This window comes from Oncorhynchus masou, chromosome 28 (assembly GCF_036934945.1).
Source record: "Oncorhynchus masou masou isolate Uvic2021 chromosome 28, UVic_Omas_1.1, whole genome shotgun sequence".
Lineage (NCBI taxonomy): Eukaryota > Metazoa > Chordata > Actinopteri > Salmoniformes > Salmonidae > Oncorhynchus > Oncorhynchus masou.
In genome coordinates, this window is record NC_088239.1 from 60,581,524 (window position 1) to 60,633,596 (window position 52,073).

The following is a 52,073-nucleotide window of genomic DNA, read 5'->3' on the forward strand; positions in this document are numbered from 1 at the left end:
GGACATAGAGGTAGTGTACAGTTAGGATAGAGAAAGCACTGTGTGTCAACTGTGGGTGCACCCATGCAGCTGGGGATCTGAAGTGCCCTGTGAGAAAGAGAGACAGGTTGAGACCGCCAGAGTTTGAGTGTGGCAGTAAGTTTCCTATGCTGAGGCATCGAAGAGAGTAGAGGATAGCCCAAGCGTGAGTGATTAGACTGGGAGCCCCCCCAGTGAGTAGGCCTGATGAGTAAGGTTTAGTAAGGTTGGATTTCTTCTGTTTATAGCCATGGTGATCAACTGCACTGTACTGATGGAGTGGGAATCACAGGAGATAGCTGTGGTAGTTGCAGCAGCATAGTTTTCCCCTAATGGCCTTCCCTATGCCCTATATGAACTTGTTCTTTCCCTTTGTTATTATTCTGAAGAAGGCCATTGAAGGCTGAAACGTCAATCTTTTATTAAACGTGTCTAATAAAACAATGTATTGTTATGGTGAGCAAGGTTGCGCCATTTCCTCTCCAAGGTTGCAGCAGCAGATAAATATTTTGGGTGTGAGAGGTTTTAGTGCATAAGATCTACAGGAAGTTGAGAGAAGGGGTTCCATCATCCCAGGTCGACAGCCTGGCACCACCATTTAGGTCCAAGTATTGGGATGGGGTGGTGGGTTTTGTGGATAGTGTATAGGTGCAAGGTTAGATGGTAGAGAAATTTAAGATTTCCCGATTCCCCAGTGACCAAAATGTGCAATCCGCACTCCGACCTGTGAAAGGCAGCAATACGCAACACAGCGTCTTGTCTCCCGGAAATTTACACGAAGAAGAAGACTCTGCAATGGAGGTCCCAGGACCAGATAGCGATTGGAGAAGCCCTGCATTCCGACAGAAAGTTGTTGCACAAATGTGAGACAATTCTGTTTTATTAATATTGTTTGTAAACGTTGTGATATTTTAGTTACTCCGCTATTATCACTACAGTGGCTAGCTAGCTCACCACAACTTCAGTCAGCGCTAACGAGTTAGCAGCTAGCCGGGGCAGCCGCTAGTTGGCTTTATGGATCAGCCCATTGGCGGCTCCTCTGGTTACTAGCCAGCTAGCTATGAAACATGCTTGTTATGAGGCCGTAAACCAAGCTTAATCGGGGTAGATGTAGTTAGCTGCATTTGTCCGTATTTGCCATAAAGACCTAGCTAATTAGAGTGTTTTTCCCGAGAAGTTTTGAGACGTTTAGCTATTTTGGCTTTCAGCTAATGGTTAGTTAAACTAGCTAGTTACTATAGTCTTCGCTGTCTTTGCTTCGCTTACTATGTAATTTATTCGGAGAGGTTTATCGGCGGTTGGCATCCAATGTGACTTGCATTACCCCCACCAACTAGATTGGGATATAAATCCATTATAATTTGATGCACAAAATGGGGGGGGGGGGGGGTAAAACCTACACTCATTAAAACCCACCACCCTATTACACGATTTAACCCTATCTGGCCCTACCCCAGGACAATGACCTGCGAGGACAGGACCTCAACACACACTGTAACTCTCCTGGAGTCAAATCTCGTATTCACACATACTTCTCTGCTGTACAGTTGGTAACCATAGCTATGAACGCTAAGAATCCAAGCTTACTGAAGCATTTCACTCATTGACCTATCCCTCTGTGCTGGCACAGATCTACTATTAATTAGCAGGGATTGTCTCAGTATCCCTCACCCTGGATCCATCTTCCGCTACATCTTTCACTGCCTCAGCATACGACACCCTCTGCACTACTCTAACCCTGGTAACCTCAACCCGCCTCTCTTGCACCGGACACTTCTGATCTCCGGCACCATGTCCACTCCTACAATTAGCACATACCAATTATTTTCCCAATACTACACATTCCTTTGTATCATGATTTTCTGCACACTTCTCACACCTAGGAACTAACCTCCTACACACTGCTGCCACGTGCCCATAAGTTTGACACCTGTAACAGTATAGTTGCGTGACGCGTAGTGCCTGCTCTCTCTGGTTGGAAGAAATGCACACAAATGTTTCAAGCCCACTATGTGTTACCATCACTGACTCAAATCATTTCCCACCCAACCTGAAACCACAAATGGATCCACCAAAAGGACAAATCTCACTCCTACTGGACCATTCGTTTTCATGTCCATCGATGCAGACCTCAGGCTCCAACCACTACACCACACCTTCTACTTCACTTAACTCGCCATCGCTCACTTCCATTTCACCTCCAGCACTCGACTTGGCACCAGTCTTCTTCACCCCCTATCTCCTTTTCTATTGCCATCTTCATCAAATTCAACCTCTGCTTTCCTCATTCTCTTGAACACCTTCCTCTTTTTCCTCTTCCTCACAGCTAAAAACAGAAGAATATCTCCTGCAGCTTAGGTAGCGGAAGTAAATCCCCACACTCATAACATAAGTTCCTGTTGTTCCCACTTGTCTCTGTAGCCTTTTAACACTCGACTGTCCCCACAAAATCCATGCTCCTGGATCCTCCCCTACTATGTAGCCAGCTAACGTTAGTTAATGTTAGTTAGCAAGATGCTCGCTACAACACAGACCCCAGTGACATTCCTGCTTGGCCTCACTTGGAATAAAATGCACTTTATCTGCCAGGAATGTAACGAATATCATTGACATGTGTGCTAGCAAAATACAGCAGGCAATCTATCTGAATCGCTTCTTCTCTTTCAGTGAAGAGGCGATGAGAAAGGCTGGGACTGCACACACGAAGTCCAGCAATGATATGGAGAACCATGTCTATGTCAAAGCCAAATCTAGAGTGAGTGAACGGTTTAATTTACACACACCTAGTAAACTCATCATGGATCATCAAACTCTAACATTGTATATGAGTAACTGGAATTATTGGTAAATAATGGCCATCTCTCATCTAAGTGTGTTATTGTTTACTTCTGAACAGGAAGAATACTTGTCCCTGGTAGCAAGGTTGATCATTCATTTCAGAGACATTCGTACGTACCCCACATACTTTTTCTATCTACTATGTATGTCTAGCTCACATTCATATTTTTCAAGACGGCTAATCTGTCAAGTCACGTAATGGACATTTTTTTGTTTTGCAGATAAAAAGGCGCAAGGAGGTGGTCCTGGTGTGTTATTATTTTGCAAAACATGTTCTCCGTTACTAAAATACTTTCAGAAGAATATCTACATATGCCACTGCACATGTGTAAATGTACACATTGCCTCCCCTCTTCCAGATCCCATGAATGCCCTGACCAATCTCCCAGGTGTTCCAGGGGTTCCAGGGGGCATCGGTATGGGGCCTCGGCCACCTGGTGCGCCCATGGGTGGAATGGGGCAGATGCAAATGAGTCAGCATGCCATGGCAGGAGTGGCTGGAAATCCTCAATCGAGTGAGTACCTCTGAAGCTATTTAATTTTCTCACTTTATTTCATGTTTATACCATGGTGTTGTTGAATGCTTGTTTCTGATTGGCTTGAAGGGCATTCTAGAGCCTGCATTATCACTATAACGTACGGTAGAATTCACATGTTCGAGCTGCTTATGAAAGCAAAAGTTTAATTTAAAACATTGGTATTATTGAATTAGATTTTCATAATAGCAGGCTTGGACTGATGGTTTGGTTAGCTAAACTAGCAAGTCTGTTTGGTTGGCAAGGCAACTACTGTAGCTATCTAGTAAACTTGCTAGCTACTTCAGTGGATGTTGAACACATTTCTACCTGCAAATTAACATTTCTTTCGGCAAATGTGTTAAAGTGGAACTGACAGCATTTTAACTATATACTTTGCAGATATGAGACAAACAATCATAGTCAATAAAATCCCCAGTTTATGCTTCAAAACCAACTTTAAGAGGTTTTAAAAATAGGTTATATTTGACAAAAAATTCCATGACATACAGTAAGGCATTGTTGGCGGAATAGATGGATGCAGTTCAATACATGATTAATATAATTCACCAATACCTGGTAGTCCAAAAAATATTGCTATCAGGTTGTAAATCAGATGGCCTGGTACATTGTTTACTGCCTCCACACAATCGGGGCTCACCGTTTGTTTCAATGACTCAATATTTTGAACAGAAATGGACAAATGTAACTACAATCACACTAGCAAGGGCAATGATCACAAGTCAGTCATAAGGTGGATAATAGGTTAGCTCACATGTGTAACAAACAAAGCCTGTGGGCCAACTAGGGCACACAAGCTAGTATAAAGGAGTCAACAGTCATCTACTTTATGAAACTACAGGCTGATGTGCTTGCATCACTAAATTCAAATTCAACTGTGCTGCTTTGGTGTGTCCCATTTAGAGCCTACAGCACAGGGAAACTGTACAGACAGACACATGACACAGTCCTAGCTTGGCTGCTAAAATGTTGCAGTCTGGTTTCGGTTTTTAAAGCTGGACAATGAATGACAAAACTAAACCTGCAACAAAACACCTTGCAAAGTAGAAATATGCAGGCCTATTACAGCAACATATTAATCAGTTGCCTAGGCTGGCTACACAACTACAATACATTTTAAGTGCACCATACAGCAATGCTGCCTTCAATCGCACCGGGGATTCATGCAGTACAAAAAATTTGAAATCCATGTTAAGTTTAAATCTTGCAACAACCTATAGATAGGTTGTTATTTGGAGTAATTAAATACTTTTTGATTAGGGTCACAACATTATGAACACCTGCAGGCATAGCAGCAAAGCTGGACAAATATTATTTATCTTTTGTTTAAATAAGTCAAAATGCTATGTACGGCATCCTATGTACATAAGTGGACATTATGAAGGGCCATATTTTGGCCAGTTTGGGTCGAAGTTGCACGTAAAAAAAATACAAAGAAGCTATGTCTAGCCCGCAAATTCATTGTTTTTTCAATATGGCCTGTTCACTGATGGAGTTTGACACCCCTGGGCTAGCATATTTATTTTTGTAGCTAGCTAAAAATCACAAAGCCTAACATTAGCTAGTTTCTAGGAGGATGTCATGTCATTGGAGGAGTGGGTGAGTGACTGACTCATTGTTTTTGGGTAGGTACAGCTAGAGGTGCAGGTGGCATTTGGTTAGCTAGCAAGAAATGTGAATCGCTTTGCTAGCTATTTAAGCTGAACTTAGAACGACTTATCCACAGTGTCACGAACCGGCTCAGAGCACGTAACAAACAAGGAGACAACGTGGAGATGGGGAACAAAATATATGTATTTAAGTAAAGTAACCTAAATATAATTAACAATGGTGTGTGTAATCAGTAATCAGTAGTGTGAGTGGTGGCGTGCATAAATGTGATAATGAGGGGTGTTGAAAGGTGTAAACACCAAAAACAGCCACAAAAGTGCCACAGCCAAATTCTGTGTCTGCATGGCGAGAGTCTCAATGGATTGGGAAGAGGTGCATTTTTCCTGGGACACCCGAGCCCAGGTGTCCCATTTCGCTGACGACCCTCCTGGCTCCGCCCACCGACATCCTATTAAGGAAAACAAAAGCAAAGAGAATTCGGCAGACAGTGGGAGGGTTGTCCCCCCCCCAATAAAACCAGGGTCCAACAAAGACCCCGGAACACCATACCAGTCACACAGCAAATTAATCCAGCCTTTGCGTCCTTTTGCCCCAGCCAACCTCGTCCTCCCCAGACCTCAGCAACCTTTGAACAGGAAGTAACCTTTAAGAGGAAATAAAATGAGACCAAAAGGGAACAGACCGGAGCGACAGAACAGGACAATACCAGACACAAAATAAAACACTGTCAAGGGAGCGACCACAGTAGAAAAGTTCCAATAAAAACTACAGTAATAACCAATCATTCCCAAGAAATGCATCAATTCCTTTTTAGTAGTTGATGGTGGAAAAGCATCAATAGCTACCACTTTAGCCCAAACAGGGCGCACTTCACCCTGCCCAACCACCTTTCCAAGCTATGTAACGGTCGCCTGAGCAAACTCACATTTAGCCAGATTGATCGTGAGGCGACCTGGAGCTTGAACAAGGCTTGAATACGGGACAGATGTTCCTCCCAAGTATCTGCATATATCACTACATTGTCCAGATAAAGAGCGCACCCGGCCAGACCGGAGACAACCCTGTTCATAAGTCGCTGAAAAGTGGCAGGTGCATTACACAGGCCGAAACTCATAAGATACAGGGAGAAACCCAACTGGAGAAAGGCTCTGCCTTTCCTGCATGTACCTGACCTCAGCATCCAGACAACACAGTTTCTCTAAAGAAACTCTATAGAACCGCTGACGAATGGGGTCAGCATCTCCAATGTCAATATCATGTTCTATTAAGTTTGTACGTGTAGGTGTATCAGAAAACAAACATGGAAATCTCAGAATCAGACCAACCATCTCTTTCCGCCCATCAACAGGTAGATGAGCGAGAAGGCTGTCTAAAATATCCAGTGTCTCTGAATTTTTCAATCTACAAATCAGGACCAGGAACATCTTCCTCCTCATGCACGAACCAAGCATGACAAGAACCCAGGGAAATAACGGTATCGGCCAACATAACAGGTTTACCGTCCTGTTGACTCCCACTGTTCAGTCTCAGAGGGTTAACAAATTTACATGGCACAGTTGGTGTGCTTTTCTCCATTCTGGAGTGGCAACTAGATAGTTTTTCTCAGTGTACTAGCGTACCACCGTATATGGACCTTGAAACTTGGCTTGAAAAGGAGAACCAACAATTGGCAGCAGAGCAAGAACCTGGTCACATGGACGAAAGTGACGAGGCTCAGTTCGCTGATCAAATATGCCCTTCATCCTCTCCTGTGAAGATGACAGCTTCTCTTTAGCAATTTCACTAGCGGCGTACAGGTGTCACCGGAAATCACACACATACAATAAACAGGGACTGAAGGGACTTCCAGTCATCCTGGAGAACAGATAGAAGTCCACGCACCTTATGTCCAAACACAAGGTCATTAGGACTGAAACCCGTGCTCTCCTGTGAAACCTACCTAGCGGCTAACAGTAACCAAGGCAACCCCTCCCAATCCTTATCCATCTCCGTACAATAAGCTCTCAACAAAGACTTAAGTGTTTGATGGAAAGTGCTCCTTGACTTTGCGCGTGATAGGCATTAGACAAATTGTGTTTAATATGGAGCTGTTGGAGAACCTGACCAAACAGATTGGAGGTGAAATTAGATCATTGTTCTCTCTGAATGACCTTAGGGATTCCAAACAGTGAGAGAAACTGAGTCAAAGCTTTTAACACAGACTTAGTCGTGATACACCGGAGAGGATATGCAGCAGGAAACCTAGTGGTCTGACATCACAGTGAACAGGTAACTACTACCCTTTTTAGAACGAGGCAGAGGACCAAACGTCAATAATCAGATACTCAAAAGGTTGGCTGAGTACAGGAATAGGAAACAGTTTTCCCTCTTTAACCAAGGCCAAAAGAAATGTCTTAATATGCGATTGTAGGTTCTTCTCACACCCATATGTCCAGCAATGTCATTGTGGGAATTCATCAACACCAACTCACGAAAAACAACTACCATGAGACACCCACTTTCTAATCAGAACATACCATTGGGGCGGCAGGGTAGCCTTGTGGTTAGTGTTGGACTAGTAACCGGAAGTTTGCAAATTCAAACTCCCGAGCTGACAAGGTACAAATCTGTGGTTCTGCCCCTGAACAGGCAGTTAACCCACTGTTCCTAGACCGTCATTGAAAATAAGAATTCTTAACTGACTTGCCTAGTTAAATAAAGGTAAAATAAATACCATTGGAGAAAATAGCCATGGGCGACATCTCCCAACTGTTCCACAGGCACAATTTGGTCACGCAACTCTTCTAATGTGGGGTCAATCCCGTTGCGCATTCATTAGATCGGTGCGGGATACAGAACTGGATAACAGGGAAAGCAGTGACAGACTTTGTTGTATTCTCGTAAGCCGGCGCAGTGACCAGGTCGCCACGGCTCATAGAACGCGTCACTGCACACGCAAAGAACACCTCTGGGAAACTCTGCGCACTCTCATTAGGAATCCCTACAAATGACGGCTTAGTGGAAACCACTAGGCCATACACGCTCACCAGCCAACTTATTCCCCAGGATAACGTCGATACCCTCAATAGGCAACAAAGAACAAACCGCCACAACAACCTCACCTTTAACCAGTCCACAATCCAACATCAGTTCATGCAATGGAACTGACAGTGTTCAAACCTATTCCCCTAATTAGAACACTATTCCCTGAATCAGTCTCAGCAGAGAAAGGTAACACAGATTCCAACACAAACAATTCAGAGGCACCTGTGTCTCAGGATCTTCACTGGCACTAGGTTCTTACTTCCTGACAGACACACCCCTCTGTAATGAAATGTAAATAGTCTGTGTCAATATGGACTTTCACATGCCCCTGGGCATGAGACATGGTGTCAGGAATGAACTGATTTGGAACAGGCGCAGCTAACGCCGTAGGCTTATATTTAACGTAAGCACATGTACTGAATTTACCCCTAGCCCTGAGAACCGGACATTCGTTTTTCCAATGACCTGAACCTTGACAGTAGTGAAACTCTTGACCAAAGTCAGCTTTACCACGGGAGTCAGGCTCCTAGTTCACTGAAACTGCCCGTGACCAAAGTATCTCGGTGAGCAATGTCCAAATCGCTCCGAACGCTCCCACTCACTCCAAATACGCGGCTCTGCAAAGACACTTGTGAGTCAAAACATACTCGTCCGCCAAAACCGCAGCTTCAGCAACAGTCTTTACTTTTCGTTCGTTAATGTACGTGGCTATACGATCAGTGATTGTGTCCTTTAAATGCTCTAACATAATCAGATCACACAGCTCTTGGAAAGTCATAACTGCAGAGGTGGAACACCAGCGATAATACTTGTGCAAACTCAACATGAGTCTGTATCATCCCTTTTTAAAGTTCTAAATCGTTGGCTGTAAGCCTCAGGAACCAATTCGTAAATTAACCTTATCATAACTGACACTGTTGGCAACACTAAGAGCTGGACATTGCATCCTGCGCTTTACCAGTCAGCACACACTGCAACATTAAAGTGCGGTTAGAATCAGGCCAACACCTCGCGTCAGCAACACGCTCAAACAACGAAAAGAATGTCTCAGGGTCCTTTTCATTAAATTGAGGCAACAACCATAAGTTCCCAACAATATCAAATGTGTCCGGGGCACGACCAAAATAGGAATGACCCCTAGGTAAATCTGGGTCACCTTCCCAGAGCAAACTCTCCCCTGAGAGCTTTCCTTCCCTAACCAACTCTAACCACTCTTGTTGCAGCTTGAATTTAGCACGCTCCAAATCCGGTTTAAACGCCAATTCCTTTTCATACTTTACACAATCATGCTCTAACTGTAACTGAAGCAGTTCAAAAAGAAGACTACTAGGACTAACCGATGGCGCGGTTATTGTAATGATACGGGGAGACAGCGAGTCCTCAGCAGAGGCTGCCCCAGTGGTAACTTCAAGAATACCACTCCATCAGATTGGCCTTCAATATCAACCTAATAGAATTTGATGTTTATCACTATTTTCAACCTTGTAGTGTTCAGCAACTTTCAACAGCTGTTCTTTAGTACATAATTCTAACATTTCCTCTGATGGAAAGCGAATGAACTCGTCTATGTAAGACGCCATAGTCAACAGAAAATACAAGCACATCAGACCACAACCAGATGACAATCACACTGGGCACCACAGAAGAGAGAGGAGATATATATGGAGCTTCCCCAATGTACTTTCTCCAATGCAGCACACAACAAACTATCCACTGCAGTGGCAAGTTTACCAACCAACAAAACAAAGGCAACCAGTACTGGGCACCAAACATTACAACTAAAACAAGATGTAGTAAGCTAGTAAGCCAAATTACACTAGTATTAGACCTTCATAATGCAACAAAGTGCTATACACCAAAATGTCTATGAACCAACTTTATGAAATCCCGGACAAGCCCCCCCACTTGTCACGAACCGGCTAAAAGCAGGTAACAAACAAGGAGACAACGTGGAGATGGGGAATAACAAAATATATTTATATAACTAAAGTAAACTAAATATAATTAACAATGGTGTGTGTAGTCAGTGGTGTAAGTGAGTGGTTTCTTGCATACATGTGATAATGAGGGTTATTGAAAGGAGCCAACGCAAACAGCCACAAAAATGCCACAACCAAAATTTGTGTCTGCATGGAGAGAGACTGGGGAAGAGGTGCATTTATCCTGAGACACACCCGAGCCCAGGTGTGTCCCATATCGCTGACGACCCTCCCGGCTCTGTCCACCGACATCCTATTAAGGAAAATAAAAAGTAAAGAGAAAGAATTCGGCAGACAGAGTGGGAGGGTCGTCACAACAGTAGGCATATCTCTTAGTTGTCAATCAAATGTATTTGGTATTGATCAAATGGGTGGGCTGGCAAGTTCCCATTCAGTTGTCAAAATGTGGGTTGGGACAAGCATGCATTGGCAATCAAGCTGCAGGACGAGCAGGCGACTATTCCACGCTACTATTCCCCATTGTTTATCTGTGAGATTTTGACGGCCAACTAGCTGAAAACATTTGAGAGGGTTTATCTAATGTCCCCTCTAGATTTGAGCTAATCTCTCTCTGGCTAGCATTAGTTGTTGATCTTGTTGATGTGCATAGGCAACTGAGGGAGAGAGCCTAACTTTTCATGGTTGTTTGATCAATAGGACTGTGAAATCTATTCAGGTGTATGTTGTGTAGCTGTTGCTACTGCCTGTAAATACAGTCCACTTCAAAGTGAAAGATATTGGGTCCGTTTGGCAAATGGGTTATTTGCATAAAGGAGTACTGTAATTCAGATTGGCTATAGCGCACCAGTTTGCTTAGACTCCGGTCTTGGACAAGTCAGATATTTTTTTAGGTTTTATTTTCTGCAGTGTCTATTAATTGCCCAAACGCACGGCCGCTTTACCACTCTATATTGCTATATAATTTTCACAAATGCTATACTTTGTTCCCAAACATTCTATGGATTTATGAAAATGAATTTATTTAAATTCTCGCTTGTCTGAAAATGTAATATTCTTCCCGGGGGTGTGTATGAACAGATTTTAACAAGATTTTGTGTTGCTAAAATGCTGCGAGTTCCACTTTAAATTATAGCCATGGTATAAAAGGGATAATCAACTCGGGGCTCTTCGCGTTCTCTGGAAAATAATTCAACCCCGTGGAAGGTAAGTGGTTCCTCAATTAACTTTCGAGATTATGCCGTGGGACTTAAAGGTAATTTGTGGTTTAGTATGTTACCCTGCGCCACTGCTTCATTGCTTCAGACCACCGCAAGTGGGAGATAGAGTGCTGATTATGCTTTCTGGTCCCAAGGCGCTAATGTGTGTCTACCTGAATGACTGCTGTCAATGATTTGGTGATATAAACCAAATTGAAACTGATAATTGTGCATGACTTAAATTAAATTTGATTTAACTGAATGATGAGGGTGATTTGCTATTTCTCTGTCCCACACGCACACCTGAAAAAATACTCATTTTTTTGTCTCTACTTCAACAGAAGAAGCTGAAACTGGACTGTAGCATATTACTTACTGGAACTGTTGTTAAACTAAGGTTTTATTCTAAGTGAAAATATCTGTTGACTGAATATAAGCAGCAAGTGATGTCTGCTAAATAAACAAGTTGATGGTGTAGTCATATAGCCTTGGCACATACAAACGACAACTACATCACACTTGCCCAGACCCACCTACTCACACCCCCATCTCCAGCGCCTGTATCACTCTACGCCACATGGCCTCAAACTGCACTATTTTGTTTCTCTCCGTTGCCCACGCACTTTCAACATTTAGATAAAGCATTTAAAGGCGGACTTCGGTTGATTTTCAATTTGTTAGAATACATTTTTTTCAAGATGATTGACGAGAAAAGTATCGTCCAACCCATAGGGTATCTCACTGCACTCTTATATCCCAGAAGAATGGCTTCAGAGGGGATGGCTGGTTGAGAGAATTCCAAGAGTGCAAAGCTGTCATCAGGGTGAAGGGTGACTACTTTGAAGAATCTAAAATCTATTTTGATTTAACACTTTTTTTTGTTTTGGTTACTACATGAATACATATGTGTTATTTCATAGTTTTGATGCCTTCACTATTATTCTACAATGTAGAAAATAGTGAAAATACAACTTGAATGAGTAGGTGTACTGTATATCCACAAGGCTAATAAATAGTCACATTTTTCCTTTGGATTATTTAATGAACCTATATCATGTTATCCCTTTGGAGCACATGCAAAAGTGATTTGGAGTTGTTGAACGGGAGTGACAAAATGTATTACACTTGAATTTTAATGAGCTGATTGATGAGGATGATGAAGAGTGTAAGTACGTAATAACGCTGTGGGCCAGGTGTAAATGGTTTAGCAGCCTTTCCAATAAATTTGAATACATAAGAAGACATCCACCCTTGATGGGCTATCAGCAGGACAATACTCTTGCTGAGTTTAGGGACTTTTTAAATGTATTAATGGATGTCTGCGAGGCATGTCACTTCACCCATCTCTTTGCATAGCCCACCACATGCACTGTTTTCTAACCACATCTGGATGGATCCATAACGAATTACTATGGGAATAAATCACTGAATGAGAGAAATAGTGGAATAAAGTAGGCTAATGCAATTGAAAGCAACAAATTGTTGCATACTAAAACACCCAAAGTCATCCAACTGTTATAATAGGATTTGAAGCAATAGCCTACCCACGTGTGGTCAACTATTTCTGCACCGTTTCACGCTGCTTTTAGACATGCATGGGGACTGGTCTTGATAAATCAATCATATCTCCATTTGGATATTAGTTAGCCTACAATTAGGCTGTCCAAATGTTAGGATTATTTTGCTCTTCTCTTCCAGTCACTTAGTAGCCTAGACCTACTCTCGACCGGTCGTACAGCGCCATATTGTCCTAAAGGAAACCCTGAGGCCTACATAGGCTAATGTAAAATGCATTTTTGTTTTTCTTGGAATAGAAACACCATAATATGAATCAATTTAGTTAAGCTACATTTCTAACAGTATAAACAGCACATCAAATACAATAATACTTTACAAACAAATTATAATCAATCAAACTAAATGTTTTAGTCTCTAGTATAGCCAATATTAAAAACAGTCAAATGCGATCGTGCATTCAATCGCTTTAGCCACATGTTGCGGTTTATTAATTGTTTAAATATTCAAGGGTCCCTTATTTAAGTACATGGATGACTTGTATGCTGTGTGATGACATGCAGGAATGATTGATGTACTGTATATTGAAGTCGGCCTTTATGCCAATAAGTAAGTTACACTAAAAACAGCTACAGTAAACAGGACTCTTAGGCTTACAGCTCCATGTCATTTCAATAACCTTATTCAATTAAAAACCTTAAACCCACCTGTCCCTGAATTTACTGAAATATGTGTATTTTACACTCAAGTAGTAGGCCTACATTAAGATAAATATCATAAAAGACAACTTACTGAGCATATCATCAAAGTGCCATGAAGGTCTGCTGTGCGCTATGCATATTAACAGTAGAATATCCAGGACTCAACAAGTAGCCTACCAATAGCTGCCAGTCTATAAATACATTTAATATACACAATCACAAAGTAATCCATTAATATTTTAAGGTCATTAAAAAAACAATACTAAGACAATTTATTTCAAAAGAACAGAATAGCATGTATTTCTCTGTGCTATAGTAGCTGAGGCTATGGTTGCTTCATGTCAACAAAATTAACTTGTTATGCTCTTTCAGATATAGGGTATAGCAATCAAAATGTCTGGCCTGCATGGACCTCTGTAGGATTATTTAGGAAAGAAAGCAAGCGCCAACAAGCTTCATGAAGACTCCCTCAAAGATGCCCTCTGGTGGCTTCAACAAGCATTAAGGGCATTAACTGCAACAATGGCTGACAGTAAAATACTATGACGTCATGCACTGTAACATGCTGTACCATACCGAGGCATCCTGCAGGTGGTGCTGCAGTACGATGCAACTTTGAAATGAGGAACACACCTTCCACATCATTCAATATTTTCCATAGAACGCCTCATTGATTATCCCTTACTTATTTGAATTCTGTCTGTTAGCACACAGAAACAATTGGATCAATAGCTTACCAGTCATGACATTTTGATTTTGTATCGGGGACCTCCAAACTCATATTTCTGTGTCCTCCGTGAGGCTCAGAGCATGTGAGCGGAGATGAGTGGGAGCTGAGCGGGCACAGTTTGACTGGAGCGTGGGAAAAGACGTGGAGAGCTCTGTGAGATGAACAGAGTGTCCAACTGCCCAACTCGGCTTACATGCACTGCTCCAGCCTCTTATTTCTGTGTGCTCCGGTGTAGGGCTTTTCCTCCAGGGCTTTCCCCAAGTTTTCAACTGGAGGATGTCTGTTTTGTCCACATCCTCCCTGTAGTAGGAGGTCCAGGGCAGATGCAGATGCAGCAGATTGCCCAGCAGCAGGCCCAGCAGCAGGCCCAGCAACAGTCCATCCAGTTCCAGCAGTTCCAGGCACAGCAGCAACAGACAGCCATGCAACAACAGCAACAGACGGCCATGCAGCAGCAGCAGCAGCAGACAGCAATGCAACAACAGACAGCCATACAACAGCAGCAGTTTCAGGTCCAGCAGCAGATGAAGCTGCAACAATTACAGCAGCAACACCATCAGAACCAACAGCTCCAACAGCAGCACCAAAACCAGCAGCAGCAGCAGGCCCAAAACCAGCAACAACAGAACCAGGTATAAGCTTAAAAGCCCTGCCATGATAGCCTGCCTAGGATGTACAATTAAAAGCAAACCGAGACATGCAAGAAGGCAGTTGAATTGGTTTATCTTTTGGTAAACAAGTATGACATGACGACAAAATATTTTTGGGGTTTAAGTTAATCTCCATCTTAAGTATTTACACACCCTCCCCCATCTGTCTTCAGATGCACCCATCAAGGCACCAGCAACAGCAGATTCAGTTACAACTCCAACAGCAGCATGCACAGTCCATCCAGCACATGGTCCAGCAACAACAGCAGCAACAGGTTCAGTCTCAGCCCCAGCCGACCCAGCTGCCCCCCCACTCCCAGCAGCAGCAGGGCATGGTGCCCCAGTCTCTGGCTGGGCAGATGGCCCCCACACAGCATGTGCCCATCAGCTCGCTCAGTCAGCAGCAGCAGCAGCAGCAACAGCAGCAGCTCAAGATCCAAGCCTTGCAGGTAAAGCAGAGGTGGTGTTATTGAAAAAGATTAAGTTAAAGTTAGTTTAACTACAGAGTAGTTAAATCTCTGTAGAATAGTGGTGACTCTTTGTTGTCCACTCTAAATTGATAATCTATAGTATCTGGGAAAACACATTATATTCCAGTAACTTGTTTACACACCCCTCTGCTTGCTTGCTTCCCTATGTGTGTGTATGTGCCGTGTGTTCTTTGTATGTGTGTGTGCTTTGTGTGTGGCCAGGCTAGAGCATTGCAGCAGCAGCAGCAACAGCAGCAGCAGGCCCAGCAGGCAGCGCAGCAAGCCCAACAGGCGGCGGCTCAGGCCCAGCTAGCGGCAGCTGTACCTGGCCAGGTAAGAGCACTGCAAGCTGGTGTGGTGGGACTGATTGACTGCCACTGGTCACTGAGCCTGGCCTGGAGTGAGTGCATGTTTTCAGATTTACCAGTTTGGAGTGACGACAGGGTTGATTGAATTTTGGGTCGCAAACTCTACGCTGCCCTACCAAGCAAAAAGGCATTACCTGCTCATAGTGTGGAACTGAGAAAAATTGCTTTTATTTACCTTGGTCTCACAGTAACTTTATGCAGTTACTGCTAACATGACCCCCATTCTTTTCTCCAAAACACAATACAATAGAGGCAGGATATTTGTCCACATTATTAAGCATTTAATGTAGTAATGACATTATGACATTAGTAATGACATTATTAACACATTTTTTGACGAAATGAGCAGTTAGTGCCTTTTTGCTTGGCAGTACTGTTTTGACCATATTTCGTTTTTTGTGTTGCCTGTTGTCATACTTAAGCTGTTGCCATAACCAGAAGGTAGTAGTGGTTGTTATATCACATAGCATTAGCTAGAGAGACTTAAGTTTGCATCGATTCATATAATGGCAAATTTTCTGCTTAATGGCTCAGGGGTTCTTTGGTTTGAACAGAATGATGAATCTCCTATGTAACCCAGGGAATCAATTTAGTTGGTTGTCATTTGCATGTACAGTGCCTTCAAAAGATTCACACCCCTTGTGCTTTCCACATTTTATTTTTGAATGGCTTGAATTTAAAATGGAATAAATGTATATTTTTTTATCACTGGCCTACACGCAATACCCCATAATGTCAAACTGGAATTATGTTTATTGACATTTTTACGAATGAATAGAAAATGAAAAGCTGAAATGTCTCGAGTCAATAAGTATACAACCCCTTCGTTATGGCAAGCCTAAATACGTTCAAGAGTAATAATTTGCTTAACAAGTCACATAATAAGTTGCATGGACTCACTCTGTGTGCAATAATATTCTTTAACATGATTTTTGAATGACTACCTCATCTCTACCCCACACATACAATTATCTGTATGTGTGGGGTAGTCGAGCAGTGAATTTCAAACACTGATTCAACCACAAAGGCCAGGGAGGTTTCCCAATGCCTCACAAAGAAGGGAACCTATTGGTAATTGGATAAAAATATAAAATACATTGAATATCCTTTGAGCATGGTGAATTTATTCATTACACTTTAGATGGTGGATCAATGTTCCTGAGTGCCCGAGTTACACTTTTACATTGTAATCTCTGCCAAAGCTGCTTATACAAAGTATTGACTCAGGTGTGAATACTTATTTATGTAAATTAGATATGTTGGTATAAAATGTTCAATACATTTGCTAAAATGTCTAAACATGTTTTCACTTTGTCATTATTGTGTGTAGAGTAATATATTTAATCTATTTAGAATTCAGGCTGAAATGCAACAAAATGTTGAATAAAGGGCATGATTACTTTCTGAAAGCACTGTATGGTGCTTTTTGAGAATTTCCTGATAGGCTTGGTACTCATCTTATCGCTTCCCGGCAAAAGAGTGATAGAGCTAGGATTCATTTCCACAGGACACTTCCCCATCCCTTCTTTCTCTACCAAACTAGAATTAATGGAGACCTCTTCACCCCAACGCTAATTCTCCTCCCTATTGAAATGTTGTCAGAATGAAACCCATGGGTGGGCTGCTGAGAGAAATGAAAGTTTCTCTCCCAGAGGATGTCTCTTTATTATACCTCAGACCTACTTTAGAATGTCTTGTTCCCCCTTCATGCATGTGTGCTGTTCGTGCAATGAATGCTATAAATGCATGCCTACTCTGTCCTGCAAACCAAATATATCCTTTAACTCAGCTGCTATATCTACTAGCGCTACTCTTAGATGCAAAGACATGGCATCATCAATTATTAAAGGACCCCCACCATCTCATCCAATTGACCAATAGACACGGTTGGGAAATCACTGCCAAGCTTCTTACTGGGGGGAACAATGGGGTTCCACCATTGGCGGTCATTTAAAATACTTAAAGCTAGTTATACTAGATTACCAAAAATTATTATCTGTTATTTGTAGTCATTTGACAGATGTTTATCTTCTGTACTTCGCTAATCCATTTAAATAATTGTCAAACACACTGTATAGTTTGGCCTTGTGAATAAAGAGGGAGCATGTTCCCACTGGCTGTGGAAGGCCTCGTCACTGTTGTCATGGGAACACTGCCTGGCTGTGTGTCTCACACCAGAGTTAAAGATATGACTAACAGTTACTGTGTGAATGAGTGTGCGTGCATGTGTGTCAATGAGTGTGTGTACGTGTATGTTTGTTCTTGTGTACCTTACAAGTGTTGATCCTGGGTGCTTGCTTGCATATGCGTTGTGCATATGCGTTGTGCATGCAGGCGCCTCATCTCCGCTGATGCATTGCATTTCTTGTTTTGCTTGTGACATGTCTGTTGTCCCCTCTGTCCTCCTCCAAGATGATGATGCCCCGCCTTGGGATGCAAATTCCGCCCCGGTTGCCCCGCGCTGCCCCGAACCCCGCCATACCTCCAAACTCTGCTGCCGTGGGAGGACAGCAGTTACCACAGGTATTTACGCCAGGGTAGAGTGACCAGGCAGTACTCTGACCCTGACATCTATGGTGACCACCTCTCCTAAAACCATGTCCCTCTGGTGTGCTTCCTTATGCCAACTCTTACCCTTCAGTGCAGCCCTCTAATCTCCTCCCCACTTTACCCAAACCACCTCTCCTGCACCTTACACAGACCATTGGAATTAGATCTGATAGTGAATGTCTGTTCTCATGCTCAGTATGTAGTTGATTCATGAAAAGAGAGTTGTACCTTCTACAAGCAGGTTCTGATTTGGAACCCATGAAGGGTAGGCCTTAGAGCTGGGACAATAAACCCAAAATTACCGACATTGCCTTCCTCTTACCGAAGCATTTTGTGTACCTCTGTCATTTTTTGTGATTTTGCTACACAATGTTCCTGTAGATGGCTCTGAAACCATTTTTTCCCCACAGTAATAGCCTATGCATTATCTGCTATGAAAGTATTTGCCTGTCCCTGTTTTGCTGTTGGCTGCTGTGAGCGAGCCACTCCCTCTCCCCACTGTGTGCACGGAGGAGGGAGAGATGCTTTCTGAGAAGCACAAGTATATGACCGTTTCTCAAAATGCAATTGCGGGAAAAATACCGTTTTCAAAGCAACTACTGTTCCAGTTCCAGAGAAGAGTGTCACAGCTTTCTGTGAGTATATAATTTATTCTTCACCTCTTAATACTGAGTTCATTGCACCACTTTATAACTGAAGTAGGCTGTAAGCCTAGTATGGTTTCGATGCGCCCGAAGAGTGGAGCGCGCAATTTGCAGTGAATAGGCCTACATCAAGTAGCCTAGGCCTAGCGCTGGAAAGTTTTTGTAGATCATTAGCCTACATTTACTGATAGATTCATTAATTAGTCTACCTGGCAACAATATCATATTTAGCCTGTAGTCCGATGTGCACAAAGAGGCCAAATTAAATCTGATAGGCTCAAACTAAATTGGATTCTATTTTGATAGGTTGCATATCAAAATAACAATCATGCATTCCCTGGATATGTTAGATGAAATACCTTATTTTTTTAATCATAAGCTACCATCTATTGTCTTACTGGGTACTGGAAGAAATTTGTCTAGAGTCCTACCGCTAATGTAAAGTAATTGTCCATGACATCTTTTTTTTAATAGTTGTATTTATTATTATCCAGCAAAATAGTTACATTTATCACAATGACTTTTTGTACATATCGCCAATTCTAGCACCTCCCCACAAAATAATAATTTCGTAATGATTTATCAATATCGCAAACAACTGGTCAATTTATCGCAATATGTATTTTTGTCCATATTGCCCAGCTCTAGTAAGCCTGTAGATTTTGTTGGAAATGTAGTGTATTATTTTGCTAAGTATTAGGGCATCTGGCCAGTATTCATTGTTGTTTGGTAAGTACCAATAAGACACTCAATTATATTTTCTTCCCATCTTCCTCAGTAGGCACTCAGGCCCTGATCGGCGTAATGGCTTGAAGCAGGTTTTTCCCCCTGCTATTAAGGTTGGATGGTAATGTGATGCAGCTTCCAACCAGCTGAACAGTTGCTTGGGTTCCTCTGATGTGAGCTCCCTTTTTTTACCTCCTCCAAAGGTGCAGCAGCACCAGATGATGTCATCGCCCTCGCCGGTACAGGTGCAGACACCCCAGTCCATGCCCCCCCCTCCCCAGCCACAGCCATCGCCACAGCCCCCATCCTCCCAGCCAAACTCAGTCAGGTGATCAAAGTTGGCATGCTCACTCTCTTATTGACTGGAATATGGCATTTGAAAGTTTTATTTCAGGTGTAGTCTTGAAATGAAATTCTCTGGTGTCAACTGTGACCCTGTATTGTGTTTCTTCACAGCAGTTCTGGTCCCACACCGTCGCCGGGGGGCTTCCAGCCTAGCCCATCCCCCCAGCCCTCACATAGCCCAGCCACCGCACGCACCCCGCAGAACTATGGTGTCCCCTCCCCAGGACCTCTCAACACTCCAGGTACTGTCCCAACTCCTCACTGGAGCAGAGGTGCGGTTCTAAGCCCGTAAGCCTCATAACTCACCTATGATTGTTTTCCTTACTAAAGTTGACATTCTTAATTATCTTTATGTAAGATGTTGATTTGTATGGAGCTTCTTTAGTTTCCCATTTGCCTGTTATGCCAAATATTGGAAGCCCAATCAAACCCATTCTCAGTGCCCCTGTATATGTATACACATATTGAATGTACAGTTGAAGTCGGAAGTTTACATACACTTATGTTGGAGATTAAAACTCGTTTTTCAACCACTCCACAAATTTCTTGTTAACAAACTATAGTTTTGGCAAGTCATTTAGGACATCTACTTTGTGCATGACACAAGTCATTTTTCCAACAATTGTTTAGACAGATTATTTTACTTATTCACTGTTTTTCACAAATCCAGTGGGTCAGAAGTTTACATACACTAAGTTGACTGTGCCTTTAAACAGCTTGGTATATTCCAGAAAATGATGTCATGGCTTTAGAAGCTTCTGATAGGCTAATTGACATAATTTGAGTCAATTGGAAGTGTACCTGTCGATGTATTTCAAAGCCTACCTTCAAACTCAGTGTATGCTTGACATCATGGGAGAATAAAAAAAAATTGTAGACCTGGTTAATCCTTGGGAGCAATTTCCAAACGCCTGAAGGTACCACGTTAATCTGTACAAACAATAGCACGCAAGTATAAACACCATGGGAACACGCAGCTGTCATACCGCTCAGTAAGGAGACGCGTTCCATCTCCTAGAGATTAACATACTTTGATTTGCACTTTTCGCACCAATCTGAGAACGGCAAAGGACCTTGTGAAGATGCTGGAGGAAACATGTACAAAAGTATCTATATGCACAGTAAAACGAGTCCTATATTGACATAACTTGAAAGGCCGCTCAGCAAGGAAGAAGCCACTGCTCCAAAACCGCCATAAAAAAGCCAGACAACGGTTTGCAACTGCACATGGGGACAAAGATCGTACTTTTTGGAGAAATGTCCTCTGGTCTGAAAAAAATGGAACTGTTTGGCCATAATGACCATCGTTATGTTTGGAGGAAAAAGGGGGAGGCTTGCAAGCCGAAGAACACCATCCCAATCGTGAAGCACGGGGGTAGCAGCATCATGTTGTGGGGGTGCTTTGCTGCAGGAGGGACTGGTTTAATTCACAAAATAGATGGCATCATGAGGTAGGAAAATGATGTGGCTATATTGAAGCAACATCTGAAGACATCAGTCAGGAAGTTAAAGCTTGGTCGCAAATGGGTCTTCCAAACAGACAATGACCCCAAGCATACTTCCAAAGTTGTGGCAAAATGGCTTAAGGACAACAAAGTCAAGGTATTGGAGTGGCCATCAGAAAGCCCTGACCTCGATCCTATAGACAATTTGTGGGCAGAACTGAAAAGGCTTGTGCGAGCAAGGAGGCCTACACACCTGAATGAGTTACACCAGCTCTGTCAGGAGGAATGGGCCAAAACTCACCCAACTTTATTGTGGGAAGCTTGTGGAAGGCTACTCAAAACATTTTACCCAAGTTAAACAATTTTAAAGACAATACTACCAAATACTAATTGAGTGCATGTAAACTTCTGACCCACTGGGAATGTGATGAAAGAAATAAAAAGCTGAAAAAAACACATTTTCTCTGCTATTATTCTGACATTTCACATTCTTAAAATAAAGTGATTATCCTGACTGAAGACAGGGAATTTTTACTAGGATTAAATGTCAGGAATTGTGAAACTGAGTTTAAATGTATTTGGCTAAGGTGTATGTTAACTTCGGACATAACCTGTATATTATTATTCTGATTGTTGTCCCATGTGGTTGTCTGGTGGTGTGTAGGGAACCCCAGTTCAGTGATAAGTCCAGTCGGGGCCTCTCAACTGGAGGACCAACAGTACATGGAGAAACTCAAACAGCTTTCCAAATACATTGAGCCGCTGCGCAGGATGATCAACAAGATAGACAAAAACGAAGGTATACACTCATGCCATGCTCTTTCTTACTTTTATGTCCACTCTCTTCTGTTCCCACTCACTAAAGGGAGTTTGTGTTCCCAACAGATAGGAAAAAGGACCTGAGTAAGATGAAGAGCCTGCTGAACATTCTCACTGACCCCAGCACAAGGTAAAATAATACAAGTGTGTTGCTTATGAGTGTGTCAATGCCCATCCATGTTGGTCTTAACAATGGTTATAGAACATATCTCCTCTCCCTGACTTGCAGGTGTCCTCTCAGGACCTTACAGAAGTGTGAAATAGCACTGGAGAAACTGAAGAATGATATGGCTGTGGTAAGCGTTTTTCAATCATGGTGAAAATCTTTGTGCTGTTATATTGCTCTTTGGTTCTCAAAATGTCTTTCTGTTGTGAGTTCATAAAGGTTACCCATTGAAAGTGAATCATTAGTTGTAAAGAACCTAAAACTCTAGCAACTATTTCACTAAATGTTTCCCTATTTGGCTTATTAATAAGACTTTATTCTAAACTTGTTCTAGCCAACACCACCCCCTCCACCTGTGCCCTGCACCAAGCAGCAGTACCTGTGCCAGCCCCTCTTGGATGCCGTCATGGCAAACATCCGCTCTCCTGTTTTCAACCATTCCCTGTACCGTACCTTTGCCCCAGCCATGACAGCCATCCACGGGCCTCCAATTACGTGAGTTTATCCTAACCACTCCTTCATGTCCAGAAACCCTAAAGGGTGGACAAATTTTCGGCTGACATCTTGGCGCGACCCTGCTTTAGATCTGTCCACGTCTCTATCATTGATACAAGACCATCCTCATTTCCCTACAGTGCATTTAGAAAGTGTGTGAAAGAGTACAGTAGCAGTGGGATCAGACCGTCATCTGACACACATCTCTATTTTCTCCCACTCCACTCCACAGAGGCCCCACCATCGTGGCCCGGAAGAGGAAACACGAGGAGGATGACCGCCAGACCATCCCCAACATCCTGCAGGGGGAGGTGGCCCGCCTCAACGCCAAGTTCCTGGTTAACCTGGACCCCTCATTCTGCAGTAACAATGGCACGGTGCATCTAATCTGTAAACTAGGTGAGTTTAGGGCAGAGGTTGGCAACTAGATCCAGCCACAGTTGCATTGAGACACGATCACGTTTCTCTTTATTCGTGGGAACAGATTTCCTAGATTAAACTAATTTCTAGCTGAATTCCTGATTTTTACAAGACTAAAATCCTTACGGGGCCGCCTGTTGCCGACCCCTGGTTTAGGGCGTTAAGAAATTAAGGCTGGGGGAAATCACATTATCCTCCCTCAAAGATAAAGTTAATTGATGTCTGATGCTATTCTCTGCTTTTCTCTTCCAGACGACAAGAACCTGCCAAGTGTGCCACCTCTCCAGCTCAGCATCCCTGCAGACTACCCAGACCAAAGCCCTCAGTGGGCAGACGATGGGCAAGTGTATGGTAAGACACACTGGCTCTCTCTGTACCCATACTCAACTATGTAGCCTGTTTTAGTCAAATTAACTTTAACTTTGGTTGTAATGAAATGTTGCCCAATATTACCTACAGTTTAAAATGTATAACAAATTTAATGTTCAGCAAAATAACAATTATAATTTTTTAACCATACTGCCATGTCAGTAGCTAGTCTTTTCATGTTTCATGCATTTTCTAGTTGATTAATGCATCACTTTGTTTTTCTCTCCAGGTGCCAACCCCTTCCTAAAGAACGTTCACAGAAACATGACCTCCAAACTCCTACAGCTCCCAGACAAGCACTCTGTGACTGCACTGCTCAATACTTGGGCCCAGAGTGTCAGACAAGCCTGTCTTTCTGCAGCGTAGACAAGAGGCTCACCTCTTCATCAAACCTCTGCTGGAGACAACATAACTTATCACAGACTGTGCAAACTGAAAGGGGTGGGCTACCTCACCCTGGAACGCCAGCTCTCCCCTACCACCACTAGGGTGTGCTGTTGAGGCTTCAACACAATGGTATTATGAGAAAGTCCATTTGGGGTGTGTTCTGTAAAGAATTCTAAGGTGAGAATATGTATAACCAATAACTAAACACTTTTCTGTGTAAAGCTTTGAAGTGTGTATATGTGCTCGTAAGGGAATTTGTCTTTTTGTTATCAAGAATAAATACTTTTCTGCTCACCTGTTTTCATTAACCAGATCCATCCCCATCATCCTTTACCATAAGATGAAATTCAACTGACTTGACCGAGCTAACAACAACGGCACACCAAAATAAGTTTAATAGGGAGAAATAAAAATGTATGTACATTGAAATATTAACTTTATATACAGTACCAGTCAAAAGCTTACACGTTCTCTACTCATTCCAGGGCTTTTCTTGATTTTTAGTATTTTTACATTGTAGAATAATAGTGAAGACATGAAATAACACATATGGAATCATGTTGTAACCAAATCAAAACATATTTGAGATTCTTCAAAGTAGCCACCTTGATGACAGCTTTGCACACACTTGGCATTCTGTCAACAAGCTTCATTAGGAATTGTATTTTTTTTAATTGTACCTTTATTTAACTAGGCAAGTCAGTTGAGAACAAATTCTTATTTTCAATAACAGCCTAGGAACAGTGGGTTAACTGCCTTGTCCAGGGGCAGAACGACAGAATTTTATCCTTGTCAGCTCTGGGATTTGATCTTGCAACCTTTCGGTTACTAGTCCAACGCTCTAACCACTTGGCTACCTGCCACCCCAGTGCTCTTCCAACAGTCTTGAAGGTGTTCCCACATATGCTGAGCACTTGTTGATTGCTTTCCCTTCACTCTGCGGTCCAACTCATCCCAAACCATCTCAATTGGGTTGAGGTCAGGTGATCACTCTCCTCCTTAGTGAGACAGAGTAGGTGAACCAAGACATGGCGGTTAGAACCAAAAATCTCGCATTTGGACTCATCAGCCCAAAGGACAGATCTCCAATGTCCATTGCTCATGTTTCTTGGCCCAAGCAAGTGTTTTCTTTTTATTTGTGTCCTTTAGTAGTGGTTCTTTGCAGTAATTCAACCACAAAGGCCTGATTTCACAGTCTCCTCTGAACAGATGTTGATTTTTCTGTTACTTGAACCCTGAAGCTTTTATTTGGGCTGCAATCTGAGGTGCAGTTAATTCTAACTTATCCTCTGCAGCAGAGGTAATTCTGGGCCTTCCTTTCCTGTGGTGGTCATCATGAGCCAGTTTCATCATGGCGCTTGATGGTTTTAGCGACTGTACTTGAAGAAAGTTTTAAAGTTCTTAATTTTGCAGCTTGACTGACCTTCATGTCTTAAAGTAATGATGAAGTGTTGTTTCTCTTTGCTTGTTTGTGCTGTTCTTGCCAAAATATGGACTTGGTCTTTTACCAAATAGGGCTATATTCTGCATACCACCCCTACCTTGTGTTGTGACAACTGATTGACTGAAACGCATTAAGAATGAAATTAATTCCACAAATTAACTTTTGACAAGGCACACCTGTTAATTGAAATTCATTCCAGGTGACTAGCTCATGAAGCTGGTTAAGAAAATGCCCAAAGTGTGCAAAGCTGTCAAGACAAATGGTGGCTATTTTGAAGAATCTCAAATAAAATATATTTTGATTTGTTTAACACTTTTTTTGGTTACTACATGATTCCATATTCAGGTAGTCTAGTGCTTAGTGTTGGGCTAGTAACTGGAATGTTGCTGGAGTGAATCCCCGAGCTGACAAGGTAAAAATCAGTTGTTCTGCAAGAGCAAGGCAGTAAACCCACTGTTTCCCGGGCGCCGAAGACGTCAATTAAGGTAGCTCCCCTGATTGAGGGGTTGGGTTAAATGCGGAAGACACATTTCGGTTGAATACATTCAGTTGGACAACTGACTACATATCCCCTTTTCCCTTCACTATTTTCTACAATGAGATGTATTTCTACAATGTAGAAAATAGTAAAAATAAAGAAACCCTGGAATTAGTAGGTGTGTCCAAACTTTTGACAGCTACTGTTAACATTCATTCAGTGGTAATTGAAGTCCTTCAATGGCCATAATAGGAGCTGGTCCTGATCTTATTTAAAGAGGCTTTGGTTCTGCGGTGCTGGCTGGCCTGCTGTACTCTTTGTCCCTCTCAATGCACTGTTCTCCTCAGCCTGCTCCTCTGTACAGCCTGGGTCCTTTTCTGCCTCTCTGCGATGCTGGAGCTCAGGTGCTGTTTGAGGGCTGGGAGGATCACCCTCTCTGTCACCCCTGCCTGGTTCCCAGACCTGGAAAGGGTACAGGGACATGGGGGATAGCTGTTCCACTACTAAGGTTAATGTTCCTGTATAAGAGATTAGGAAAGATTCACTTACATTCTCTTGGGAAGTGGTTGAAGTGCTAGTTGGGGAAACTTCTCTGCCTTGCTGAGAGGGAAATCAAATGTATTGTACAATTTACCTGTATTTTTTTTAAAATTTTCTTTATATAAATGACATTCAGGTGGACAATATGCCTACTAAACTGCCGTTTACCTGGTGCTGTCAGCAAGGTAGGCCTTTGTCATGATGTAGTTCTCAGGAGTGATTTTCTTGTTGAACACAATGTCTCGGAGGACAGCCTTCACACGTATAATCTATATGAAACAAACCATCAGGGAGAGCGATACTTCACTGAAAAAACAGTCAGTTCTCCATGTAAACTTTACATTGAGTTATGGAGAACATGGTCAGAAAACAACTAGCTATTGGGCAAATGACAAATCATGCATGCCTTTGTAAATGTAAGACATATGTAGTTTATGGTTTTACAATGTGACAATCTATTTTAATTGTCTGCTGCACAAAATGACCGGTTTTAGTAGAATCATTCTAAACCAGTGGTTGCCAACTGATTGATCGCGATCTTCAAGGCATTCCTAGTCGATCACCAAATATTTCTGTAGAAAAGCCAACGAACAATAAAGGCTTGCGCTCCTTTAAAAAAAATTGTGTTGAGCTGTTGCAGGCAGGTGCACTTGATTCAAAAGTCCTGCGCACCGGGTAAGCAAAGTGTTCCCATGAGACAAACTCCGCCTACTTGGCGGACCAGCAAATCTGTGACTAAATCGAGTGCACCTACTGCTCTGCCCAGTCGGATAGCTCAAATCACTGTGGTTACAGAGCTTCCATGACCCTGGCCACAGCCAAGTTTAATAGGCTACTAGCCTACGTAAGATTTAATAACTTTTAAAACCATGACCACAGAGACTGTCAAAGAATACAGCCAAGAGCTGCTGTTTTTATGAGTGATTTTAAGTCTATATTCAACACTTATAAAACATGATTCTTCAGGCTGCAACTGCAATGAATGAGTAGCCAAGTATCGATAGCCCTGCGTTTTATTATTATTAGCAGCTTGACGTGTCGAATTTAATATTAAGGGATATTTCACTTTCTCTGGTCATAGGAACAACATTAATTTGTGCATGAGGCAGATGCGGTGCGACTTGAGTTTCGCCATCAGGTGAAAGACTGTGTCCCTTCTCTCTGGTCAGTCTTACCGGAGGAAAGGAAGGAGAGAGCAGGGACCGTGAGAGGCGGTTGGGAAAAATAGTTTTGAACGGTCATCGTCCTGATTTGACCTTGTTGACCATCAGATGCAGGTACCATCAGCCCAATAAAATAAAAAAGCTAATTATTTCAATTCATGCTCCACAGTGCCTCACAAGTGCTAAACCAATGATATATTTTATTATCATAGCTTGAGTTTTGAAATATAATATGGTCTGATTAACAATATTGGCAGGCCAATCATATAGCCAATATGCTGTGATAATGTTTTCGGCCTACGGCTCAAACCGTATTCCTACAAAACTGTTTGTATGAGGTTAATGTAAAAAAGCTAAATCTGAGCAGTAGATTGCCACTTGCTTTTTGACTGCGAAAGTGATCTTGACTCAGAAAAGATTGGTTACCACTGTTCTAAACCATAGTTATGTTGGCCAATGCTAATGGACTGTGCAATAGCATCGATATGTCAGAGGATGACATCTGACCTCCTGAGACTGCAGGCTGTTGGCGTTGTAGAGCTGCCGTATGATAACCTCACATTCCTGAAGGGTGGGGGGTCGGGGGGGATGGGATGGACTGCTGTGGATCCGGAGGGGTTGTAGAGAGGTGATGAGGCCTCCCCTCAACTCTGACTCGTGTTCAAGCTTTGCCACTCCGGGGTTCTCAGTGTAGGCATGAGCCACACAACCGTCCCCCGCTATACTGCTTCCGTGGGGGTCAAACAAGTGTTTTTAGACGAGACACTTTTGGAGAAGATGAACTAGGGGGTAGAGGTATGGATGCTTACCTGAGCCATGGGTCTTGAGATGGGCGTGTTTCTTGTAAAGGTTGCTCCAGGTAGATCACTCCCTCTGTCTGGGCCTCACTGCCCTGTGTCGGTGGCCTTGTGCTCCGGTGGCTTGATCCTAAAGAAATACCTTCCCCAATAGGTTGGCATATACGCCACACAAGCTTACACAATCATTGTTCATTGATTTCTATTATGGGAAACTTAAAGAGATGTTGTGAAAAGTAATCTCTAATGACCACACATCTGAAAGTCCAAGAGCCAATGCTTTCTTGGTCCCAATAGACCTAGCCCACTTGTTCCAGCAAAGATGATTGAAGCCTACCTTTTCTGCAAGACTTTGAAGGCTCCATGATCAGCTTATACTGCAGCTCTGTAACATCAAAGTCAAAGAGAGGTCATGTAGAAGACATGACACAGAACAGAAGTAGACATGACAGGTGGCAGCAACAGCATACCTCAACTGCCGTGCTGTTTATAAGCTCTTCTAACAAGGTCCTTTGAGCAACCGTGGCACTATGTGTCTCGCTGCTCTGACAGAGTGAAGACAGAGGACCCATGTGATTCTTTTTAACTGGATTGAAATCTCTCTTTGTGGGGGGATAGGATGCGGAGGCGATATAGAGAAGCTTGTCTGTTCTGTAAAATGATACTGCATTCCACCGCCTCCCACGGTGAGATACTCACCATCCTTTCATTTTCCTCATTCAATAACTGTATCACTATGCAACCACTAGCGCTAGGCTATAGTGTGTCACCTCTGTCAGCAGTGCCTCATCCTCAGATCCCTGTGTGATTATCATGCTAAAAAACGTGCAAACAAACATGTATTACAGATACAGATTTCCACTAAAGAACTTTATCATATACAAATTATTGCTGGCTAGTGGCTACCCATAAAATGTAGGCCTATTAGGCTGTATGGAAAGAAAGACAGTAGTCTATCTTAAATTGTGGCATTGGTATAGTTAAGGGGAAAGGCCATACATTGTATATGCTATTTTAACTTAGTAACATGATGTATAACGTTACTGTGCAAAGATGAAAATTATGGTGCTCAAACCATGACAAACAAATCTGCTGCCTATGATGACGCTTTTGGAAATCAAAAACATCAGCAAAGACACGAGGACAGGTTTGACTCACCTTTATTTTCCCGTCTGAGGTCATCTATTTCACCGTGTAGCTTCTGAAGAGTGTCCTTGTGCTGTAGTTGCAGGAACTGAATATTCCTCTGAAGCGATGCAACGCGAGTATCCATGTCCCGGTGAGATGAGACCTCTCCCCCTCTGTCCCCTCGGGGTGAATCGGACAGCGGTTCAAGGTGGTTAAACGGGAAAGGACGTGGTTGTGGAAAGCAAGGCTTGTCAAGACATCCAACGCGGGACCAGTGGGGAAGATTTCGCACAGGCGGAAGACTGTTGCCTGACATAGCTAAACTATACGGTTAGCTAGCAACACGACAGTTTTTTTTAACTGGCTGGCTAACTTAGCTACATAGTAGCTAGCTAGACTAACAAATAACAACAGGTCATTCTATCCGCATGCATAATCGTGCAGCCATTACCCCTTATCGTAAACGTTCCCGGTTAAATGGATTGTTCACCTCCACAATATGCAAAATTTAGAAACAATTTAACGAGACAGCTAGGAAAAATAAAAATACACCGATTACCCACAGCCACTACCGACAACGATGTATTTCCCCTTTCACTCTCCTTAGTGGACATACACTACTACCATACAACGTTGCCATGACAACCATAATGTGTTGCTCCGGTGGCGGGAAATAAAAACATATCTGAACATTCTACCATTTGAACGCAGCATTGTGTCACTATAAATGTCTGTCTCGTCTTTGCAAGAACACATATAGACAAGCATACAGAAACGATAAAGGCAAATAATTTCATTTTCATTACTTTATTTCTTAGAAATTAAGTGCGGGTCTGGACCGGTTCCGACTGACATTTTGGTGTACAAAGCACCCTGTGAATACCATATGGTTCTATGTGAAGCAGAGTTTCCAAACCCAGAGGAGCAACATCGCGAGACTGGGGGTGCTGAAGATGGCAGCGAGTGCAGACAAGATTTCAGCTTGCTCCGAGTAACCTTACATTTAAGTACGTTTGAGAGGGATAAAAGTTAACAGAACTTGGCTTATAGTAAACACAATAGAGAACAACGCTTAGTTGACCGCTAATTTGATCTGAAACTTTGAGAAATGGAAGAAAAAAAATGTGCGAAAGAGCAATGAGAAGGCAGTTTCGAGCTGAGCACTCATACATTGGAGAAAAAACGCAATCTGACTCATGTGGAGAAGAAATGGAGGATTCTGGACATTCGGTTGATTCTGAAAATCCAGTCAATAGTCCTGCACCCAAAAAGAGAAAGAATTGTCTTTGCGCGAACTACAGGTCAACATAGTCGATGCTGTCTCTGCAAAGATAAACGAAAGAGCCGATGGTCTGGAGAAAATGATACGCGAAAACATCAAAAATAGTTGCCCTCGAGACCTCTCTGAGTCATGCATACAAGAGTATCGAAGAGCTTAAACTTGCAAAAACGGCTACTTCTGAGAAATGCACTGCACAGGAAAAGACCATCACAGACATGCAAGAGCGTTTATCGGAAGCAGAGCGATACCGGAGAAGGTGGGGGCTACGGCTTTACGGTGTCCCCGAGGACCAGGATGAGAATGTGAAGCGCTTAGTGAGAGACATCTAACCGTGTGGCACAGGACTTCTCCGATGGATATATGGATATGGCTGTGGATGTCTCTCATCGTATTGGGAAGAAAAAAACCTCTGAAGAAATAGCACAATTTTTACTTGAAGCCTTTAAGGAGGCTATAAAGAAGGGAGAACTACCTGCCTCTCTGAAGCAAGGGGTTATAACTGTTATACCTAAACATCACAACGATCTCTTAAATATTGATAATTGGCATCCAATCACACTCCTAAATAACAACTACAAAATTATAGCCATAATCTTTGCAAAAACGTTAAAGTCTTGCTTGAATGATCTGATTGACATTCATCAATCAGGGTTTATGAAAGGGCGCCATATATCTAATAATCTGAGGCTGCTGTTAGACTTGGTTGAGTATTGTGATCTATTGGATGACTTCCCTGTTATCCTATTTTTGGATTTTCAGAAAGCATTTGATACAGTAAGTCACAATTTTATCTTTGATTGTCTTAAGCATTTGAAATTTGGTCGTTTTTTGCTGTTGATGCTATTAGAACTCTATTTAATGGTGGCAATAGCTGTATCAAACTCTGGCATGGAACATCCTCAAGTTTGAACATTTACAAAGGAATACGACAAGGTTGTCCAACTTCACCTTTTTTATTTTTGTTAGTATCTCAAATTTTATGCTCATTAGTTCATTTGAATGCATTACATTCCAGGCCAGAGAGATCAAGATATCCCAACTGGCGGATGACACCATTTAAAATAAAATAAAATGTGTCACAAACTAGATTAGCATTGGATATCGTGAAGCAGTTCTCCAAAATCTCAGGTTTGGCATTAAATCTTTCCAAATGTGAGATGTTTGTTTTGAACGGAGTTGTCAATCCATCAGATTTTAACATCTCTGAGAAAGATACTGTAACCTACCTAAAGATCATTCACAGCCGTAAGATTTTTGGTGATCTTAATTTGAACTTCATTTTTAAATCTGATTTGGAAAACTATTTAGTCATTAAAACGTATACAAAACAAAATGTAAAAAAAAATGTATTCACTACATGTCTGTATTTGAATTGATATAATTGATATAATGTGGATCATTTTTATTTTTTTCTCATTTCTTTGTGGAATCCCTCTTGCTGTTATGTTTGTCATGTTACTGTTAATAAAATAAAAACATTGAAAGACTTCCGGGCACGTTTTTCTCGGAAAGCTGTGAGTACTATTATATGATACAGTATCAGTACTTGTTGCGTTTACACAGGGGCGGAAAGTACCAAATTGTTGTACTTGAGTATAGGCAAAGATACCCTAATAGAAAGTGACTCAAGTAAAAGTGACAGTCACCCAGTAAAATACTATTAGAGTAAAAGTCTAAAAGTATTTGGTTTTAAATATACTTAAGTATCAACAGTAAAAGTATAAATATCATATATATGTTAGGCAAACCAGATACCTAGGGGCACACCCCAACACTCACATAATTTACAAAAAAAAGCATTTGGGTTTAGTGAGACCGCCAGATTAGAGACAGTAGGGATGACCAGGGATGTTCTCTTGATAAGTGCAAAAATTTGATAATTTTCTTGTCCTGCTAAGCATTCAAAATGTAACGAGTACTTTTGGGTGTTGTAGCGAGACTATATAAAGGGGGTACCGGTACAGAGTCAATGTGTGGGGGTACAGGTTAATCATCCTCTGCCTGCATCCCTACCTGTAGCCTACCTGCCCCTGGTTCAATGCATTTCCACCTCTCACTATTAGTCTTGATTGTCCATCTTCTGGAATTAAAATGAGATATTCTAACAGATCAATCTTGCTGGCAAAACGTCATTAAATATTGCTATGTTATTTAGCTATAGTTAGTGTGTATATAATGAGCACCCAGATGCTATGTAGGCATCACAATAATATCAGACAGAGACAAGCTGGCTCTGTGAAAAACTTTACGGGCCGCCTTGGCGTTGGTTACTATACTGAACAAAAATATGAATGCAACCATTTCAAAGATTTGACTGAGTTACAGTTCATATAAGAAAATCAGTCAATTGAAATTAATTCATTAGGGCCAAATCTATGGATTTCACATGACTGGGAATACAGATATGCATCTGTAGGTCACAGATACCCTTAAATAAAGAAGGAGGGGAGGGGGGCAGTCAGTATCTGGTGTGACCACCATTTGCTTCATGCAGATTGATCTCCTTTGCAAAGAGTTGATCAGGCTGTTGATTGTGACCTGTGAAATGTTGTCCCACTCCTCTTCAATAGCTGTGCAACGATTATGGATATTGGCGGGAACTGGAACACGCTGTCGTACACTTCAATCCAGAGCATCCAAAACATGCTCAATGGGTGACATGTCTGGTGAGTATGCAGGCCATGGTAGAATTGGGACATTTCCAGCTTCCAGGAATTGTGTACAGATCCTTGTGACATTGGGCTGTGCATTATCATGCTGAAACACGAGGTGATGGCGGCGGATAAATGTCACGACAATGGGCCTCATGATCTCGTCACGTGCATTCAAATTGCCATTGATAATATTACTATTGTGTTCGTTGTCCGTAGCTTATATCTGCCCATATCGAAACCCCACCGCCACCATGGGGCACTCTGTTCACAATGTTAACATCACAACCCATCTGCCATCACGTTGTCTGCCATAGTTGAGACCGGGATTCATCCGTAGAGAGCACACTTCTCCAGAGTGCCAGTGGCCATCAAAGGTGAGCATTTGCCCACTGAAGTTGGGTACGACGCCAAACTACAGTCAAGTCAAGACCCTAGTGAGGACGACAAGCACGCAGATGAGCTTCCTTGAGACGGGTTTTGACAGTTTGTGCGGAAATTCTTCGGTTGCACAAACCCACAGTTTCATCAGCTGTCTGGGTGGCTGGTCTCAGACGATCCCTCAGGGAAGAAGCTAGACGTGGATGTCCTGGGTTGGTATGGTTACACGTGGTCTGCAGTTATAATGCCGGTTGGACGTACTGCCACGTTCTCTAAAACGACATTAGAGGCGGCTTACACTAGAGAAATTAACATGTTATCTGGCAATTATCTAGAGCATGGCATCATAAATAACTACATTATCATTTTTAGATCAGTCAGTCAATTTACCCATTATACATTACGGTTTTGATCCTCTCGAAGACGGCTAGCATATTAGTTGAGAAATCTGCCTATTTTCCTCAAATGTATGCAATGTCACGATTTCAATGCTATACAATATTACAGAGAACAAGTTAATTATCTCACATTGCTGAAAATATTTGTAATGTTGTACTTGTTCACCTAATTCATGCTAATGTTGGGTTATTGAGCTAGCGTCCAATTGACTCACATTCACTTCTTGAAGGAGTGAACTCCTTGTCCCAGAATCGCCCAGAATGAACCGCACAGCCCATTGACAACGCATGGGTAAGGTTCACAATGACCGTTAATACGTTTCCAATGGAGTTTCCCATCTCCTCAAACGTATCTTTGGCCCAGGGAGACTGCATAGGAATGATGACAGTCCAGCGAGTCCAGCCATCGTGGTTTCATCTCGATGTGATAGTCTTAGCCGGACTTAGAGCTTTCCACATGAACAAATACTAAATAATTTCATAGAATTGAAAGAAGACCAGTTTCTCTTGGTCACAGACGGACGAAATCACTTCATGCTTAAAGAAAAGGTTCACCCATTTTGAACGTTAAAATGTTTTTGTGCATCTGAGTGATGTTCTATCGATTCCCTGGGTCATTTCATGTTTTCATGTGTATCTGAGTATTTGTATCTGTTATTGGCGTTCAAGCATGGATAAATGCTTGAGGGATCACCATGATAAAGTCTCTCTCACTACACTGGAAGTTAATAGGAATACGACTTCTAGATTGCGAAAATGTCTATCATCAGTGACGATTTTAGCATGTAAATCTTGGTGGGGAAAACAGGAAAAAAATCTATGCATGCCAGCAAAGCCACTACACAACACTAAACAATACATTCATTGCACTATAACGGTGACAAACGGTGCCCACAAACTGTTAGGGCCAACATAAAGCTGACTCAACAGCAGTCCCAACACCTTACCACTACTAGACCTGGCTATCAGCTGAGCCTTGACTGGTAGCAAAACAGTTCATTCAGCCTCATTTGCTGCCTTTAAAAAAAACATAGCTGATATGACTGACTTGCTTAAACAAATGTGGTTTCTACTGTCAATAGAGATGTACAAACTATGGCATAAGGTGACGACGAGCGCATAAGAGGCAATCCCTAATTTAAATTAAGAAATTAAGGAGCTACATGTGCTCCACCAAGTCAGAACAGTATGTTAAATTATGTGGGGAAAAGGGACCAAATTATTGGGCTACTAACTGCTTACTACAGAACATACACTTAACTTTCTTAGCTACAGTATACATATCTCCCTGGCATATTACATCATTTATGCAGCAGCATAGAAGACTTTTTTGAACTCACCTTGTTGTTCTGTGCTCACTTGAACAGGAAGGTGGCGCGGAACTCTGAAAAAACAAAGTCGAATCACGATGACGTCAGTGATCTTCAGGTCGGAGCTCTAGAAAGAGGCAGAGTTCCCGACTTGCAATTCCGAGTTGGATGACCGTTCAAAACGTATTTTCCCAGTCAGAGCTATTTTCTTTTTCCAGTTCCCAGTTGTCTTGATCTCATTGAAGTCTGAAATGTCCCAGTTCCGAGTTTCCAGTTGTTTTGAGCATGGCAGTAGTCATGCTGGATTGACAGCAAGGCCAATGTCGAATGTTTATCCTTTTAATCTTGGAAAATAGACCCATAGCCTCAGACTTGGACCACACACCCACTCCACTGAATAGCAGGCTAGTGATTGCTTTGCAATGCTTGAAGTTAGCCACTGATTCCTTCCAAACCAGTCATTGTTGATTTTGCGATTTCCAACTTGTTGTTGGAAATGTTGTGTAATGTTTATGTCCAATGATTCATTATTTCCCTTCATATGACAAGGATTGAAAAGGATTTGCCAGTAGATTGTTGACTTGATTCATGTTGATGACTCCTAGCTAAGATTTGGAAAGTATGACATTGACGCTGGTCAATCAAAGCTACTGAATATGTAACGTGATTTGACATCATTTTATTTGTGGCCAATGACCTCGAGCCTTCTTGGATGGGCACTCGTAATATAACTGTATGGCAGCACCCAAGGGGCTTGAATTTTCGAGCTCTACCTATAGATTCTGCATTGACATAGGATCCCCATGAGTGACAAAACACCAAGCTAGTCACGGAGCAACTAGAGAACATTACTAACCCCTACACTCCGTATTTTTCAATTGCTGCCCCACAACCACAGAAAGCACTGAGCAAGGCTGAAACACCTGCATTTTGGAGCTGCCTTACACAAGAAAGCAAAAAAAGAGAACGTTTGTATGCGACTTTATTAACTCAATGATATACAGTACCAGTCAGACGTTTTGACACACCTGCTCATTCAAGGGTTCAAACAAAAAAGTTTTAAACAAATCATATTCATATCAAATCAAAATATATTTTATATTTGAGATTCTTCAAAGTAGCCACCCTTTACCTTGATGACAGCTTTGCACACTCTTGGCATTCTCTCAACCAGCTTCATGAGGTAGTCACCTGGAATGTCTTTCAATTAACAGGTGTGCCTTGTTAAAAGTTTATGGAATTTCTTTCCTTCTTAATGGCCGTGCTGCTCCTCCAGTTTCAACTGTTCTGCCTGCGGCTATGGGATCCTGACCTTTTCAACAGACATGCTACCCGTCCCAGACTTGCTGTTTTCAACTCTCTAGAGACAGCAGGAGCAGTAGATATACTCTGAATAGCCAACTGACATTTACTCCCGAGGTGCTGACCTGTTGCACCCTTGACAAAAACTGCTTATTATTATTTGACCCTACTGGTCATTTATTAACATTTTAACATCTTGGCCATGTTCTGTTATAATCTCCACCGGGCACAGCCAGAAGAGCCACCCCTCATAGCCTGGTTCCTCTCTAGGTTTCTTCCTAGGTTCTGGCCTTTCTAGGGAGTTTTTCCTAGCCAACGTGCTTCTACACCTGCATTGCTTGCTGTTTGAGGTTTTAGGCTAGGTTTCTGTCCAGCACTTTGTGACATCAGCTGATGTAAGAAGGGCTTTATAAATACATTTGATTGATTGATTAATGTGTTTGAGCCAATCAGTTGGGTTGTTACTTGGTAGGGGTAGTGTACAGAAGATAGCCCTATTTGGTAAAATACCAAGTCCATATTATGTCAAGAACAGCTCAAATAAGCAAAGAGATACGACAGTCCATAATTACTTTAAGAAATGAAGATCAGTCAATGTGGAAAATTTCAAAAACCGTTTAAAGTTTCTTCAAGTGCAGTCGAAAAACCATCAAGCGCTATGATGAAACTGGCTCTCATCAGGACCGCCAAAGGAAAGGAAGACCCAGAGTTACAGTTGAAGTCGGAAGTTTACATACACTTAGGTTGGAGTCATTAAAACACGTTTTTCAACCACTTAAATTTCTTGTTAGCAAACTATAGTTTTGGCAAGTCGGTTAGGACATCTACTTTGTGCATGACAAGTCATTTTTCCAACAATTTTTTACAGACAGATCATCTCACTTATAATTCACTGTTCCAGTGGGTCAGAAGATAACTTAGTGTATGTGAACTGTGCCTTTAAACAGCTTGGAAAATTCCAGAAAATGATGTCATGACTTTAGAAGCATCTCATAAGCACATCATTTGAGTCAATTGGAGGCGTACCTGTGGATGTATTTCAAGGCCTACCTTCAAACTCAGTGCCTCTTTGCTTGACATCATTGGAAAATCAAAAGAAATCAGCCAAGACCTCAGTAAAGAAATTGGAGACCTCCACAAGTCTGGTTCATCCTTGGGAGGAATTTCCAAACACCTGAAGGTACCACGATCATCTGTACAAACAATAGTACGCAAGTATAAACACCATAGGACCACGCAGCTGTCATACCGCTCAAGAAGGAGACGCGTTCTGTCTCCTAGAGAAGAACATACTTTGGCGCGAAAAGTACAAATCAATCCCTCAACAACAGCAAATGACCCTGTGAAGATGCTGGAGGAAACAGGTACAAAAGTATCTATATCCACGGTAAAACAAGTCCTATATTGACATAACCTTAAAGGCAGCTCAGCAAGGAAGAAGCCACTGCTCCAAACCGCCATAAGAAAAGCCAGGCTACGGTTTGCAGCTGCACATGGGGACAAAGATTGTACTTTTTGGAGAAATGTCCTCTGATCTAATGAAACAAAATTGGAACTGTTTGGCCATAATGACCATCGTTATGTTTGGAGGAAAAAGGGTGAGACTTGCAAGCCCGAAGAACACCATTCCAACCGTGAAGCACGGGGGTGGCAGCAGCATGCTGTGGGGGTGCTTTGCTGCAGGATGGACTGGTTTAATTCACAAAATAGATGGCATCATGAGGTAGGAAAATGATGTGGAAATATCTCAAGACATCAGTTAAAGCTTGGTCGCAAATGGGTCTTCAAAAAGGACAATGACCCCAAGCATACTTCCAAAGTTGTGGCAAAATGGCTTAAGGACAACAAAGTCAATGTATTGGAGTGGCCATCACAAAGCCCTGACCTCAATCCCATAGAAAATTTGTGGGCAAAACTGAAAAAGCCTGTGCGAGCAAGGAGGCCTACAAACCTGACTGAATTACACCAGCTCTGTCAGGAGGAATGGGCCAAAACTCACCCAACTTAATGTGGGAAGCTTGTGGAAGGCGACACAAAATGCTTGACCCAAGTTAAAGGCCATGCTACCAAATACTAATTGAGTGTATGTCAACTTCTGACCCACTGGGAATGTGATGAAAAAATAAACCTTGAAATAAATAATTCTCTCTACTCTTATTCTGAGATTTCACATTCTTAAAATAAAGTGGTGATCCTAATTTGCCTAAGACAGGGAATTCCTACTAGGATTAAATGTCAGGAATTGTGAAAAACAGAGTTTAAATGTATTTGGCCAAGGTGTATGTAAATTTCCGACTTCAACTGTACCTCAGCTGCAGAGGATAAGTTAACTCAAGTTACCAGCCTCAGAAATTGCAGCACAAATAAATGCTTCACGGAGTTCAAGTAACAGACATATCTCAACATTAACTGTTCAGAGGAGACAGTGTGAATCAAGCCTTCATGGTCCAATTGCTGCAAAGAAACCACTACTAAAGGAGCAATGGACATTAGACTGGTGTAAATCTGTCATTTGATCTGAAAAGTCAAAATGTGAGATTTTTGATTCCAACCGTTGTGTCCTTGTGAGACTTACAGTAGGTAAACAGATATCTCTGCATGCGTGGTTCCCACCGTGAAGCATGGAGAAGGAGGTGTGATGGTGAGGGGTGCTTTGGTGGTGACACTGTCAGTGATTTATTTAGAATTCAAGGCACACTTAACCAGCATGGCTACCACAGCATTCTGCAGCAATACGCCATCCCATCTGGTTTGCGCTTAGTGGGACTATCATTTGCTTTTCAACAGGACAATGCCCCAACACACCTCCAGGCTGTATAAGGGCTATTTGACGAAGGAGGGTGATGGAGCGCTGCATCAGATGACCTGGCCTCCACAATCACCTGACCTCAACCCAATTGTGATGCTTTGGGATGAGTTGGAACGCAGAGTGAAGGAAAAGCAGCCAAAAAGTGCTCAGCATCTATGGGAACTCCTTCAAGACTGTTGGAAAAGCATTCCTCGTGAAATTAGTCGAGAGAATTCCAAGAGTGTGCAAAGCTGTCATGAAGGCAAAGTGTGGCTACTTTGAAGAATCTCAAATATAAAATATATTTTGATTTGTTTAACACTTTTTTTTGGTTACTTCATGATTCATGTTTTATTTCATAGTTTTGATGTCTTCACTATTATTCTACAATGTAGAAAATAGTAAATATAAACAAAAACCTTGAATGAGTAGGTGTTTCCAAACTTTTGACTGATACTGTATATATACCGTTCAAAAGTTTGGGGTCACTTCGAAATGTCCTTGTTTTTGAAAGAAAAGCACATTTTTTGCCCATTAAAACAACATCAAATTGATCCGAAATAAAGTGTAGACAATGTTAATGTTGTAAATGACTATTGTAGCTGGAAACAGCTGATTTTGTATGTAATATCTACATAGGCATACAGAGGCCCATTATCAGCAACCATCACTCCTGTGTTCCAATGGCACGTTGTGTTAGCTAATCCAAGTTTATCATTTTAAAAGGCTGAATGATTATTAGAAACCCTTTTGCATTTATGTTAGCACAGCTGAAAACTGTAGTTCTGATTAAAGAAGCAATAAAACTGTCCTTTTTTAGACTAGTTGAGTATTTTGAGCATCAGCATTTGGGGTTTTGATTACAGGCTCAAAATGGCCAGAAACAAAGAACTTTCTTCTGAAACTCGTTTATACTTGTTCTGAGAAATGAAGGCTATTTCATGCAAGAAATTGCCAAGAAACTGAAGATCTCATACAACGCTGTGTACTACTCCCTTCATAGAACAGTGCAAACTGTCTAACCAGAATAGAAAGAGGAGTGGGATGCCCCGGTGCACAACTGAGCAAGAGGACAAGTACATTAGAGTATCTAGTTTGAGAAACAGACGCCTCACAAGTCCTCAACTGGTTGCTTCATTAAATAGTACCCGCAAAACACCAGTCTCAATGTCAACAGTGAAGAGGCAACTCCGGGATGCTAACCTTCTAGGCAGTGTTGCAAAGAAAAAAACATATCTCAGACTGGCCCATAAAAATACAAGATTAAGATGGGCAAAAGAACACAGACATTAGACAGAGGAAGACTGGAAAAATGTGTTATGGACAGACAAATCTAAGCCTGAGGTGTTCAGATATGTCTGTTGGTCAAAATGAATTAAATTCAATCAGAAAGAAAAACGTTTGTGAGATGCATAAAAAATGAAAAGATGCTGGAGTAGTGCTTGACACCATCTTTCAAGCACGGTGGAGGAAATGTGATGGTCTGGGAGTGCTTTGGTGGTGGTAAAGTGGGAAATTTGTACAGGGTAAAAGGGATCTTGAAGAAGGAAGGCAATCACTCCATTTTGTAACGCCATGCCACACCCTGTGGACTGAGCTTAGTTGGAGCCAATTTCCTCCTACAACAGGACAATGACCCAAAGCACAGCTCCATCAAGCCAATCCAATTTGTGGGAGGTGCTTCAGGAAACATGGGGTGAAATCTCTTCAGATTACCTCAACAAATTGACAACTAGAATGCCAAAGGTCAGCAAGGCTGCAATTGCTGCAAATGGAGGATTCTTTGACGAAAGCAAAGTTTGAAGGACACAATTATTTAATTGAAAAATCATTATTTATAACCTTGTCAACATCTTGACTATATTTTCTATCATTTTGCAACTCATTTCATGTATGTTTTCATGGAAAATGTATAAGGGAAGCTAGAACTTTTGAATGGTAATGTGTGTATATGTATATATTTTACATTGTTTGCAAACTGATATGTGACACATATTGCCAAAATAATATACAAAACCAATTATTTTTTGCTAAACAAGTGGGGCTCATCTGCCCTGAATGACGGATCGCCACTGCCTATCATTAAACATTTAACGTTTTTTAACTAGGCAAGTCAGTTAAGAACTAATTCTTATTTACAATGATGGCCTACTTGTAAAGCCCCCGGCCAAACCCTTTCCTAACCCAGACGACACAGGGCCAATTGTGTGCCGCCTTATGGGACTCCAGTCCATGGCCGGTTGTGATACAGCCCAGGATCGAACCCAGGTCTGTGGTGATGCCTCTAGCACTGCGACTGCTGCGCAATTCCGGAGCCTGTATTCTCTCGAATGAGCCATTGATCATATTTTTGCTATATTTCTACCTCGAGAATTTGATTTAACAAAGGGTCTAGCACATTTTTCATATTTGTCTGACTCTTTAGATCAGCGTGCGTTGCATGGTACCATTGCCAGAGAAATAGAAAGTTGCTGGAAATCCAATTAATGAAGGACCGTATAACACCCCACCCGGCAGACTGCTGCGTCACGCGATTGCAAAATGCCGCTTTCAAATCAACTGGGAACTCGGAGAAATACGAGGTAAAATCATATCAGTACTCTAAAAGGAGGCTTGAGTTCTCACGTTGCAATTTCGAGTTGGATCACCGTTCAAATCGATTTTTCTAAGTCGGAGCTCGTTTTTTCCCCCGATTCCCAGTTGTTTTCAATTGACTAAACACGGAAGTCCGAGAATTCCGATTTACCAGTTGTTATGAACGAGGCATATGTCGAGAAACTGGCCTATTTTCATAGAAAGTACGTAATGTCACAATTCCAACGCTATACGATACTATGTATAGCGAGTTAATTATCTCACATCTCAGAAAATATTTGTTGTACTTTTGTTGACAAATTCGTGCTAATTCTTAGAATCCCCCAGAATGCACTTCCTCAAAGGTAAATACCGTTGCGAATGAGGACTACGCTGAGGCACATTGATCAGCAGGTTGAACATGATGAGATTGTAGACTCCTAAATTGATAGTGCATTTCTTTTAGGAGATTTTACAACTAGCCAGCCACATTACATGCTGATATTGTATTCGGTATTTCAAGTACAAATTATGTTCACATTATTTGTACTTGAGCTTGTGTCCTCAAAAGTGAGGACAACTCAGCATTTTTTATTTTTTTAAACAAGGTCAGTTCTAGACCTTTCAAAAACTAGGCAACATTAACAGTAATTGTTTATGGCCAGCTCATGAAAAAATAAATACGTTCGAGTATGTCTATTTCGGCAGAAACCTACATTTTCCTCTACCATTGAGGTAAAACTACTAGTGCAAGAGTCTTTATTACACCTGTAAATCTTGTAGTTTGAGGATAATCACCAACATCCTTTCATTGTTCAAGTGACAAACATTCAATATCTTGTTAGATTTTTAAATCAAACAACAATCCTTCACATACCAACCAGTAAAACTGCTTAAAAATATTAATATTTAGCGTAACGTCATCCAAACAGCAACGTGCTTGAATTTATTTACAATATTAAAAAGAAACAAATTGTATCACAATAGATGGCCCAAGCATGAAGGCAAGTGGCAAAAAAAGCCATTTCATTCTCTTGCTACTGGAACTTGAGTTTATCTCCAAACAGGGCAACTTAAGAGTCCGTAGAGAAATCCTCCTGTAAGGATGAATAGTGTGCTGGACATGGGGCCGAATGAGAACAGTGCCCCAAACAGGTAGAGCAGTAGAAGCATCAGCAGGGTTCTGTAGCTCGCCAGCATGCGCAGGCTTAGACGCGGCCGTCGGTACCTCTCTGCTGTTAGTCGCGTCTCTGGGCTCCTGCGCCTGCCATCCGCCGCGGCCTCGGGGCTGGCCAGGTAGTACCGTCCCAACTGGCCCAGGAAGTCCGGCCGCGAGCACAGAGCATCCATGTGACCTCCGAACTTTGGATGGGAGAGGCAACAATTATGACAGGCCAAAACAGACAGAATTCTGACTTTTATGGAAACCCATTTTCTCTTAGTTCAGCTTTTGGGTGTATACAACAGATGTACATATTTCAGAATAGATCATGATAGTTAACAGCACTGCTGAGGTCTCACAGTCAAATAGAGATGATAGGTTCAGGGTATCAGTTTTGCAAATTGCAAAGAATTGCCATGTCACATACCCTCTCATTCACCAGAGATGAGATCTTGAAAAACAGTCTGACCAAGATGGTGTTCTCATAGCTCCTGATGGGCTGAAGCTCTGGGTCCCCTTGGTACTCTATCTCAAATCTACGCAGTCCATTGATGACCTGCAAAAACATCACATATTTAACAGTGTGTGGAGATATATCATAAGGGATGTATGTGTGTTGTTGGGGTTTGGTTATTAAAGTTGAATAAGTAGTCTGACCTGCATCCGGCCCAGGTCTGTGAGGATGAGTCCGTTCTCCCCTTGAACACAGTCTGGTAGCTGCTTGGAGTTCCCATCGTCCTGACCAGAGCCTAGGGTAGCCATCAGCTGAGACAGGTGTCCTGCATTCAGCTGTAGACGACAAACACAGCATGAGTTGAGGAATTAAGTCTGCATTAGCTCATGCTAAATGTTCAGGAAAAGTGATATGTAAACCTACCCGAAATATCTGACAGAGGTAGTCCAGTGACCTCTCCAGAAACTCATGGGTCTTCTTAACACACACCCCGGTGTCATCCACCTCTCCTCCATTGAAGGTGTAGTTGAGGTCAGGGGAGCCCATTCCAAACCAGGACATGAAGGAGTTGTTGGCCGCCACCTCAGCTGACTGATCTGATATCTTCTTGGCGGTCTGCCTCGCCTGGTCGATGATCTGAATGAGCTTCAAGACCTACACCAAAGGAGGATGACAACTGACCACGTTTATAGTTGGTCCATCTAAGCAAAAGGGCAGGCCTAGGCGGTTGGGTCTTGTGATAAACAAGAACGTAGTCTTACCAAGACAGTCAGCAAACAACAGCAACACAGAGTGCAGTTCAGAGCGATCTAATCTTGCAGAATATAGCTAGCTCATTTTACTAGCACTGGGAATTTCCAGGGACCTCACGATACTTCGGTGCAGATACGATATGTATTGCGATTTGATACTGCAAGTTTGTGATTCGCTTAGAAATCTCAGATCTTTTCTCCCAAAGTTGGGCTCAATTTCAGAATTTGCAAACTGTCTTGAATTGAAATTAACTCGATCGCTAGTATGGTCCCCTCCGCTCCACTCACCGTGCCCCTCAGCTCTGTGCCGAACATCTGTTTATACTGACAGTCCTGGCCCTCCAGACCATACACGTGGCTCTTCACCCTGAACACCCTGTCTGTCACCGCAGGCTGCCGGGCCGATAAAAAGCTGCCACCGTGGCCTGGCGAGAGGAAGCACCGGTGCTGCCGGTGGTGGAGGACATGCTCCGGCTCCAGAAACAGCTGCTCTCCTGGAGAGGGACAGGAAGTGGAAGGACAGGAGAATTACATTAGGACAGGGCAGTGACAGCTCAGACTGCTGTAGCTGGACCATTACATGACTATTAGTGCATATACATCACACAAGTATCATAAGGCTGGGTGACTGTTTTTGTCCTTACCTTTCTGAATCATCTCCGATAGGTTTGGCTGAGCAAAGACTTTGGCCACCCTGAAGACTATTAGTGCATTTTTGACGTTGACCAGGTCTGTGCGTACCACCCTGTTAAGGAAGCCCTGAAAGAGCTTGGTGTACATGAGCAGGTTCTCCTGAACAAACAAGCTCCTGAATTTTTTGTTGAGAAAAACTGGTTAGGAAGATTAATGTAAAAATGTGAGGAAGCAATAAGACAAATATCTAATTCCTTGTCAGTACTGCAGAGTCAAAGACTTGAAGGAAGCACTACAAACACATTTATTCAGCCTGACCCATCTGGTGATCCAACAAATAATTCACCATTTCTCAGGTACACCTTTGTTCTGGTCTGTCTGAGGATTGGTCTTCTCTCCTGTGTACCTCCATGGCTGGATGTAGCTAAGCCACGTCTCCAACACCTAAATATAGAGATACAGTGGTGATTTAGAGATAAGAGCACACAAACATTTTTATCTCCATTATAAGAGGTGATGAGTTGTATTGGTTGGACCCAATGAGAAGTTGTGATTGACACCAACACCTCACCCAAGCTGAGAAGGTTGAGGATTGAGCTGTGATACCTACCACTCTGAAAGAGGCATCTAAAGGCCAGTGGCCAAAGCAGTGCTGGAGGAACACATATAGCTTCTGCTGGACAAAACGATGTACCACCACCCTAGAGACAGACCAACAGTGAATTAGAGGCCAAACTAGATCCAGACCATTTAAAGTTACAATAAAGTTGAGAGAATGTCGACCCTGGTGGTGCTCACTGCTCAGCTCACCTCTTCAACTCCTCCAATGGGCTGGTGTGGGAGTGAGCCGAGGAGGAGACCTGCTCAGGTTTCAGGCTGCAGGAGAAGGCATGGAGGTGCTTCACTAGGAGACGAACCACCAGAACGTGCTCCTCTGTTGGGGTGAATGGCTCCTGAAACAGCCAGTCATACACAAATCCACAGGGACAGCAGCCAATCATAAGAAGCTCCTCGGATAACAATAACCAATCACACAGCAGGCTTGGAACATAACCCCTATTCCTGGTACTGTTTCTCAAATGACCCTGCTGTTGACAAAGTCTATCTGGAAAAGGCATTCAATGTGTCTAGCTCAGAAACAGGCACATACTTTAAATTGAGATTTAGGCCCATTATTCTTAGAGAATGAGGTAGACAATTTGATGATGAATTCATTGATTTAGGGCAATGTGGTTATTGAGGTTTTGAATACTGTAGGATACAAATCACATTTCTATCGCCCAGATGAGAGAGTGCACATCTTATTCAGATAGAAATATTCCCCTCTAGTTAAAAAGAGTACAGTGGGACCCGTTTTGTGTCCCAGTTGTGAAAGCCAGGGGACAGGTTGATTTGATGCATATCAACATGTGAGGCAAATGCCAGTGTGGGAGTGGGGGTAGAGGAAGGCCAATGGTACTCAATGGGGTGAGCCCTGCTGTGGTTCAAGTGTGTGTGTGTGTGTGTGGTAGGGGTAGTGATCAGCCAGTCAGCCGTGCGGTATTGCAGTGCAGGTGAAGGGGTTGAGTCTGGTAGTGGGAAGGGCCATGTGTGACATGCTCTTACCTTCACCTGGGGGGACTGCAGCTTCTGATATATCTCCAGGGAGTAGTGATGCAGCCACATCTCCACAAACACCTGGGGATAACACACACACACGTCTTATTCCCGATTCCCTAAACACCTGACTGACAGTTCACACCAAATCCATTCATGGCTGACAAATGAAGGCGGCTCACCTGTAGTAATGCCTCTGACCTCCAGATCTCCTGGGCTGCAGGGTCAGCAGTGACTGAGGGCTGATGGGATATGTGGCGCTTAAGGAGGCTGGTGCTGTGGATGCCATACCCTGCAAAAGGTACGCTGGGAGCCCTGGACACCAAAGACATGACAGTGCGCACTGAGTTTCCTAGCATTAGGAAGGAAAGAGAAACTAAAAGGAGGCAAAGGAATAAGAAAGTATGTGCTCTTATTGGATAAGTTCAGGTAGCATCCTTCAAATGTTATCACCCCACTGATCACAACCCTGCTAGCGCTCTCAGTCACACCTGACTGGAGTTCTATCCCCACTGTAGAGTACCTGGGAGCAGGTGGAGACACAGAGCCTCTTTTGTAGGTGAATGGAGAAGGGGGAACACTACCCTCTGTAGGAAGGAAATACTTGAGGTAGGTGTCCACTAGCGCAAAGTATGCACTATCCAAGCTGCTCACATGCTGTCCTAGAGAGTAGTTCTGAGAACACAGCATCAAAACACTTGTGTGAGGTCAAATAATATAGTCTGATTCACGTATCACAAACTACCAAAATAAGATATTGTTATGACAGTTGAGCATCATTACCTTTGGTGTTATGAGACTGGAGGCAAACATAAACATGTAATATTCAAAGGGATCTGAAGAGGGTTAAGGACATACCACCAGACTTAAAAAACACACTAAATCACAAACATACATTGTCAACAATGTTTTTGAGAAAGCGAGGGCCGAGTGAGTTTGAGCGTCAAGGATACTGAGTGCCAGGCTGAGTGTCTGCAGACCAGACAGAGGAAAATGCAGCTTGTTGTTTAAAAGTGGGCAATCTGGGAGAACGCCTTCCTGTATGGACACCTTTACAGGACCCTGCAAGAGGGGAGGAGAAATAATAAAGTGGTTAGTGTAAAAACAAAAAAGTTGTGGAAGACCTTGCTATGTATCAAATAAAAAAAGTTACATTTAAAAAGAGATGCGACTTACAGGCAGGAAGCTGACTGGTATTTCATATTTGTATTCCTCTGCTTGAAGCTTGTACACAAGCTTCATCATTGGACCACTGAAAATCACACGATCATAATTAACATCAGTAAATTACTGCTTTTCTAAAATTCAACATCATAAAGGGAGACAGAAAGACACGGGAACACAAAGACAGACATAGGATGAGACTACCTAGGATTGAGAAAGTCCATAACGATGTTGTATTGATTGCTGCACGCCTGCAGAAATCCCAAATTCCAGCCCACGATGACACCATCCAGACTGCCAAAAACACTCTCTACCAGCCAGGGGAAAATCAGGTGCAGCTCCTGCAGAGAGAGATAATAACGGAGGATGAATGTTTTTAGGTAACATGGTTGAGTTGAACCAGGTTCAGGCACAAAGCTGACATGCTGACTGACTAAACATTGACATAGGTCAGATCAGATCATCAATATCCAACTATAGACAGAAACATGCTCCCCCCCCCATCTATATAAACAACACTGGCTTATACAGACAAACTGTACCTTTGCAGGGTAGTCATCAATGACCTTCACCAGCTCCTGGCAACACTGGAGAAAAGGCTTGGTGGTCGAGTCCATTTTCAGGTTGGCCTGTGAAGAAAAGACAACATCATTACTGCTGCCACGGTACTATGCTAGCTATTATGTGACAATGACTTGGCATTGTCACAAATTCAAGTAGGCAACAAGAAGTTCACATGATGCTTATGACGAGCAGCAACACAATATACTAACCAGAAGGTAACTGGGCTGTTGCATGGCTGGGGAAGCCATAGAAAATGCTAGTTAGACGAGACGCGGTCACGATTCAGAATCCAATTGACACCTGGATAGACAAAGCAGAAATGGTTCAGAGGGGCTATGTTGATATTGTGATTATCTATATCAAACAAATTAGGAGCATAGCTAACTACAGTTAGCTGGCTAGCTACTCAGTGAGGTGCACATATGACTACAAAACGCTTAAACACCAGAAGCAAGATAGCCAATAAGCCAATCAAATTTAAACGTGGCTGAAACTATAACCACCAGTAATTACATAGCTTTGCGTTGGATAACTAACGTTACCTAACATCAGCAAGCTAGCACCAGCTAACTAACTGTGGTTAGCTAGTTCTGTACTGCAATCAGCTTGTGAGCTACCGTTAGCTGGCTTAGTTTAGCGGCTAAATGTGGCAGGCAGCAGCTAACAATGCTACGGGCTGACAACGCAATTTGTTTTCAAAACAGCCTCATCTCAACATGCACTGGGTTAACTTACGTTTCTTACCTCCCTCGACAAAAAAAATGGCCCGACTTTCCAGTTCATCAAATATATGTATCCTAGTCCTATCTATGTATATGTATCCTCGTCCTATCTATGGGTTCCAATCTACCACGTTTCTATCAGAAACAGCATAGCGAAGCGAAATTATGTCATTTCGCTGAAGGATGTGGCACGCGAACGTGCGCTCCCGTGTGGATCGTGCCTGAAGGAAGCGCTAGGTACAATATTGTAGGTAGATGGCAGTGTTGCCACCTCCAAAAAGTTTTAGTAGACCTCGGCCAGAGATAGATAGATAGATAGAGGACTCATCTTTGTATCTGTGCCATTATAACGTCTGTGAGCCTCAATGGCGCTGCCCATTTTATTTATTTATTTATTTTTTATTTCACCTTTATTTAACCAGGTAGGCTAGTTGAGAACAAGTTCTCATTTGCAACTGCGACCTGGCCAAGATAAAGCATAGCAGTGTGAACAGACAACACAGAGTTACACATGGAGTAAACAATTAACAAGTCAATAACACAGTAGAAAAAAAGAAAAAGAGTCTATATACATTGTGTGCAAAAGGCATGAGGAGGTCGGCGAATAATTACAATTTTGCAGATTATAACTGGAGTTATAAATGATCAGATGGTCATGTACAGGTAGAGATAAGCAGAAAAGTAAATAAATATAAACAGTATGGGGATGAGGTAGGTAAAATTGGGTGGGCCATGCATCTCCATTTTAAAGTAGTACATTTTCTTCTTCACAATAGGCTGATCCCTCCTGATGACCCGGGTTGACATGACTCCAACAGGGTCACCTGGAGGCATCAACGAATGGAAATCCCACCCAGTTGACTATGTTAGAAACCCTCAATTACGCTGCCCATGCTAGTACAACCTTTTGGCCACTAGAGGTCTCTATCCTTCTCTATGTAAGGGTTAGGCAACCCTGGTCCTGGAGTGCTGCAGGCACTTCATGTTTTTGATTTAACCAACCTGGAAGACCAGGTGTGTTGAATTTAGGCAATCACTGAACTGATCAATTAGCTCAGTTGGTCTGGTGTGGTGTATAGTTGGGACAAAATCCTGCGGCACTCCAGGAACCTAGGTTGATGATGTAAGCTGGTTCATAGACTACATGGAATTGTGATAAAGTAATATCACTTACTGCAGGGTGGGATTACCGAATGGTTGTGGGCTCCCAGGAGGTTGGGGGCACCCCCAGATAGCGTATGATAGCCAAATGTGTAGAATTGCAGAAAATTAGCTTTAAAAGCTCAAAATTCTCTCTCAGCCTCATGGCAAAATGTGTAGAATGGCATGACATTCATTTTAAAACAGATACATTTTCTCTTAGCCTCATGGCAAAATGTGAACAATAGCATGAGATGAGCTATTAAACAGCACACTTTTTCTCTGACCCATGGAAAAAAAGTGTAGAATGGCTGGAAATGAGCTTTAAAATTGCTACATTTTCTCATAGCCTCATTACAAGATGTGTAGAATAGCATTATAAAACGGTACATTTCTTCTACACAAAATGTGTTGAAATGCAAAGTTAGCTGTCCCCCCCCCCCCCAAATTAAAAATAAATAATCTGTTTTCCTAAAAAAAAGGGCCCCAAATACTGCAGTCCAGCCCTGATTTACGGTTAAATATTGTTACATTTACATAAACTTTCTAAGTATATCAACAATCAATCAGGTGAATCAATCATCATGGATGGTAGATTTTTTCAAACCCCTTGACTGAAAGAAGCTAACTCAAGATAGGTGCAAAGTATGCTTTTTGCAAGTGCAAAGTTAAGTGTGCTTAGTGTAGCCTAGTATGTGGCATAACTATTGGTTTGTGTGTATCTTTATGATGTGTTTTAATTTTACAGTGACATGCCCCTATGTTAATGGAGTATTAAATCCCAGCGGAACAGCCTTACAAATCGTATTACATCCTGTTTTGATTTAAGTGCGCGCATCCCTCACAAATACCCTTTGGAGTCCCCTGTCCTGCCGGGAAATTAGGCAGTGTGTCAAAATGATTAATCATTGGCTGATTAATAATTCTAATTTCATCACTTTAAACTGCAGAGCGTTATTGCAGTAGCATCCCGGTCTAGGCGTTCAATAAGCTCCTGTCTTTCTCTGTGGATGCCGATGTGGGCTTATCTGATCTGATAATACCTCTGATTAAAAGGGACTCTTTACATTTTATGATTATATTTGTTCATAAGGATAATGCAACAACAAACAGGATTACAGAACAATAACCAGATTTATCAGGATAATACAACATTTAAGCACCAAATATCCCCTAAAAAGAGATCACCTATAGTATTTATGCTCACAAAAAGTTGAATGAGGTACTGTATGCATCCCATGGTCCAATGACTCTCTGTCCTTTTGGAGCATATTTTAATATACTATATAACCCGATTAGGAAAAGAAAAGGCCCATGATCAGTGATAATACATATGGCAGTGGAGGGCAAGCACATGAACATAATAATAATAATCTGATTAATTTCCCTCAACTCCAAACCCCCCTCCAGCAATTTACATAATACCACTAATGTGGGTTTTTACTGGATGGCATACAGCTTTTGTCAGATTTTACTTTTTATAGCAGTTGGAATTTACGCAGCAGGTTAGGAAAATGAACGCATCAGGTTAGGATAATTAGGTTAAGGTTAGGAAAATGCAAAATAAATGTAACTTTTTTAGTTAATTTGACAAAAGCTTTATCCCTTCAAACCATGACCACTAATGTGTGACCAAGTCCCCATTAACCTATGGCATCCCAGAGAGAACAATTTTAGGCTACAAAGA

General features: G+C 42.2%; 3 protein-coding genes across 6 annotated transcripts; 1 reads left to right on the plus strand and 2 right to left on the minus strand.

The window, feature by feature from the left end:
* Positions 1-773: 773 nt before the first annotated feature.
* LOC135518018 (mediator of RNA polymerase II transcription subunit 15-like) lies at positions 774-24,257 on the plus strand. 4 transcript variants are annotated; one of them, XM_064942835.1, is made up of 18 exons: positions 774-881; positions 2,686-2,773; positions 2,915-2,966; positions 3,078-3,104; positions 3,216-3,371; positions 14,416-14,741; positions 14,933-15,208; positions 15,452-15,562; positions 18,010-18,120; positions 19,721-19,845; positions 19,974-20,104; positions 21,972-22,106; positions 22,193-22,256; positions 22,356-22,422; positions 22,627-22,787; positions 23,020-23,186; positions 23,460-23,558; positions 23,806-24,257. In XM_064942835.1, the coding sequence occupies exons 1-18, from the start codon at positions 814-816 to the stop codon at positions 23,940-23,942; spliced, it is 2,301 nt and encodes a 766-aa protein (XP_064798907.1). In that variant the 5' UTR covers positions 774-813; the 3' UTR covers positions 23,943-24,257. The 4 variants fall into 4 exon arrangements, with proteins under 4 accessions (XP_064798907.1, XP_064798908.1, XP_064798909.1 ...); XM_064942836.1 differs by having other exon boundaries at positions 19,977-20,104; XM_064942837.1 differs by having other exon boundaries at positions 14,419-14,741.
* Positions 24,258-24,336: 79 nt separating this feature from the next.
* On the minus strand, positions 24,337-30,139 carry si:ch211-222n4.2 (uncharacterized protein LOC101885505 homolog). Its single transcript, XM_064942839.1, has 7 exons — positions 29,544-30,139; positions 28,723-28,770; positions 28,398-28,527; positions 28,096-28,312; positions 26,594-26,694; positions 26,435-26,485; positions 24,337-26,347 (listed from the first exon to the last, which is right to left on the minus strand). Exons 1-7 carry the CDS (start codon positions 29,827-29,829, stop codon positions 26,212-26,214), a joined length of 969 nt encoding a protein of 322 aa, XP_064798911.1. The 5' UTR covers positions 29,830-30,139; the 3' UTR covers positions 24,337-26,211.
* A 12,790-nt stretch (positions 30,140-42,929) lies between these two features.
* LOC135518020 (sphingomyelin phosphodiesterase 4-like) lies at positions 42,930-49,482 on the minus strand. Its single transcript, XM_064942840.1, is given in 20 exon segments — positions 42,930-43,272; positions 43,274-43,561; positions 43,789-43,917; positions 44,019-44,150; positions 44,239-44,469; positions 44,856-45,061; positions 45,212-45,375; positions 45,547-45,644; positions 45,811-45,901; positions 46,011-46,153; positions 46,806-46,877; positions 46,979-47,111; positions 47,320-47,471; positions 47,580-47,632; positions 47,750-47,858; positions 47,973-48,048; positions 48,165-48,301; positions 48,503-48,589; positions 48,734-48,824; positions 49,260-49,482. Coding segments are annotated over 19 exon segments (2,376 nt in total). The 5' UTR covers positions 48,773-48,824; positions 49,260-49,482; the 3' UTR covers positions 42,930-43,236.
* Positions 49,483-52,073: the final 2,591 nt, after the last annotated feature.

What these genes read in the sequence shown, in the direction of transcription:
- LOC135518018 (XM_064942835.1), top strand. Translation starts at nt 814, where the DNA reads ATGGAGGTCCCAGGACCAGATAGCGATTGGAGAAGCCCTGCATTCCGA. An exon ending in TCCCAGCCAAACTCAGTCAG is followed by an intron (nt 19,846 to 19,973) that starts GTGATCAAAGTT and finishes GTTTCTTCACAG; the next exon opens with CAGTTCTGGTCCCACACCGT. An exon ending in TGAAGAATGATATGGCTGTG is followed by an intron (nt 22,423 to 22,626) that starts GTAAGCGTTTTT and finishes AACTTGTTCTAG; the next exon opens with CCAACACCACCCCCTCCACC.
- si:ch211-222n4.2 (XM_064942839.1), bottom strand. Translation starts at nt 29,829, where the DNA reads ATGTCAGGCAACAGTCTTCCGCCTGTGCGAAATCTTCCCCACTGGTCC. An exon ending in TCTCAAGACCCATGGCTCAG is followed by an intron (nt 28,313 to 28,397) that starts GTAAGCATCCAT and finishes CCACGGAAGCAG; the next exon opens with TATAGCGGGGGACGGTTGTG. An exon ending in ACAGCCTGCAGTCTCAGGAG is followed by an intron (nt 26,695 to 28,095) that starts GTCAGATGTCAT and finishes TGTTTCATATAG; the next exon opens with ATTATACGTGTGAAGGCTGT.